This window comes from Miscanthus floridulus, chromosome 9 (genome assembly GCF_019320115.1).
Source record: "Miscanthus floridulus cultivar M001 chromosome 9, ASM1932011v1, whole genome shotgun sequence".
In the NCBI taxonomy this organism is placed as follows: domain Eukaryota; kingdom Viridiplantae; phylum Streptophyta; class Magnoliopsida; order Poales; family Poaceae; genus Miscanthus; species Miscanthus floridulus.
The window spans coordinates 88,521,942-88,594,030 of NC_089588.1; the positions used below are offsets into that span (position 1 = coordinate 88,521,942).

The window sequence follows — 72,089 nt, forward strand, 5'->3', positions numbered from 1 at the left end:
CCACCGTCTAGCAGAAAATTCATTTAAACCGTAGAAAATATGAAAACACGACAAAAAAATCTGAAGTCACAATTATTACATAATAGGTCTAATACATCACTAAATATATCAAGTGGGCATAGTAGTGAACTTCTTCTTAACGTATATCCCTTGGTTATGATCGCGTCGTAACCATGGAGTGTCCTCATCATTTAGCTAGATGCTTGGGTCTTTGTTCACTGTGAAGGGTGGAATTCGGTCATCCTTTTCATAATTTTCTGATATGTCTGACTTGTCTTCAATTCTGACGATGTTTCTTTTCCCTGAAAGAACTATGTGGCGCTTTTCTATCCCCTCGTTTCCTCTTAGGCTTGGTAGTCGTGGTTGTGTCTTGAGGTTGTGGAGCAGAGGCATCGTGATCCGTCTCTGTGGCTGTTGCCTCTGCTCTCCTTTCCTCTACTCTGTCTTATCCAGCGAGATATCGCGGACGTCGACGTCATCTTTTCCAAGTTTCAGGAGAGACCTGTATATACGATAGGTCAAAGTGTTAGCAGAGGTAACATAGCCAAATCTTTAGCAAAATTTACAAGCTAAGGCTTTTTCCCTACCTCCTCATTCGGGTCAAAATCCTTGTCCAAATCTTCCTCCGTTGGCCTCCTTCTGGCTTCACGTGGGAATGGATCCTCAGGACTTACATATCCCTCTTCTGAGTCCTCCTCATCATCATCAACTTCTTCGCCTTCAGCAGCCTCTCCTGCTCTTCCTTCTGCTCCTCCTTCCTCCTCATCACTCTGCTCCTGAGTAAGCATCACTTCTAGATCCTTTTCTACCTCGTTATCGAACTGCTCTCGAGTAAGCTGGTCCTCTAGTGCTTGCTCCTCATAGGTTGGTTGCTCATCATGCTAGGAGCATCGGGTTACACTGTCTGGTGTCCGCGACATTATTTCGCGCTTTGTTCTAATAGATGCAAGAAAGTGTACTTTAGGTACGCGAGAAGGTATAAGAAATCAAAAAGGTCTATAAACCAAAGTAGTCCTATAAAACAACAATATATAAAAAAATAAGAAGTAGCAGTAGTAGAGGCCTCAAAAACATATCAATCGTCATCTGATCTTGAACTTGGAGCAGCAAGGCATCATAACATAGAAGAGAGGAGGAGGTAATGTTGGACGTCCGGCCGCTAGAGGCCTAGAAGTGCCATTCGTGTTCGCGTAGCCGCTCTGCTACGGCAACCGTAACAGCATCTCCCGCGACAGCTCGAGTGGACGCGCCACGGCGACAGGGAGTGGCTGTGGCTGCTACCCTTCAGAAGCCAGACAGGTCTCACGCGATGGAAATCCTCTGCAGTCGAATACAAAGGAATTACCTATTCATTTGATCGTTTCTATGGTTTATAAGTCGGCTGCTGTTTTGTTACGAGAGAAAAACACTGTATCATGATAGACTACTACGATGATCGGGCTTTGCCGTGCTTCTGTGACGCACTGACGTCCAGCGGGCCGCGGCCAAGTGCCCAAGTGCGCGCGAGAATCCACCAGGAAGCTCGGCGAGGATAGGCACGGGCTGTTCCGCACCGCACTCCGGCAGGCACGCACCGTCGCACGGCACGAGGGGCCAGGTTTGTCCATGGGCAACACCGCAACAGTAGCCACCGCCTGGTCTAGTGCCTACTGCCTAGCGCACTGGGACGACTAGGAGCGTCTCAGGTCACAATGCACATCGCCACCTTTCGCCTCACTCACATACTTTGGCTACCGACCGCCGACGTTCAGGATCACTCACCAAGAATGTTTTCAGTCGTTCGAAAAAGAAGAAAAAATTGTTTTCAGCGTGGCTTGCTCACTGCTGCTATAGGCCGAGGCCCATCTATGCCCAGCTTGCGTATCGTCAAGTGGCCCGCCGCCCTGGGCCACTCTTTTAGCCCTGGAAGCCTCTGGGCTTAATGTTCTAGATGTGATCAAGTGTTCATTTGGAAACGCTAATCTACTCAAAATGTCTTAGCTAGGTGATCACATAGAAACTAACTCAAAATATAAACTTGCGTAACGTGGAAAGTTTTGAAACTTGGCATATCTATATGTACTAACTACACGAAAAGGTTGAGACGCAAAAGTCATTTTAAAAATTCATACGAAAATCACAAAATTTATTACATGCATGTGTACTAGAAGACAAATTCAGAAATTTTATCTTGTAGTGCATATAGATAGATGAAATTTGTCATTTCCGTTTGGATGTTTCAAAAATGATTTTGTGTCTCAACCTTTTCGTATGAGTACATATATATGGATGAACTATAGATGCGTCAAGTTTCAAAATTTTGCGCGTTACACAAGTTTTGATTTTAAATTAGTTTTCATGTTCCCTATCAAAGATGTGGTTTGTATGACTAATCCTACCCAACTAGTTGGGTAGGTCCACTAATATACCGGAATCTCGTGATCAGTTCAACTACCTTACTTGCTCTCGATCTGCCGAGACAAATATTACTAAACATGGCGCTTGCTAAGCATATAGATTGGGTGGTTGTATCATCACCTGCACAGCTGCACGCCTTATTTCTTCCCAAGGTGATCAGTCATGGGCTATATAGCTTGTTGAATGCATGGTCATCCACGTACACGGAGAACCGGCGGTCGTTTTGGCTGCTAGCGTGCAGCTGGGAGTAGGGCGCAACCATACAACGGAATAGAGAGCTTAACATTTTGGACCGTCTGTAGCACAGCCATTTAGTTCCATTGGAAAAAAGAAAAAAAAATAGAGGAATCACACGTGTAGGATTTTAATCATATCAGAAAACTTCCTATGAATTTCTTTGGACCAAAGGATTTGTTTCTACAAATTATATGAAATTCCTATGGATTAGAATGGCTTGTTTTATATGAATTTTACTAAGAGGACAAACCTCATGGAAAATTTTCTTTGTGTCGCTCTCTATCAAAAGACTTGTGTTTTCCCTACACTCTATCCAAACATTCTCAATTTTTGTAGTTTTCTGTGTTTCTCAATCCATAGGATTCAAGATGTCAGGGCATTACATTCCTAAGTTTTTTCTATTCCTGCATTTCTATAATCATGCGTTCCAAAGAGGCTCTTATTGTCACAAAAAAAATGTTGCAGAGTTTTCTGTGTCCTCATCATTTAGCTAGATGCTTGGGTCTTTGTTCACTGTGAAGGGTGGAATTCGGTCATCCTTTTCATAATTTTCTGATATGTCTGACTTGTCTTCAATTCTGACGATGTTTCTTTTCCCTGAAAGAACTATGTGGCGCTTTGGCTCATAGATTGGGTCGTTGTTGTTTTTCCCTCTCTTCGGTTTTGTAGACATGTCCTTGACATAAAACACCTGATTCACATCCTTGGCAAGGACGAATGGTTCGTCTTTGTACCCAATATTGTTGAGGTCAACGGTTGTCATTCCATACTGGTTGTTGACTACAAACCCGCCTCCAGTCGCCTTTACCCATTGGCACTTGAACAAAGGCACCTTAAAAGTAGGTGCATAGTTTAGTTCCCATATCTCCTCTATGCGGCCATAATATGTTTGCTTATTTCCATTAGGGTCGGTGGCATCTATACGGACACCACTATTTTGGTTGGTGCTCCTTTTATCTTGGGCTATTGTGTAAAATATATTCTCATTTATCTCGTACCCTTTGTATGTGAGGATATGCCACGATGGCTGCCTAGCCAACAAATACAGTTGCTCATCAATACTCTCATCACCCTGACATTCTTTTCACAACCAGTCGCTGAAAGTTTCAATGTGCTGACGCGTAATCCAAGCTTTAGACTTCCCTGGAAACTCGGATCGGAGCAACTCTCTATGTGTCTTGATATACGGATCCACCAAGGAGGAGTTTTGTAGAACTGTGTAGTGTGCTTTATTAAAATAATTATCCTGCGTACCAATATATATTTTCTTCCCTAGTGTCCCCTTTCCACTTAGTCTCCCCTTGTGTCGTGATTCAGGAACACCAACCGGGTCAAGGTCGGGAATAAAGTCAACACAAAACTCAATGACCTCCTCTGTTCCATAGCCCTTGGCGATGCTTCCTTCTGGCCGAGCACGGTTGTGAACATATTTCTTTAGGACTCCCATGAACCTCTCAAAGGGGAACATGTTGTGTAGGAACACAGGACCGAGAATGCTAATCTCCTTGACCAGATGAACTAGGAGGTGTGTCATGATATTAAAGAAGAAAGGAGGGAACACCAACTCAAAGCTGACAAGACATTGAACCACATCATTCTATAGTTTAGCTAGATCCATTGGATCGATTGCCTTATGAGAAATTGCATTGAGGAATGCACATAGCTTCACGGTGGCTAGACGTACATTTGGAGATAGAATTCCTCTTAATGCAACTAGAAGCAATTGCGTCACGAGCACGTGGCAGTAATGGGACTTTAAGTTTAGGAATTTCTTCTCTAGCATATTTATTATACCCTGTATATTCGAGGAGAATCCAGATGGTACCTTGATGCTTGCTAGGCATTCAAACATGCTTTCCATCTCTTCTTTGCTAAGAGTGTAGCTGGCAGGACTTAAGTAATGGCGTCCATCATCTGCCTTCTCTGGATGTAGGTTGTCTCGTTCTTTCAAACATCGCAGGTCCTGTCATGCTTCAAGTGTGTCCTTAGGCTTCCCATACACACCCATGAAGCCTAGCAGGTTCACACAAAGATTCTTCGTCAGGTGCATCACGTCGATCGCGCTATGGACCTCTAGGACTTGCCAATAGGGTAGCTCCCAAAATATGGACTTCTTCCATATCGGTGCGTGACCATCGGCGTCGTTCAGAACAGGTTTGCTGCCATGTGCCTTTCCAAATACTACTTTCACATCCTTGACCATATTGAGTACATCCTCACCAGTTTGGTTGCCCGGCTTGGACTAGTGGTCTGCCTTACCTTTAAAATGCTTGCCTTTCTTTCTTAGGGGGTGATTCGTAGGAAGAAATCGACGATGGCCAAGGTACATGACCTTTCGACATTTTTTCAAGAATATACCTTTAATGTCATCGAAATAGTGTGTGCATGCATTATATCACTTGTTTGATTGTCCTAAAAGATTACTTAGAGAAGGCCAATCATTGATTGTTACGATCAACAATGCTCGTAGGTCAAAGTGCTCCTGTTTGTGCTCATCCCACACATGTATACCTGGTCTGTTCCACAAAAGTAGAAGTTCTTCAACTAGTGGCCTCAGGTACACATCGATGTCGTTGCCAGGTTGCCTTGGACCTTGGATGAGCACTGACGTCATAATAAACTTACGCTTCATGCATAATCAGGGAGGTAGGTTGTAGATACATAGAGTAACAGGCCAAGTGCTATGACTACTGCTCTACTCCCCGAAAGGATTCATACCATCCGTACTTAAAGCAAACCTTAAGTTTCTTGCGTCATTTGCAAACTCCGGGAATTCTCTATCGATTGCTCTCCACTGGGACCCATCAGCAGGGTGTCTCAACATATTGTCTACCTTATGGTCTTCTTTGTACCAGCGCAATAACTTTGCATGGTCTTTATTTCTGAACAGACGTTTCAAGCGTGATATTATAGGAGCATACCACATAATCTTGGTAGGGATTTTCTTCGTGGGACGTTCGCCCTCAACATCACCAGGGTCATCTCGCCTGATCTTATACCGCGATGCATGACATAACAGGCATGCATCTAACTTCTCGTACTCCTCGCCATGGTAGAGGATGTAGTCATTAGGACATGCATATATCTTCTGGATTTCTAATCCCAAAGGGCAGACTACTTGTTTTGCTTCGTACGTAGTGACGGGCAATTCATTATCCTTTAGAAGCATCTTCTTTTGGATTTTCAGTAACTCTCCAAATCCCTTGTCAGATACACCATTCTTTGCCTTCCATTGCAGCAATTCCAGTGTGGTACCCAACTTTTTCTATCCCGCATCACAAGTTGGGTATAGCAATTTCTTGTGATCCTCTAGCATGCACTCGAACTTGATCTTCTTTTCACTTTCGCATTCTCTTTGTGCGTCATGAATAGCCTGACCAAGATCATCAGCGGGCTCATCTTCTGCCACCACCTCTTCTTCAGCTTCCCCCATTGTAGTATCATTGAAGGCACCATATTCAGCAATAATGTCATCATCGTCCCATTGTTCTTCTTCACCTTCTTCCATTACAACCCCGGTTTCTCTATGCTTCGTCCAACAAATATAGTTTGGCATAAAACCCAACTTCAACAAGTGTGAATGAAGACTCCTTGAGCTAGCATATTCCTTCAAATTCTTACATATGACACATGGGCAGCACATGAAACCATCGCGTTTGTTTGCCTCGGCCACACGTAAGAAAGAATGCACGCCCTCAATGAACTCTTGGGAGCGGCGATCAGCATTGTACATCCAATGCCGGCTCATCTGCATTACATGACATACATACCATATTAAAACCTAGAACATAATTAGTTAATTATACGACATGCATGCCACCACACAAGGTATTAATTTATGAAAGTCTCGCTACAATGTAGACAATCCCAACTACCACTAAAAAAACTAAAGCTAAAATGCACTTCAATAGCATAAGGATTTCGCGACCAATCCCAACTAAAACAGACAGATCATGTGTTTGTTCAACATCTATGGGCTTCTTCCGTAGGATCACTGCCTCATCAGCCGCCGTAGCCGCCTGTGCAAGAGAGTTTTGCACATGTTCAACATACTCTTCCTCCCAGTACCAGCCTGAACATCCAGTGCCATCCCATTGAAATTAAAATAAAAAATTAGAACTTTAATTACAATCATCATAAAAATAAGTATAAATTAACCATAATCATCAAATGCGACAAAATAACTCACATTGCGATCCGGACACTTGTAGAAGATACGGCCCTTGTTGGGACACTCCTTCCTCACCCGGTACTCCATCACAATCTTCTCCTCACACTTGCCGCATGCAATGAGAGGAAGGTCCGGCCTCAGTCGCTTTGTAACCCGATGAGAGGCCGAGGACCCGGAAGCAGTTGCCATCTACTCTCTATACTCATTTTTAATATAATATAAATTTCTCATTTTATAAACAAATAAAATTAAAAAAACTCTAAAATTCTCTATATCTCTAAAGCATGAAGTGTGCTATGCATGCTAGAAATGAAAGCTCAATACTAGTTTTGAATAACTACTTTAACCTTCCTTCATCCAAATTCGCAAACTTTAAAGTGATTTTGAGCTTAAATGGCTTACAAATAAAAAAAATCTACCATAAAAAACCACATATATCTAGTCCATAAAATGAAATAAGCTACAGATGAAACATGAGAGTATAAAGTTGGTAACCTTTAGAACCGATGGAGGAATGGAAGAAATCTTGTGACCGGTGATGAGGAAGAAGAGAGGCCAGCGATAGCAAGAGAACACTGAGCTCGAAGTGGCTCGGGCTCAGGAAGGAACAAGGGCTATATAGGAGGGTACCTTTAGTACCGGTTGGAGACAGAAACCGGGACTAAAGGTCCATTTATAGTCCCGGACGGAGCCTCCAGCCGGGAGTAGACTTTTACTCCCGGTTGGAGGCACCAACCGGGAGTAAAAGTTAACCTTTAGTCCCGGTTGGTAGCTCCAACCGGGACTAAAGGTCCCCTCCAGCAAAAGCTTGGCGTAGTAGCCGTTGGGCAGGGACCTTTAGTCCCGGTTGGATCTACAAACCGGGACTAAAGGCCTCTCTAGTCCCGGACGTGAAAAATACCGGGACTAAAGCCAAATTTTGAGCTGGATCAAATGTCGTTTCTCTACTAGTGGTAGCTTCAAGCTTCACTTTGTGTAGTAGGTAACCACCAATTTGTCTCTTCTAATTTTAGAAAAGAAATTTTATTTGTTCTCCTATAAGAGTTTTGCACAACCAAAATATTACTATAGTTCTAAACTTCGTCTATTTCTAAGAACTCTTAAAGAACAAAACCAAGCCAAGATGCAACTTAAGCACTAAGTCTCTTAGCGAACTGACCGTAGATCAGTTGGTTGGGTTCCTTGTGGTGGAACCTACCCACCCAGGTTCAACTCCTCGACTTGGTACGGGTACTCACATTTTTCTGGATTTATTTCAGGATTTAACGGCGTTATGCTTTCAGTGGTAGGCGACGTCCCCCTCGATAGCGAGGCGCCCATGGTGAATTCGTGAATCTCGAGATCTACCAGCTCAGTTCTTTGAAGGTGTTCATAGGGGTATGGTTTGCGTACGTGTGTTTATAGGGGTAAGTATGCGTACGTGTTGTGGGCGTCTATGTTGTATTGTGTAATTCTTAAAAAAAAGCACTAAGTCTCTTAAAGATGGATAGGGTTTACGTATGTGTTTTCATAGGGGTAAGTGTACGTGCATGTTATGGGCGTCTACGTTGTACTGTATAATTATAAAAAACACTAAGTCTCTTAAAAGATGAGCACATCGGTACTGGACGAAGATCTCCATGGTCAGGGGCGGATCCCCATATCGGAGCAGTGAAATCCCTCTGGAGCCTCCATGAATTTTTAGGCAAAGTTCTATAGCGTAGGTGGGGCTGAGACTTAAAATCGAGCAGCAGTCGGAGGTATGTGTTGTTCAGCCCTCCTAAAATTTTTCCTAGATCCGCCGCTGTCCATGGTTATGGACATACTATAGTTTGTGACAAGCCCACTTTAGAAGAGACATGTTGCTCTATTTCTGCATCATATTTTCAGAAGCATATCCAATATGTTGCCCTGAAATAAAATAACCTACCAATATGGCCATGTTCGCTTGAACTTATCAGCCGTACCGCTTTAATGAAAAACAATGTTTTTCTCTCACAATAAATCAGCATCAGCATCAGTACCAGCCGTTTTTTCAGCCAGCTGAACAGGGCCACGAGTATAACCTTATTTTTTTTTATCAAAGGTCGCAACATTTCTACAAAGCTACATAGAGCAAAAAAAAATTTACACTTGCTCCCGCACAAATTTGAGATTACATATACCGATACTGATCGATGTACTCGTTGAAACCAAGGAGTCCCACGACATGCCTCTAATAACTTGGGTGTCCGAGTGACCATGATACGTTTTTGTTTCTAAACCATGCATAGGAACTATGTTGGTATGTACTACTCGCAATGGCAGTAATGACTTATTAGCCACATTAACTAAGTGGTGACCATACTAAATGATTTTTAATAAAAAAGTTTCAGTTACAAAGTTTTAGATCTTGTAGAGCTCTATAATTTTCATAAAGGGTGTGTCTCCATTCGAGAGATTTTAAAACTTTAAATAAATTGAATATCAAAATATGAGAATTTTAAAACAAATAATTGGTACTCTAAATGTTATCAAATAAAAAACTTGTCAACTACGAAGTTGTAGATTGTGTTGACAACTATAACTTTGTTATAGATCATGTCAACGTCAAATGTCGTTTGAAATTTCTAAATTTTAAATTTAGAAATCTTAGAACATGCAATGAATATTTAAGAATTTAAATTTCTTCAAATCAGAAACTTGTTAACAACAAAGCTGTAGATCATGTAGATCAATATTTAAGGTTGTTTAAAAAATTAAAAATTTTAAATCTAAAAGCTTAAAATGAATTTTTAGTTGAAGCACTAGTGCTTCTTTAATTCATTCAAAATCTTCTTTTTTAGTTTATTAGAAAGTAGACTCTAAATCACAGGCTACATTCTAAATTATTACAATGGCATAAAAGTTGTTTCTACGCTCTAGATGTTTAATTCGTCTACCAGAAAAATATTTGACTACTAGTATTTTTTATAATTATATATCACTTATAGTTAACTATTAATGTATATATGCTATATCATTTTTAATAGAAATATATAGATTTATGTAAAGTAACAGCTTACATAATTTACCGTCGTGAAGTATTGGTATAATTTTAAATGAATTGTCACTGTAATTTATATGTGATTCGTTAAGATAACATTTTCATGATTAATAAATTATAGAAAATGTATTTATTGTTTATGCATCCATGTATAAATATATTGGTCTACATGGTGGGCAAGTATGTACAATTACATTGAGCTAATTTTTATATATAATAGTGCTACAGGAAGGCCTTTTTAGAAACATATATGGTCATTAGATTTTTGGTAATTTAGATTAGATTAAGATATTATATTATTTTATTTTAAATATGATAAAAGGGGATAATTTATTCAAATTCAAAGTCTATTGTAATTAACGAACTAAGCATACTGGTTGGGTTGTCATGGTGGAACCTGTCTATGCGGAATTCTGGATTTAAGTCATTGATTTAATACGGATGCTCATATTTTTCTAAATTTTATTTCAGTATTTAATAGCTTTGTTCTTTCGGCGGTAGGGGACGTACGCATAAACAACGAGACGTCTGTGATAGCTTCATCAACCTTAAGATTTATCGGTCTAACTAAGTTATGTGAAGGTGCTAATAAGGATAAAGTATGCAATATACTCTCTCCGTCTAAAAAAACGCAATTCTAGCTTTGAATCTGGATTGAATTGTGTTTTTTTGAACGGAGGGAGTAGTACTGTATTAGCAATACTCGGGTAAGACAAGTCCCGGGCTAGCAGTACCTCTCCTATATAAATCCACTCCGTGTGCCATCTGCAGTTCGAAGTTCGAACCAAATCAAGTGCTTCCTTCTCTCTACTCTACGCCCTCACTCACGCGCACGCACTCGTCGCTCGCAACATGGTCAACGAAGGCAGCACCGATGGCGCCAGGCATGGGCACGGCCGTGATGAGGTGACCATCACGCCGTCTCGACGGTGGCGCCGGCGCTGCCGGTGCAGGAGCACCGACTGCCGCTGTCGAACCTGGACCTCATCCTCCTGCCCATCGACGTCAGCGTCTTCTTCTGCTACGCGGACCCCGCCGGCGGCCGCAGCCACCACCCGGCCGCGGTCCTCAAAGCGGCGCTGGCCAAGACGCTGGCGGCGTACTACCCGCTGGGCGGGGAGGTGGTGGCCAACGCGGCGGGCGAGCCGGAGCTGCTGTGCAGCGGCCGCGGGGTGGACGTCGCGGAGGCAACCGCCGAGTCATGGTTTTCTTTTTCGGCCGAAATCTTGTGATATTTCCGATATATCTTTTTTATCCGTGGGTGCCGATAAGAAAATATCTATCTGTTTCGTACAAATTTTATTTAAATTTACTTAAATTCAAATTATATTTTATTTGAATTTGGTCCGATATTTCTGATACATCATGTTTATCCTCTTTATTTGTGACCCCGATAAATTTTAATTTCCGAAAATGATAACCTTGCCGCCGACGGCACCCTGCTGCGGGACCTGCGCCTGGGCCTGCCCGACGAGAGCGTCGAGCCGCTCGTGCCCAAGAAGAAGGCCGGCGTCATGTCCGTGCAGGTTCGATCCATTTACAAAAATAAAATAAAACTTTCATCGCTACAAAAATAAAATAAAATCTACAGTTACATGCACGGAACTAGCAGTACAAATTTACTTTGGAAATTGGAAAAAACACAGTAGTACAAATTTACTTTGGAAAAAAAATACAGTTCGACTGCGACGACTGGACTGGCTGGTACGTAACATGGCATCATGTGGCAATATAAATACTCCAGTTACACGTACATGTACGTGTATCGTGTGTGTATATATAAGAATAGTTAGAATTTAGAACAAAAGATTGCTAATAGATCCGAATATTCGATCGTCAGTAAACCGTTTAACCGTGTAATCATGGTGAAACGCTACGGGTGTCTCCCATGTTGACCGTGCACCAGGATTGAGTGGCCGCTTGGTTACGGGCCATAGCTGGCTAGGCGGCGTCGCTGTTGTGGCGCCCAAAATGCACGTTACAATTTGTGGTGAGAATTATTGGACCCGTTTGAACTGCAGATTTCTATGGCCGTCTACGTCTAATCATGAACCAAATATCTGCATAAATTTTGGTGGCGCGTCTCAACTGTGGCGTGGCTTTCCGAGGCCGGGGACAAAAACGTGTGTTTCAAACAACTCCATTTACGAGAAACGGACGTGCACCATGTACGTGAGCCATGCGCGTGGTTACCTACGTGTACGGTTACAGAATTTTATGGTTCACCAACTCACGAAGATTCATTTCGATCCACCCAAAGTTCACCTAAGAAGAAAAGAAAAAAAAGGTGATCTCCGTTTACAGATTTTAGGGAGATTCCATGTGGCAGTCAACCACTTTAATCGTGTATCCAGGGCTCCAACTGTTGGAACCGTAGGATTATAGATCTAGCCATAGCTTATTCTATACGATATAAAAGGGAGACACAGTACATCCTAAGCATGTATAGAACGAACTAGCGAGAGACAGAGAGGGTAGAGAGATGGTGGTGAACCTGACACCGCGGAGGGGGAAGGTTCAGCGGACGCCATCGGGTTCGTTGATGATGTCTGCGTATGGGTAGCGACGGTCGGTGAAGATCGACGGCGGCGCAGTGCAGCGGTGGAGGAACTTCCCGTAACTGGCTGCGCCCCTCACTTAGATCGGGTTTAGGGTTTTGTCGGTGGGGAGTTCGGCTCAGGTCAACCTCGTGATTAGAGCCGCCGGCCCCCACCTCTTTATATAGCGCAGGGTGATAGGGGCCCTCGAGCCATGGTGGGCTGGGCGCCCCCGATCAGGACGCAAATCAAAGGCCTAACTAGGCCGTTGGGTCCAGTTAGGTTAGAGATCAATCTAACAATCTCCCCCTTGATCTCTTTCCATCTTTCACTTTCATATTCTTTACTTTTGTTCATTCCATTACAGATTAGCGCATAGAGCATGTTTCATCGTCACGGTCCATTACCGATAGATTTAACAGCTACAACACACTACTCTGTTCTGAAATAGATACTTATCTTTGGGCCTTCTTTTATCCAGGAATTATAGGCTTTCCCTTAAACCCATGCCGGCTACTTATTCTCTGATCACGTTGGGTGGTAAGCCTTTTATAAGCGGATCCGCGAGCATCTTTACTGTACTTATATGCTCAAGACTTATGACTTGATCCCGGACTTTATCTTTCACAACATAATAGTTTATGTCAATGTGTTGGGCAGCACCACTTGACTTATTGTTGTGAGCATACTGTACTGTCGGATTATTATCGCAGTATAACTTTAGTGGTCTATAGATGTCGTCAACTACCTTCAAACCGGGTATGAACTTCTTTAATCAGTTCACCTGCCCCGTTGCCTCATAACACGCTACAAACTCGGCATACATTGTGGACGATGTAGTGACGGTTTGTTTTGAGCTTTTCCATGAAATAGCTCCCCCTGCGAGAGTGAATACATATCTAGACGTGGATTTTCTATCATCTCCCGCATAATCAGAATCTGAATATCCTACTATATGGAGTGAATCAGATCTTCTATACGTCATCATGAGGCCTTTCGTTCCTTGCAAATAACGCAAGACTTTCTTTACTAATTTCCAGTGTTCTATTCTAGGATTGCTCTGGAATCTGCCAAGTAACCCGGTAACAAATGTCAAGTTAGGGCACGTGCATACTTGAGCATATTGCAAGCTTCCGACAGCTGAAGCATATGGAACCACTTTCATTTGATCGATCTCATATTGGTTCCTGGGCATTGAAAATCCCCATATCTGTCGCCCTTGACTATAGGAGCAGGTGAGGGACTATATTTATGCATACTGAATTTCTTTAAGATCTTTTCTATGTATGCCTTTTGTGACAGTCCTAATACCCCTTTATTTCTATCTCGGTGAATCTCGATCCCTAGAACGAACGAAGATTCACCAAGATCTTTCATATCAAACTTTGAGGACAAAAACTTTTTTTTCTCCAGTAGTAGACTGACATCACTACTAGCAAGTAAGATATCATCCACATACAGGACAAGCAAGATGAACTTCCCATTTTTAAACTTTGTATAGACACAATTGTCCTCTATATTCTCTTTAAACCCAAAATTCTTTATTGTCTGATCAAACTTCAAGTACCACTGTCTTGAAGCTTGTTTCAATCCATAAATGGATTTCTTTAGGCGGCATCTCATTCGTTCTTTTCCTTCCATGATAAAACCTTTCGGTTGTGCCATGTAAACATTTTCCTCCAAGTCTCCGTTGAGAAATATCGTCTTTACATCCATCTGATGTAATTTTAGATCGTAATGTGCCACTAATGCCATTATGATTCTGAAGGAATCCTTACATGAGACTGGAGAATAGGTCTCATTGTAATCAATCCCTTCTCTTTGCGTAAAGCCTTTTGCCATAAGTCGGGCTTTATATCTCTCTATATTCCCTTGAGAGTCAAGCTTTGTCTTGTAGACCCATTTACAGCCTACTATTTTGGCTTCTTTAGGAATTATCTCTAAATCCCAAACTTTATTGGCATTCATTGATTTCATTTCATCTTCCATGGCCTCAAGCCACTTTGATGAATGATCACTTCTCATGGCTTCTTCAAATGAGGTGGGATCATCCTCCATTTGAAATTCCTCAATGTTGTACACTTCATAATCAGTAGGAATAGCTGATTTTCTAACTCTTTGAGACCTTCTAGGGGCCTCCCCATTTGGCACATCTTCTATTTGAGGCTATTGTTGCTCCCCCTCATCTGGGTAGCCAATGAAATGGCAACTTACTGTTTTGGGATCTAGCTTCCAAATGTTTGGGTTAAATACTTTAGCCTCAGCAGGGCTCCCCCACACACGCAAGTGGTTTAGTGAGGGTACTCTTTCTGTCCACAACTTATACGGTGTTTTGGGCACCGATTTACTTGGTACTCTATTGAGAATATGAATGGCGGTTTTTAACGCCTCCATCCATAGGCTCAATGGTAAGGTGGAGTAACTTGTCATACTGCGCACCATATCCATCAGGGTACGATTGCGTCTTTCAGCTACTCCATTCTATTGAGGTTCGCCCAGTGTTGAATACTGGGCAACTATGCCATTCTCCTATAAAAACCTTGCAAAAGGTCCATGAACATGGCCATATGGGGTATGCCGACCGTAGTACTCCCCTCCACGGTCGGACCTGACTATCTTAATCTTTAAATTGTGTTGGTTTTCAACTTCTGCCTTAAATATCTTAAATTTATCCAATGCTTCTGTTCTTTCTTTGATTGGATAAATATAGCCATAACGGGAGTAATCATCTGTGAATGTTATGAATGAATCATAACCATCCACGCTCTTTACGGGGAAAGGACCACAGATGTCTGTGTGAATAATCTATAGAATTCCCGTGCTTCGTTTGGCATATTTCTTAATTTTCTTTACATACTTTCCTTTTATGCAATCTCTGCATTGTTCTAAATCTAAGAGCTCTAATGGAGGAAGAATATCATTCTTAACTAGTCTTTCTATTCTCCCCCTCAAAATATGGCCTAAACGACAGTGCCATAATTTCGACAACGCATCGTGAGATCTCTTTTGTTTTTTGTTTACATCCGCAGATGAGGATACATTCACATTGTCGCATCCAACGTTCCCATTATCGCATACAACATTCACATCATCACGTAGTGACAACAAATAAAGCACATTTTGTAAGATAGCATGACCAACACATGCATCATTATATGTTATCTTACATTTGCCATTTCCAAAATGGCAATCATAACCATCGTTGTCCAAACATGAAACACTAATCAAATTCCTCTGTAGGGAGGGAACTTAAAGAACATCTCTAAGTATGAGTTTGAAACCATCAGCTAGCTCTAGAGAAAGATCGCCAACAGCTTCAACTTCTGCTTGGACTCCATTTGCGACTTTAACATGTATTTCGCTTCTTTGCGTAGTCCTCGTCGAACGGAATCTCTGTAAAGAATTAGCAACATGAACAGTTGCACCTGAGTCAATTCACCAAGTAGATTTCAAATACTGTATATACAGAGATTCATTTATGAACGAAATAATGTTCTCACATTTCTTTGCCATAATCATCCTTAGGTAATCGGGACAATCTTTCTTATAATGTCCCATCTTCTTGCAGTGGAGACATTGATCTTTATCCACTGTGAACTTATTTTGCTGAGGCTGATGCAGCATGGAACCTTTTCCCTTTGACTTTGAAGAGGAGTTAGCATTATTATTCTTTTTCTTATTATCTTTCAGATAATTGATAGTGCCACCATTGGCAGCTTTCATTCTCTCCTCCTCTTGCACACACATGGCCATGAGCCTTTCCATGTCCCATTTCTCGGGCTGTATGTTATAGTTGACAACAAAAGTGTCAAACTCTTTTGGCAAGGAAGCAAAAACCAGATGGATAAGGAACTCATCCTTGAGAGCCAGATCCATTGGTTTTAGCTTGGATGCCAAATGGCTCATCCTTAGTATGTGCTCTCTTATGCCACCATTGCCTGAGTATCTCTCTGTCACCAGCTGCTTTATCAGCTGGGTAGCATATGTCTTTGAAGAGCCAGTGAACTGACTCTTTATTCTTTTGAGATACTCAGTGACGGTGTCATACTCTGGGATTGAGCCCACAATTACAGGCTCAATCATGTTCTTTATCACAGCCAAACACTTCTTGTTGGCAGTGACCCATTTCCTATGCTCAGGGTCATAGGACATTCTTTGGGATGCAAAATCCCTCTCTCTGGTTGCCCAGGCGGCATCAGCCTCGTTTGTCTCCCGCACCGGTGCCACAGGCTCTGTGGGACACGGTGTGGTGACTACCCAGTCCACCTCAGCGAAGATGAAAGCCAGGTCGATCTTTTTCTTTCACTCAATGTAGTTATCACCTTTTAGAGTGGGGATTTCTTTGATACAACTCATCAAGTTGTATCCTCCTGAAAACACAATTCATATATATAGTGAGAACATAAATAATAACAATAACAATTGCATGCCTTAGTTCAACGTTGGTCAAAATTAAAATATACAATTGTTCTTTACATTAATTCTATATCACCATTGGGCAGAAAATAGAATTGATGCAAGACAAAACATCATAATATTGCCATTAATCAACGTTGGTCAGAATAATAACAATATTATAATCAATTAAAATATATCCATTTTTCAAAATTAAATTCTCCGGTTGGTTCGAATTTAATAATGAAAATAATATCTTTACATATGCAGCGGAAAATAATTCAATTTGATGAATTTTACCCACAGGAAAATCCTCTTTTCTATTTTCTTTAAGCCATTTTCTATTTTCCAAGGAATAAAACTTTTACTGGAAAAAGAAAAAACAAAAATGACTCAAAATGCGTACTTTTCTTCAACCCAGCCAGTGAAACCGGCCCGGCCCATCACTCCGCGCGCGCGCAGGCCGCACCCAGGGTGCAACCTGGGCCTAGGCCGGCAAAGTCGCGCCCGCGCACTCTCGCCTAGGCCGCAAGTTGGCCCGCTCTATCTCGGCCGTTCATCCAGCATCGGACGGTCGCACGCGCGTTTCGCTCGGAATAAAACCCGACGCCGCGCGCCTCCGAGCCGAAACCCTAACTCATTTGCCACTCTGCTCTCTCTCTCTCTCTTCGCCGCTCACACTTCTCTCTCTTTCCTTAGTGCAGCAGCACCGAGCGACGAGCAACAACGGCGAGAGCGAGCAAAGAGCCCTGGCGCCGTCGCCGGCCCCCTCGCCGGCGTGCGCGCTCCCCAGCGGGTGAGCGCGCCGCCATCGAGTGACCTGGCCGCGGCGCCCCTGTGGCCGGATCCTGGCGAGCAGTGCCGCCGGCCGGCCGTTTCTTTTCCCGTCGGCGTGACAGCAACGCGGCACAGCGGCGAGGTAAGCCTCCCCCTTCCCCCTCTTCCCATTTTGGTTTCTTTGGTTCTTGTGCTCAGATTTCATCTGATTTGGGGATAGGGTTAGGGTTTGGGGATGGGGTTTCACTGTTTTCTTTTTCCCGAATTTATTTCGGGTTTTAGGGTTCGATTTTGACATGAAAACGAGCCCTGCTTCTTTAACCCAGTTAGGGTTAGGGTTCATCCGAACCCTTTTCTTTTCTCAGATCCGAAAGGATCGAAGTTAGGGTTCAACCGAACCCTTTGTTGGCCGAAGCACCCTTCTTCTTTTTAGATCCACACTGGATTTCCTTTTTGATAAGCTAGATCTATTCCTAAACCTGGCTCTGGTACCATTGTTGGAACCGTAGGATCATAGATCTAGCCATAGCTTATTCTATACGATATAAAAGGGAGACACAATACATCCTAAGCATGTATAGAATGAACTAGCGAGAGACAGAGAGGGTAGGGAGATGGTGGTGAACCTGACACCGCGGAGGGGGAAGGTTCAGCCGACGCCATCGAGTTCGTTGATGATGTCTGCGCACGGGCAGCGACGGTCGGTGAAGATCGACGGCGGCGCAGTGCAGCGTTGAGGAACTTCCCATCACTGGCTGCGCCCCTCACTTAGATCGGGTTTAGGGTTTTATCGGTGGTGAGGTCGGCTCAGGTCAACCTCGTGATTAGAGCCGCCGGCCCCCACCTCTTTATATAGCGCAGGGTGACAGGGGCCCTCCAGCCATGGTGGGCTGGGCGCCCCCGATCAGGGCGCAAATCAAAGGCCCAACTGGGCCGTTGGGTCCAGTTACGTTAGAGATCAATCTAACACCAACTACACATTCTTTAACTTAGCAGTATGTCATGCCGCGCCACCTCACCAAGCGTCCGGCTTTTGCATGGAAACGTTCTTTTCCTTACGACTACGACAATACGGTATTTTCTAGCTTGCATCGGTACGTAGGGCACTTTCATGTTTCATCAACCATCCTACCAGCTTTTAAATATTTGCAAACAAAACTTATTTAGGCCTTGTTTGGATGCATGTGTATTCACTTCAATCCACATGTGTTGGAGTGGATTGGAATGGAACTTAGTTTAATTCCACTCCAATCCACTTGAACACATGTGAATTGAGATGAATACATACGCATCCAAATAAGGTCTTACATGGGTACACACATATTATTATGTCCGACTAACTACACTAACTTGTGGGAACCACCGCCACGGCGCCACCTTGGAGCTTTGTTTGTGTGTTAGAGTGGTTTGATGTGGAGTTTAGTTTAAATTTCACACCGAAACACTCCAAACACACATGGATTAAGGTGAATATATGTGTATTCAAACAAGACCTTACGTGGAAGCACATGTAAGGGTTTCTACATTTCCACCCATTAGCTAGCTAATAGGCTACTAGGGTTCAAATCCTGCTGGTGTTTAGGATTTGCACACATACAAGCTAAGTGATTTTAATAATTTATTTGTAGACATGTTGTATGAGGCAATCTCATGGGTGTGCAATTGGTGGTGGATTGTTGTCTTTGCTATAACAAAAAAAGGGGGCTTCTTGGTTTCGAGCAAGCTAATTTTGCAAAAACCATCAAAAAAAATTTAGTAAGAGTTGCGGTATTCAGCTTCCGATCCTAACACAAAGATGCAGCTGAATAAACTTGTCACGAACTGTTGCAAACTACACAGCACAGCACTATACTTGTACATGCACTTGCGCGCAGGTGACCAGGTTCAAGTGCGGCGGCACCGTCGTCGGGTGCACCTTCGACCACCGCGTCTGCGACGCCTACTCCTTCAACATGTTCCTCGTCGCGTGGGCCGCAGCCGCCCGCGGCAGCTCAGCGCCTCCGGACCCGTCCTTCCACCGCTCGTTCCTCGCTCCGCGTGAACCAGCACCGCTCAGCTGCACCGCCGGCAACCTCGCGGATCGCCTCTTCGTCCCCGTGAGCCTCGCGCCGGCCTTGCCAGACACAGCCGCCACCAACCGCATCTACTGCGTGTCCGCCGACGACGTCGCGGCGCTTCAGGCTTCGGCGGGGTCCGGGCGCACGAAGCTGGAGGCGTTCACGGCGCACCTGTGGCAGCTCTACGCCAAGGCCGCAGCGGCCTCTCGGCGACAGCAGCAGTCGTGCTGCATGGGCGTGGTGGTGGACGGGCGCACTCGCCTTCGCCGCGACGGCGCCATGGAGGCCTACTTCGGCAACGTGCTGACCATCCCCTACGGCGTCATAGGTACCGACGCCCTGCGCGGCATGGCGCTCGCCGACGTAGCGGGCGACGTGCACCGGTGGGTGGCGGAGGCCGCGACCGGCGAGCACTTCCGCGAGCTCGTCAACTGGGTGGAGGCGCAGCGGCCGGAGCCCACGGTGGCGAGGGCGTACCTGGGCCGCGGCCACGGCGGCGAGGACGCGATGGCCTGCGTGGTGTCCTCGTGGATGCGGCTCCCCGTCGGCGAGGTGGACTTCGGGTGGGGCCGGCCGGCGTTCGCATCGTACCACTTCCCCTGGCCCGGCGGCGCCGGGTACGTGATGCCGATGCCGAGCGCGCGCGGGGACGGCGACTGGGTGGTGTACGTGCACGCGGCGCCAGAGGTGGTGGAGGTGATGGAGGCCGAGCCGACGGTGTTCAGAGCGCTGGAGGAGGCTAACTACCTGTTCGACTGGGCGGATTGAATAATTAAGAGCGCGCCTGGGCGGCTGGGATGCATGCTAGCTGCTGGAACGTGATGGCGCCATCGTGATATCGTCGTCCGTGCATGTGTCATGTGTCATGTGTGTACGTGTCTGGTTCGTGGTTTACGTTGTTGGGTTCCATCCATGTGTACTGTGTACTGTGTACGTGTGTGCCGTGTAACACGTACGCAATCCTGTGTGGGGTGTATGTATACGTACGTGTGGAACTTCAGGGGTAAAGTGTAATTAATAAGGCTTTGTTGGATGCGTATGTATTGATCTCAATCCACATATGTTGAAGTAGATTGGAATGAAATGAAGTTAAATTCTATTCCATTTCACTCCAACACAACACATATAGATTAAAATGAATACATATGCATCCAACGAGCCCTAAATGGGGTGTTCCTGCTTCCTATCGCGTACCTATCATGAGAGAAATCGTCCGCTAAAAAAACACCATAACAATTATAATTTACACATGTGTTTTATCACATCTAAAATATAATATTTTGAGTGTGATCGTGATGACCCACCCCAGAGAGTCAGCTAAGTCCGTGATATGGCATTGTGGCTCATATTCTGCCCGCCACATGTTTGGGGTCCTTTCCTCCCTGCAAAGCATAAAAATGTGAAAAGCATCTAGGCCCTCAGTTGGGTTTTGGTGATTAATGACGACACGAGATTACTATGACTAACGTGTATTTTGCAGAGGCAATTTGAGTTATGTCATGATAATGGAAATTGATTGGACAACCATGGTTGTCATGCCCCTATCGATGGAAATCGTTTCGGTTTTCAAATGATAGACGACAAGGTTAAGGACGGAATAGTTCTAAGTGTCGTTTAGTGTTGGAGAGACACTTAGAGTAGTTTATGACTTTGTTTTCCCTTTGGCCGTACTATTAAGGGAGGTATGGACTAGTAGCTTAACCTAGGTGAGTCTAATAGATTAGGTATGGTGGACACTTGTCAAATTTAGCACTATGTAGCACAGGAATAGCCCTAAGATCGATAAAAATCAACTTCATTCACAAAGAATTTCGAATTGAAAGTAAATGGAGAGTCAAATAACTGACCAGACACTGGTTTGGTTGTGACCAGACGCAGCTTGGAGAGTCCGTTCAGTTCATTTGATCAGCAGCAGCAGTCAGAGTGCGACCGGACGCTGGACACTAGTGCTCACCGGACATGACGCTAGCCGTATATGTAGCAGCGTGGACAGGCTGTTGACCACGGACCAGATGCTCAACAAAGAAATGATCGGACTCTGAGTGCCAGCGTCCGGTCAACAAACAGTAAGGTTCTAGAGAGGGTTTTTGATGACCGGACGCGTTCGGTGGGTGCTGACCGGATGTAGGCCAGAGTCCGATCAGAGCAAATGGCTCTTTCTGACACGCTGACGTATTACACTGACCGGTGCGTTCGGTTACCTTGATCGGAGCGTCCGGTCATTCCGATACTTCCTGAGTTGAACCTCAGCTGTTATGTTTTGAATGGGAGGTATAAATACATATCCCACTCGTCTATTTGAGGTCTCTTGTCTATTTGTTCAGCTGAGAAACACCTTTGGAGTGCAAGGAAGAGTAAGAGCCTAGTGGGGTGATTGAGATTTGATAATCAAAGATTAAAGACCTTATTAGTACATAGGGAGTAGCAAGTGTGCATCCACCTTTCTCGTTAGGCTTGTCTTGGTCAAATGAGAGTTTATGCTTGTTACTCTTGGTGATCGCCATCACCTAGATGGCTTGGTAATTGGGAGCTTGGTGATCATCCCGTGGAGCTTGTGGATGACTCAAGTCATGTTGTGAGCGATTGTAGGCGATTCACTGTGATAGTGTCAAAGAATCAGCCCATAGAGAGCACTTGATCTTTGCGTGGATCAAGGGGGAGCTACACCCTTGCGTGGGTGCTCCAACGAGGACTAGTGGGGAGTGGCGACTCTCCGATACCTCGGGAAAACATCGCCGTGTTCTGTTTCCTCTCTTTATTTTGAGTATTTACATTTGAGCAACTCATTTCATGTCTTTACATTCCTAGAATTGCCATGCTAAGTAGGAATGGAACCTAGGGTGCAAAACTTTTGTATGGGAGAACAATAGAAACACTTTCTAGACAAGGAGTGAAATGGGCTAATTGTAGGGCTTAATTATTGCAAAAATTTAAAATTAGCCCAATTCACCCCCCTCTTGGGGATCTTGATCCTTTCAATTGGTATTGGAGCCTCGTGCTCCCTAAATTAGGCTTAACCGTCTAGAGCAAGATGTCCCACAGGGATGGATACCCTCCTATCTTTGAGGGAGATGATTTTTCTTTTTGAAAAATTTGCATGGAAGCATACCTAGAGGCTTTAGATGTTGGAGTTCTTAGAACCGCCTCACAAGGCTTCCCAAAACCTAAGGATCCCGCCAACCTTTAAGGCGATGAGGTTAACTACGAGAAGTGGAATGCAAAGGCCAGACACACTCTCTTTAGAGGCCTTTGCAAGGATGTTTTTAACCGTGTGTGAAACCACAAAGATGCCCATGCACTATGATCGGATATTTGTGCGCTCCATGTGGGAACCAAGAGTGAGCGTGAGGAACGCTACCACCTTGTGATGAAAAAGCTTAATTCATTTGAGATGCTTCCTAGAGAAAGTGCCAATGAGATGTATTCACGCTTGAATGTTCTTATAGAGGAAGTCAATGGGCTTGGACTCACACAAATGCAACCCTCCAATGTTGTGAGAAAGATCTTGAGTGTTCTCCCTATTGACAAATATGAGCATATTGTGATGGTGCTTCATCAAGGTGATCTTTCCACCGCTACACCAACTCAAATATTGGGGAAGATCAATGCACATGAGATGTACATGCACATCACTCTACAAGATGGCTTTTCTTCTAATAAGAAGAAATATTTGGCATTCAAGGCTAGCCAAGAGAAGAGGGGCAAAGCAATAGTTGATCATGATAGCTCAAGTGATGATGAGATTGATGATGCAAGTCTTGCTCTCATGGTGAGAAGAACTGCCAAGATGCTCAAGAAGCTAAACAAGAATGGTGTCAAATTTGATGGCAAGAAGAAGAAATTCTTCACTAATAATAGAAGGAAGCCTATCTCCAAAATGGATTGCTATAATTATGGAGAACTTGGTCATCTAGCACATCAATGCCCCAAACCCAAGAAAGACAAGTACAAGAAGAAGTACAGGGGCAAGAAAGATGACTCAAGTGATAAAAATGATGATGAGAAGAAGAAGAAGAAGAAGCCATACAAGAAGAAGGATGGCAAGAAGAAGGAATTTAACAAGAAGAAGAAGAATGGCAAGGCATACATTGTTGGTGTTTACACCAAAATTTGAGAGTAGAGCGCGGGAACTCGCAGGCTTCCAGGATTGTGCCAATCAAGGAGTCGATTGAGTAGAAATTGATATCTGCCGGGTCAAATGTGACACTGGGATCGGTTCTCTCCGAATGACGTCAGCAGATAACGATGGTGAGATATGATTGGCATCGAGAAGATACATATCAGACTTACAAAAGGGGAAAGATTAGTGTCCAAGTTATCTTAAAATAGAAATATTTTCTTCATACCAAAGATTGTACTGAGTCGTACTCGAGTAGGATTCATTTTTAGGTCCCGGGTATAAATATCAAACCCCGGCTATTGTAAAAGACACACAATCAATCCAATACAAGTTATTTACTTTTTTTTGGCTCCGGCCACCCCTTAGGAGTAGGAGTAGAGTAGATCTCGATGAGTTCTTCAGCAAGAACGATTGCATTGATCCGGTCGACCTCCACTGCTTGTTTGTAAGTACCGTCGTGGCTTATACCTCTGTTCATACGGCTGCATCGATCCGGTCGACCTCCACTGCGACTCTGGTATGAGTTAGTTATCGACTCTTGTCTAGTTCAAGTCCGGCTGCATCGATCCGGTCAACCTCCACTGCTCAAACTAGATTAAGGTCAAGTTATAAGCTCTATCTAAGAGTGGCGCTCCTTCGGATAGATTCATTAAGTTACCGATATTGCTAATTGCTTCCTTTATTTATTTAATTACAGCAATATCACTTTGCTCGATTGTGATTAATCTAGATCGGCCTTATATCTTTTTTAACCCATCGTTTGTTAATCCAAACTGATCTAATATGTACTTTAAACGATGAGTTATGTTTTATTGGCTGTTTTATATCAATCTTGATCATGCATAGCATGCGATTAAGGTATGTTTGATCTTGAGTAGATCTATTAGCTAGCGAAAACTGTTCCATGGACCGTTATCACGGCCTGTGCGATTCTGCCTCACACCCCCCTGTTAGCACTGTGGAGTGGGGATCGTTATTTGGTAGATCTGTTCTTGAGAGGACATGACCTTAACTGTGCGCTATGCCTGAATCAGCTGTTTTAGTCGATATCGAGCGCTTTCACGAACAGTTTGCATCATGAGATTGTTGAAGTAGGGATAGGTTGAAAGATATATTAGCCCCATGATCTTATTATTGTATTATGGCCTCCATGATTCTGCCTCATTCCCCACTGATATTAGTAATAAGTTAGGGTCGTCGAGTTTATTGTTGTTTCTATGGCCTGTATGATTCTACCTCATGCTCCACTGGTCATAGCGATAGATGAGATCTAACATGTTCATTAGATTTATCTCTATTAAAATGTTGAATGATGATGAACTGTTTCTTTCATAAGAAGGGGTTCGGTTACTTACAGTCATTGGCTTAGCGTGAACTAATTATTTTTAATATCTTATTGCCATTGACCAATATTTGTTTAAAGAATGATATCCATCCTGAACGATGACCGATTCTTCTTACACAAATCCATGAGCTTTAACCGATTTATTCTTATGAATATGCTAGAATCGACTATTTAGTCGATCTCCTTTTATATCGGCTCTCAGAGCTGCACATTCAGGACTGTCTGACAACACCGACATGTTCCGCCCTTAATTACTGATAAACTTTCTCTCCTTGTTAATTGCAGGGTCAAATTTACTGGCACATCTCGGGAGGAATGCGCAGGATCGACCACCCTTGCGCTGAAGCTAGGCGGATCTCCAGCTCCATCGAGCCTACCCTTCCGGCTTGCTCGTGTGTCCTCGGCACGGGACAAAATTACCGTGGAGCGTGACAGAAACATGTGTCGACACAGAACTTCATCCCGTACAATTACATTGAGCTAATTTTTATATATAATAGTGCTACAGGTAGGCCTTTTTAGAAACATATATGGTTATTAGATTTTTGGTAATTTAGATTAGATTAAGATATTATATTATTTTATTTTAAATATGATAAAAGGGGATAATTTATTCAAATTTAAAGTCCATTGTAATTAACGAACTAAGCATACTGGTTGGGTTGTCATGGTGGAACCTGTCTACGCAGAATTCCGGATTTAAGTCATTGATTTGATACGGATGCTTGTATTTTTCTAAATTTTATTTCAGGATTTAATAGCTTTGTTCTTTTGGCGGTAGTGGACGTACACATAAACAACGAGACGTCTGTGATAGCTTCATCAACCTTAAGATTTGTCGGTCTAACTAAGTTCTGTGAAGGTGCTAATAAGGATAAAGTATGCAATATACTTCCTCCGTCTAAAAAACGTAATTCTAGCTCTGAATCTGAACTAGAATTACCTTTTTTTTCGATCGGAGGGAGTAGTACTGTATTAGCAATACTCCGGTAAGATAAGTCCCGGGCTAGCAGCTACCTCTCCTATATAAATCCACTCCGTGTGCCATCTGCAGTTCGAAGTTCGAACCAAAGCAAGTGCTTCCTTCTCTCTACTCTACGCCCTCACTCACGCGCACGCACTCGTCGCTCGCAACATGGTCAAGGAAGGCACCACCGACGGCGCCAGGCATGGGCACGGCCGTGATGAGGTGACCATCACGGCCGTCTCGACGGTGGCGCCGGCGCTGCCCGTGCAGGAGCACCGACTGCCGCTGTCGAACCTGGACCTCATCCTCCCGCCCATCGACGTCAGCGTCTTCTTCTGCTACGCGGACCCCGCCGGCGGCCGCAGCCACCACCCGGCCGCGGTCCTCAGAGCGGCGCTGGCCAAGACGCTGCTGGCGTACTACCCGCTGGGCGGGGAGGTGGTGGCCAACGCGGCGGGCGAGCCGGAGCTGCTGTGCAGCGGCCGCGGGGTGGACGTCGCGGAGGCGACCGCCGACGGCACCCTGCTGCGAGACCTGCGCCTGGGCCTGCCCGACGAGAGCGTCGAGCCGCTCGTGCCCAAGAAGAAGGCCGGCGTCATGTCCGTGCAGGTTCGATCCATTTACAAAAATAAAATAAAACTTTCATCGCTACAAAAATAAAATAAAATCTACAGTTACATGCACGGAACTAGCAGTACAAATTTACTTTGGAAATTGGAAAAAACACAGTAGTACAAATTTACTTTGGAAAAAAAATACAGTTCGACTGCGACGACTGGACTGGCTAGCTGGTAACATGGCATCATGTGGCAATATAAATACTCCAGTTACACGTACATGTACGTGCATCGTGTGTGTATATATAAGAATAGTTAGAATTTAGAACAAAAGCTTGCTTGTAGATCCGAATATTCGATCGTCAGTAAACCGTTTAACCGTGTAATCGTGGTGAAACGCTACGGGTGTCTCCCATGTTGACCCTGCACCAGGATTGAGTGGCCGCTTGGTTACGGGCCATAGCTGGCTAGGCGGCGTCGCTGTTGTGGCGCCCAAAATGCACGTTACAATTTGTGGTGAGAATTGGACCCGTTTGAACTGCAGATTTCTATGGCCGTCTACGTCTAATCATGAACCAAATATCTGCATAAATTTTGGTGGCGCGTCTCAACTGTGGCGTGGCTTTCCGAGGCCGGGGACAAAACGTGTGTTTCAAACAACTCCATTTACGAGAAACGGACGTGCACCATGTACGTGCGCCATGCGCGTGGTTACCCACGTGTACGGTTACAAAATTTTATGGTTCACCAACTCACGAAGATTCATTTCGATCCACCCAAAGTTCACCTAAGGGCAGTCCCAATGCTAGAAACTACATATAGTTTTTATACCTATTAATTTCCATAGACACTATATATAGAAACCATGGTTCCAATGGATAGTTTCTACAGAACAATTTTTTATCCAATCACATACACTCTCTCTCCATTCTCTACCAATCACATCCATTCATGTCTTGGTTCTCGTGTAGACATGGTTTCTATCTTAGACCCGGTTTCTATGATTTTTGTTCTCTCTCTTCAATAACTACCTTGCCACATCAGCAAAATGCTTAGGTGGCAGTACAATTAATGTTCATAGAAACTATAGTGGTTTCTGCATTGGGAGTGCCCTAAGAAGAAAAGAAAAAAAAGGTGATCTCCGTTTACAGATTTTAGGGAGATTCCATGTGGCAGTCAGCTACTTCAATCATGTATCCAGGGCTCCAACTGTTGGAACCGTAGGATCATATAGATTAGTCATAGCTTATTCTATACGATATAAAAGAAAGACACTGTACATCTTAAGCATGTATAGAACGAACTAGCGAGAGACAGAGAGGGTAGGGAGATGGTGGTGAACCTGACACTGCGAAGGGGGAAGGTTCAGCGGATGCCATCGGGTTCGTTGATGATGTCTGCGCATGGGCAGCGACGGTCGGTGAAGATCGATGGCGGCGCAGTGCAGCGGTGGAGGAACTTCCCGTCACTGGCTGCGCCCCTCACTTAGATCGGGTTTAGGGTTTTGTCGGTGGGGAGGTCGGCTCAGGTCAACCTCGTGATTAGAGCCGTCGGCCCCCACCTCTTTATATAGTGCATGGTGACAGGGGCCCTCCAGCCATGGTGGGCTGGACGGCCCCGATCAGGGCTCAAATCAAAGGCCCAACTGGGCCGTTGGGTCCAGTTAGGTTAGAGATCAATCTAACTATCTCCCCCTTGATCTCTTTCCATCTTTCACTTTCATATTCTTTACTTTTGTTCATTCCATTATAGATTAGCGCATAGAGCATGTCTCATCGTCACGGTCCATTGCCGATAGATTTAACAGCTACAACACGCTACTCTGTTCTAAAATAGATACTTATCGTTGGGCCTTCTTTTGTCCCGGAATTATAGGCTTTCCCTTAAACCCATGCCAGCTACATGTTCTCTGAACACGTTGGGTGGTAAGCCTTTTGTAAGCGGATCCGCGAGCATCTTTACTGTACTTATATGCTCAAGACTTATGACTTGATCCCAGACTTTATCTTTCACAACGTAATACTTTATGTCAATGTGTTTGGCAGCACCACTTGACTTATTGTTGTGAGCATACTGTACTACCGGATTATTATCGCAGTATAACTTTAGTGGTCTATAGATGTCGTCAACCATCTTCAAACCGGGTATGAACTTCTTTAATCAGTTCACCTGCCCCGTTGCCTCATAACACGCTGCAAACTCGGCATACATTGTGGACGATGTAGTGACGGTTTGTTTTGAGCTTTTCCATGAAATAGCTCCCCCTGCGAGAGTGAATACATATCCAGACGTGGATTTTCTATCATCTCCCGCATAATCAGAATCTGAATATCCCATTATATGGAGTGAATCAGATCTTCTATACGTCATCATGAGGCCTTTCGTTCCTTGCAAATAACGCAAGACTTTCTTTACTAATTTCCAGTGTTCTATTCCAGGATTGCTCTGGAATCTGCCAAGTAACCCGGTAACAAATGCCAAGTCAGGGCGCGTGCATACTTGAGCATATTGCAAGCTTCCAACAGCTGAAGCATATGGAACCACTTTCATTTGATCGATCTCATATTGGTTCCTGAGGCATTGAAAATCCCCATATCTGTCGCCCTTGACTATAGGAGCAGGTGAGGGACTACATTTGTGCATACAGAATTTTTTTAAGATTTTTTCTATGTATGCCTTTTGTGACAGTTCTAATACCCTTTTACTTCTATCTCAGTGAATCTCGATCCCTAGAACGAACGAAGCTTCACCAAGATCTTTCATATCATAGTAGACTGACATCACTACTAGCAAGTAAGATATCATCCACATACAGGACAAGGAAGATGAACTTCCTATTTTTAAACTTTGTATAGACACAATTGTCCTCTACATTCTCTTTAAACCCAAAATTCTTTATTGTCTGATCAAACTTCAAGTACCATTGTCTTGAAGCTTGTTTCAATCCATAAATGGATTTCTTTAGGCGGCATCCCATTCATTCTTTTCCTTCCATGACAAAACCTTTCGGTTGTGCCATGCAAACATTTTCCTCCAAGTCTCCGTTGAGAAATGCCGTCTTTACATCCATCTGATGTAATTCTAGATCGTAATGTGCCACTAATGCCATTATGATTCTGAAGGAATCCTTACATGAGACTGGAGAAAAGGTCTCATTGTAATCAATCCCTTCTCTTTGCGTAAAGCCTTTTGCCACAAGTCGGGCTTTATATCTCTCTATATTCCCTTGAGAGTCAAGCTTTGTCTTGTAGACCCATTTACAGCCTACTGTTTTGGCTTCTTTAGGAATTATCTCTAAATCCCAAACTTTATTGGCATTCATTGATTTCATTTCATCTTCCATGGCCTCAAGCCACTTTGATGAATGATCACTTCTCATGGCTTCTTCAAATGAGGTGGGATCATCCTCCATTTGAAATTTCTCAGTGTTGTACACTTCATAATCAGCAGGAATAGCTGATTTTCTAACTCTTTGAGACCTTCTATGGGCCTCCACATTTGGCACATCTTCTGTTTGAGGCTATTGTTGCTCCCCCTCATTTGTGGCAATAGGTTATACAGGATCCTGAAGAACAGGTTCCTCATCATCATTCATTGTTGCCACAGGCGGGATAACAACTGGTGCTGGCACCGTAGTGTCTTGCACTGTCGGTGCAGCAACAGTAGGTAGTGAGAAAAATGGCTCATGAATCATCGGAGTGGGTGCATACACCCGGTTCTCTTCAAGGTCAATTTCTCGAGCTACCATGCTCCCCCTCATCATTTCATCCTCTAAGAAGACAGCGTGTCTCGTTTCCACAAACTTTGTATGTCTACCTGGATAGTAGAAACGAAAACCTTTTGACTTTTCTGGGTAGCCAATGAAATGACAACTTACTGTTTTGGGATCTAGCTTTCAAATGTTTGGGTTAAATACTTTAGCCTCAGCAGGGCTCCCCCACACACGCAAGTGGTTTAGTGAGGGTACTCTTCCTGTCCACAACTCATACGGTGTTTTGGGCACTGATTTACTTGGTACTCTACTGAGAATATGAATGGCGGTTTTTAACGCCTCCATCCATAGGCTCAATGGTAAGGTGGAGTAACTTGTCATACTGCGCACCATATTCATCAGGGTACGATTGCGTCTTTCAGCTACTCCATTCTGTTGAGGTTCGCCCGGTGTGGAATACTGGGCAACTATGTCATTCTCCTATAAAAACCTTGCAAAAGGTCCAGGAACTTGGCCATATGGGGTATGCCGACCATAGTACTCCCCTCCACGGTCGGACCTGACTATCTTAATCTTTAAATTATGTTGGTTTTCAACTTCTGCCTTAAATATCTTAAATTTATCCAATGCTGCTGTTCTTTCTTTGATTGGATAAATATAGCCATAACGGGAGTAATCATCTGTGAATGTTATGAATGAATCATAACCATCCACGCTCTTTACGGGGAAAGGACCACAGATGTCTGTGTGAATAATCTGTACAATTCCCGTGCTTCGTTTGGCATCTTGCTTAATTTTTTTTACATACTTTCCTTTTATGCAATCTCTGCATTGTTCTAAATCTGAGAGCTCTAATGGAGGAAGAATATCATTCTTAACTAGTCTTTCTATTCTCCCCCTCGAAATATGGCCTAAACGACAGTGTCATAATTTCGACAACGCATCGTGAGCTCTCTTTTGTTTTCTGTTTACATCCATAGACGAGGATACATTCACATTATCACACGCAACGTTCCCATTATCGCATACAATATTCACATCATCATGTAGTGAAAACAAATAAAGCTCATTTTGTAAGATAGCATGACCAACACATGCATCATTATATGTTATCTTACATTTGCCATTTCCAAAATGGCAATCATAACCATCGTTGTCCAAACACGAAACACTAATCAAATTCCTCTGTAGGGAGGGAACATAAAGAACATCTCTAAGTATGAGTTTGAAACCATCAGCTAGCTCTAGAGAAAGATCGCCAACGGCTTCAACTTCTGCTTGGACTCCATTTGCGACTTTAACGTGTCTTTCGCTTCTTTGCATAGTCCTCATCGAGTGGAATCCCTGTAAAGAATTAGCAACATGAACAGTTGCATCTGAGTCAATCCACCAAGTAGATTTCGAATACTGTATATAACTGTATATACAGGGATTCAGTTATGAACGTAATAATGTTCTCACCTTTCTTTGCCATAATCATCTTTAGGTAATCGGGACAATCTTTCTTATAATGTCCTGTCTTCTTGCAGTGGAGACATTGTTCTTTATCCACTGTGAACTTATTTTGCTGAGGCTGATGCAGCATGGGAGCTTTTCCCTTTGACTTTGAAGAGGAGTTAGCATTATTATTCTTTTTCTTATTATCTTTCAGATAATTGATAGTGCCACCATTAGCAGCTTTCATTCTCTCCTACTCTTGCACACACATGGCCATGAGCCTTTCCATCTCCCATTTCTTGGGCTGTATGTTATAGTTGACAACAAAAGTGTCAAACTCTTTTGGCAAGGAAGCAAAAACCAGATGGATAAGGAACTCATCCTTGAGAGCCAGATCCATTGGTTTTAGCTTGGATGCCAAATGGCTCATCCTTAGTATGTGCTCTCTTATGCCACCATTGCCTGAGTATCTCTCTGTCACCAGCTGCTTTATCAGCTGGGTAGCATATGTCTTTGAAGAGCCAGTAAACTAACTCTTTATTCTTTTGAGATACTAAGTGATGGTGTCACACTCTGGGATTGAGCCCATAATTGCAGGCTCAACCGTGTTCTTTATCACAGCCAAACACTTCTTGTTGACAGTGACCCATTTCCTATGCTCAAGGTCATAGGACATTCTTTGGGATGCAAAATCCCTCTCTCTGGTTGCCCAGGCGGCATCAGCCTCGTTTGTCTCCCGCACCGGTGCCATAGGCTCTATGGGACACGGTGTGGTGACTACCCAGTTCACCTCAACGAGGATAAAAGCCAGGTCGATCTTTTTCTTCCACTCAATGTAGTTATCACCTTTTAGAGTGGGGATTTCTTTAATACAACTCATCAAGTTGTATCCTCCTAAAAACACAACTCATATATATATATAGTGAGAACATAAATAATAACAATAACAATTGCATGCCTTAGTTCAACGTTGGTCAAAATTAAAATATACAATTGTTCTTTACATTAATTCTATATCACCGTTGGGCAGAAAATAGAATTGATGCAAGACAAAACATCATAATATTGCCATTAATCAACGTTGGTCAGAATAATAACAATATTATAATCAATTAAAACATATCTATTTTTTAAAATTAAATTCTCCAGTTGGTTCGAATTTAATAATGAAAATAATATCTTTACATACGCAGCGGAAAATAATTCAATTTGATGAATTTTACCCACAAGAAAATCCTCTTTTCCATTTTCTTTAAGCCATTTTCTATTTTCCAGGGAATAAAACTTTTACTGGAAAAAGAAAAAACAAAAATGACTCAAAATGCGTACTTTTCTTCAACCCAGCCAGTGAAACCGGCCCGGCCCATCACTCCGCACGCGCGCAGGCCGCACCCAGGCCGCAACCTAGGCCTAGGCCGACAAGGCGTGCTCCCGCCTGGGCCAAAAGTTGGCCTCTATCTCGGCCGTTCATCCAGCATCGGACGGTCGCGCGCGCATTTCACTCAGAATAAAACCCGACGCCGCGCGCCTCCAAGCCGAAACCCTAACTCATTTGCCACTCTGCTCTCTCTCTCTCTTCGCCGCTCACACTTCTCTCTCTTTCTTCAGCGCAGCAGCATCGAGCGACGAGCAACAATGGCGAGAGCGAGTAGAGAGCCCCGGCGTCGTCGCCGGCCCCCTCGCCGGCGTGCGCGCTCCCCAGTGGGTGAGCGCGCCGCCGTCGAGCGACCTGGACATGGCGCCCCTGTGGCCGGATCCCGGCGAGCAGTGCCGCTGGCCGGCCCTTTCTATTCTCGTCGGCGTGATAGCAACGCTGCACAGCGGCAAGGTAAGTCACCCCCTTCCCCCTCTTCCCATTTCGGTTTCTTTGGTTCTTGTGCTCGAATTTCATCCGATTTGGGGATTAGGGTTAGGGTTTGGGGATGGGGTTTCACTGTTTTCTTTTTCCCGAATTTATTTCGGGTTTTAGGGTTCGATTTTGACATGAAAACGAGCCCTGCTTCTTTAACCTAGTTAGTATTAGGGTTCATCCGAACCCTTTTCTTTTCTCAGATCCGAAAGGATCGAAGTTAGGGTTCAACCGAACCCTTTGTCGGTCGAAGCCCCCTTCTTCTTTTTAGATCCGCACTGGATTTCCTTTTTGATAAGCTAGATCTATTCCTAAACCTGGCTCTAGTACCATTGTTGGAACCGTAGGATCATAGATCTAGCCATAGCTTATTCTATACGATATAAAAGGGCGACACAGTACATCCTAAGCATGTATAGAACGAACTAGCAAGAGACAGAGAGGGTAGGGAGATGGTGGTGAACCTGATACCGCGGAGGGGGAAGGTTTAGCCGACGCCATCAGGTTCGTTGATGATGTCTGCTCACGGGCAACGATGGTCGGTGAAGATCGACGGCGGCGCAGTGCAGTGGTGGAGGAACTTCCCGTCACTGGTTGCGCCCCTCACTTAGATCGGGTTTAGGGTTTTGTCGGTGGGGAGGTCGGCTTAGGTCAACCTCGTGATTAGAACCGCCGGCCCCCACCTCTTTATATAGCGCAGGGTGACAGGGGCCCTCCAGCCATGGTGGGCTGGGCGCCCCCGATCAGGGCGCAAATCAAAGGCCCAACTGGGCCGTTGGGTCCAGTTAGGTTAGAGATCAATCTAACACCAACTACACATTCTTTAACTTAGCAGTATGTCATGCCGCGCCACCTCACCAAGCATCCGGCTTTTGCATGGAAACGTTCTTTTCCTTACGACTACGACAATACGGCATTTTCTAGCTTGCATCGGTACGTAGGGCACTTTCATGTTTCATCAACCATCCTACCAGCTTTTAAATATTTGCACACAAACCTTATTTAGGCCTTATTTGGATGCGTATGTATTCATCTCAATCCACATGTGTTGGAGTAGATTGGAATGGAACTTAGTTTAATTCCACTCCAATCCACTTGAACACATGTGAATTGAGATGAATACATACGCATCCAAATAAAGTCTTACATGGGTACACACATATTATTATGTCCGACTAACTACACTAACTTGTGGGAACCACCGCCACGGCGCCACCTTAGAGCTTTGTTTGTGTGTTAGAGTGGTTTGATGTGGAGTTTAGTTTAAATTTCACACTGAAACACTCCAAACACACATGGATTAAGGTGAATATATGTGTATTCAAACAAGACCTTACCTGGAAGCACAGGTAAGGGTTTCTACATTTCCACCCATTAGCTAGCTAATAGGCTACTAGGGTTCAAATCCTGCTGGTGTTTAGGATTTGCACACATACAAGCTAAGTGATTTTAATAATTTATTTGTAGACATGTTGTATGAGGCATTCTCCTGGGTGTGCAATTGGTGGTGGATTGTTGTTTTTGTTATAACAAAAAATGGGTGCTTCTTGGTTTCGAGCGAGCTAATTTTGCAAAAACCATAAAAAAAAATTTAGTAAGAGTTGCGGTATTCAGCTTCCGATCCGAACACAAAGATGAAGCTGAATAAACTTGTCACGAACTGTTGCAAACTACACAGCACAGCACTATATTTGTACATGCATTTTTGCTATAATCATGGCATCATCATTCATCACTGTAGTTCTAGCACATGCGCGCAGGTGACCAGGTTCAAGTGCGGCGGCACCGTCGTCGGGTGCACCTTCGACCACCGCGTCTGCGACGCCTACTCCTTCAACATGTTCCTCGTCGCGTGGGCCGCAGCTGCCCGCGGCAGCTCAGCGCCTCCGGCCCCGTCCTTCCACCGCTCGTTCCTCGCGCCGCGTGAACCAGCACCGCTCAGCTGCACCGCCGGCAACCTCGCGGATCGCCTCTTCGTCCCCGTGAGCCTCGCGCCGGCCTTGCCAGACACAGCCGCCACCAACCGCATCTACTGCGTGTCCGCCGACGACGTCGCGGCGCTTCAGGCTTCGGCGGGGTCCAGGCGCACGAAGCTGGAGGCGTTCACCACGCACCTGTGGCAGCTCTACGCCAAGGCCGCAGCGGCCTCTCGGCGCCAGCAGCAGTCGTGCTGCATGGGCGTGGTGGTGGACGGGCGCACTCGCCTTCGCCGCGACGGCGCCATGGAGGCCTACTTCGGCAACGTGCTGACCATTCCCTACGGCGTCATGGGTACCGACGCCCTGCGCGGCATGGCGCTCGCCGACGTAGTGGGCGACGTGCACCGGTGGGTGGCGGAGGCCGCGACCGGCGAGCACTTCCGCGAGCTCGTCAACTGGGTGGAGGCGCAGCGGCCGGAGCCCACGGTGGCGAGGGCGTACCTGGGCCGCGGCCACGGCTGCGAGGACGCGATGGCCTGCGTGGTGTCCTCGGGGATGCGGCTCCCCGTCGGCGAGGTGGACTTCGGGTGGGGCCGGCCGGCGTTTGCATCGTACCACTTCCCCTGGCCCGGCGGCGCCGGGTACGTGATGCCGATGCCGAGCGCGCGCGGGGACGGCGACTGGGTGGTGTACGTGCACGCGGCGCCAGAGGTGGTGGAGGTGATGGAGGCCGAGCCGACGGTGTTCAGAGCGCTGGAGGAGGCTAACTACCTGTTCGACTGGGCGGATTGAATAATTAAGAGCGCGCCTGGGCGGCTGGGATGCATGCTAGCTGCTGGAACGTGATGGCGCATGTGTCATGTGTCATGTGTGTACGTGTCTGGTTCGTGGTTTACGTTGTTGGGTTCCATCCATGTTACTGTGTACGTGTGTGCCGTGTAGGGGTGTATGTATACGTACGTGTGGAACTTCGGGGTAAAGTGTAATTAATAAGGCCTTGTTGGATGCGTATGTATTGATCTCAATCCACACATGTTGAAGTAGATTGAAGTAAAATGAAGTTAAATTCTATTCCATTTCACTTCAACACATATAGATTAAAATAAATACGCATGCATCCAAAAGCCCTAAATGAGGTGTTCCTGCTTCCTATCGCGTACCTATCATGAGGGAATTGTCGGGTAAAAAAAGACCATAACAATTATAATTTACACATGTGTTTTATCACATCTAAAATATAATATTTTGAGTGTGATCGTGATGACCCACCCCAGAGAGTCAGCTAAGTCCGTGATATGGCATTGTTGCTCATATTCAGCCCGCCACATGTTGGGGGTCCTTTCCTCCCTGCAAAGCATAAAAATCTGAAAAGCATCTACAGTTGGGTTTTGGTGATTAATGACGATACGAGGTTACTATGACTAACGTGTATTTTACAGAGACAATTTGGGTTATGTCATGATAATGGAAATTGATTGGACAATCATGGTTGTCATGCCCCTGTCGATGAAAATCGTTTCGGTTTTCAAATGATAGACGACAAGGTTAAGGACAGAATAGTTCTAAGTGTCATTTAGTGTTGGAGAGACACTTAGAGTAGTTTAGGACTTTATTTTTCCTTTGGCCGTACTATTAAGGGAGGTATGGACTAGTAGCTTAACCTAGGCGAGTCTAATAGATTAGGTGTGGTGTACACTTGTCAAACTTAGCACTAGGTAGCACACGAATAGCCCTAAGATCGATAAAAATCAACTTCATTCACAAAGAATTTCGAATTGAAAGTAAATAGAGAGTCAAATAACTGACCGGACACTCGTTTGGTTGTGACCAGACGCAGCTTGGAGAGTCCGATCAGTTCATTTGATCGGTAGCAGCAGTCAGAGTGCGACCGGACGCTGGACACCAGTGCTCACCAGACACGACGCTAGCCGTATATGTAGCAGCGTGGACAGGCTGTTGACCACGGACCAGACGCTGAACAAAGAAATGACCGGACTCTGAGTGCCAGCGTCCGCTCAATAACAATAAGGTTCCAGAGAGGGTTTTTGATGACCGGACGCGTTCGGTGGGTGCTGACCGGATGCAGGCCAGAGTCCGATCAGAGTAAATGGCTCTTTCTGACACGCTGACGTATTACACTGACCGGTGCGTTCGGTCACCTTGATCGGAGCGTCCGGTCATTCCGATACTTCCTGAGTTGAACCTCAACTGTTATGTTTTGAATGGGAGGTATAAATACATATCCCACTCATCTATTTGAGGTCTCTTGTCTATTTGTTCAGCTGAGAAACACCTTTGGAGTGCAAGGAAGAGCAAGAGCCTAGTGGGGTGATTGAGATTTGATAATCAAAGATTAAGGACCTCATCAGTACATAGGGAGTAGCAAGTGTGCATCCACCTTTCTCGTTAGGCTTGTCTTGGTCAAATGAGAGTTTATGCTTGTTACTCTTGGTGATCGTCATCACCTAGATGGCTTGGTAATTAGGAGCTTGGTGATCATCCTGTGGAGCTTGTGGATGACTCAAGTCATGTTGTGAGCGATTGTGGGTGATTTACTTTGATAGAGTGTCAAAGAATCAGCCCATAGAGAGCACTTGATCTTTGCGTGGATCAAGGGGGAGCTACACCCTTGCGTGGGTGCTCCAACGAGGACTAGTGGGGAGTGGCGACTCTCCGATACCTCGGGAAAACATCGCCGTGTTCTGTTTCCTCTCTTTATTTTAAGTATTTACATTTGAGCAACTCATTTTATGTCTTTACATTCCTAGAATTACCATGCTAGAGTAGGAATGGAACCTAGGGTGTAAAACTTTTGTATGGGAGAACAATAGAAACACTTTCTAGACAAGAAGTGAAATGGGCTAGTTGTAGGGCTTAATTATTGCAAAAATTTAGAATTAGCCCAATTCACACCCCCTCTTGGGCATCTTGATCTTTTCAATTGGTATTGGAGCCTCGTGCTCCCTAAATTAGGCTTAACCTCCTAGAGCAAGATGTCCCACGGGGATGGACCCCCTCCTATCTTTGAGGGAGATGATTTTTCTTATTGGAAAATTTGCATGGAGGCATACCTAGAGGCTTTAGATGTTGGAGTTCTTAGAACCGCCTCACAAGGCTTCCCAAAACCTAAGGATCCCGCCAACCTTCAAGGCGATGAGGTTAACTACGAGAAGTGAAATGCAAAGGCCGGACACACTCTCTTTAGAGGCCTTTGCAATGATGTTTTTAACCGTGTGAGGAACCACAAAGACGCCCATGCACTATGATCGGATATTTGTGCGCTCCATGTGGGAACCAAGAGTGAGCGTGAGGAACGCTACCCCCTTGTGATGAAAAAGCTTAATTCATTTGAGATGCTTCCTATAGAAAGTGCCAATGAGATGTATTCACGCTTGAATGTTCTTATAGAGGAAGTCAATGGGCTTGGACTCACACAAATGCAACCCTCCGATGTTGTGAGAAAGATCTTGAGTGTTCTCCCTATTGACAAATATGAGCATATTGTGATGGTGCTTCATCAAGGTGATCTTTCCACCGCTACACCAACTCAAATATTGGGGAAGATCAATGCACATGAGATGTACATGCACATCACTCTACAAGATGGCTTTTCTTCCAATAAGAAGAAAGATTTGGCATTCAAGGCTAGCCAAGAGAAGAGGGGCAAAGCAATAGTTGATCACGATAGCTCAAGTGATGATGAGATTGATGATGCAAGTCTTGCTCTCATGGTGAGAAGAACTACCAAGATGCTCAAGAAGCTAAACAAGAATGGTGTCAAATTTGATGGCAAGAAGAAGAAATTCTTCACTAATAATAGAAGGAAGCCTATCTCAAAAATGGATTGCTATAATTATGGAGAATTTAGTCATCTAGCACATCAATGCCCCAAACCCAAGAAAGACAAGTACAAGAAGAAGTACAAGGGCAAAAAAGATGACTCAAGTGATAAAAATGATGATGAGAAGAAGAAGAAGCCATACAAGAAGAATGATGGCAAAAAGAAGGAATTTAACAACAAGAAGAAGAATGGCAAGGCATACATTGTTGGTGTTTACACCAAAATTTGGGAGTAGAGCGCGGGAACTCGCAGGCTTCCAGGATTGTGCCAATCAAGGAGTCGATTGAGTAAAAATTGATATCTGCCGGGTCAAATGTGACACTGGGATCGGTTCTCTCCGAATGACGTCAGCAGATAACGATGGCGAGATATGATTGGCATCGAGAAGATACATATCAAACTCTACAAAAGGGGAAAGATTAGAGTCCAAGTTATCTTAAAATAGAAATGTTTTCTTCATACCAAAGATTGTACTGAGTCGTACTTGAGTAGGATTCATTTTTAGGTCCCAGGTATAAATATCAAACCCCGGCTATTGTAAAAGACACACAATCAATCCAATACAAGTTATTTACTTTTTTTTGCTCCGGCCACCCCTTAGGAGTAGGAGTAGAGTAGATCTCGACGAGTTCTTCAGCAAGTACGACTGCATTGATCCGGTCGACCTCCACTGCTTGTTTGTAAGTACCGTCATGGCTTATACCTCTGTTCATACGGCTGCATCGATCCGGTCGACCTCCACTGCGACTCTGGTATGAGTTAGTTATCGACTCTTGTCTAGTTCAAGTCCGGCTGCATCGATCCGGTCGACCTCCAATGCTCGAACTAGATTAAGGTCAAGTTATCAGCTCTATCTAAGGGTGGCGCTCCTTCGGATAGATTCATTAAGTTACCGATATTACTCATTGCTTCCATTATTTATTTAATTACAGCAATATCACTTCGCTCTATTGGGATTAATCTAGATCGGCCTTATATCTTTTTTAACCCATCGTTTGTTAATCCAAACTGATCTAATCTGTACTTTAAACGATGAGTTATGTTTTATCGGCTGTTTTATATCAATCTTGATCATGCATAGCATGCGATTAAGGCATGTTTGATCTTGAGTAGATCTATTAGCTAGCGAAAACTGTTCCATGGACCGTTATCATGGCTTGTGCGATTCTGCCTCACACCCCCTTGTTAGCACCGTGGAGTGGGGATCGTTATTTGGTAGATCTGTTCTTGAGAGGACATGACCTTAACTGTGCGCTATGCCTGAATCGGCTGTTTTAGTCGATATCGAGCGCTGTCACGAACAGTTTGCATGACGAGATTGTTGAAGTAGGGATAGGTTGAAAGATATATTAGCCCCATGATCTTATTATTGTATTACGGCCTCCATGATTCTGCCTCATGCCCCACTGATATTAGTAATAAGTTAGGGTCGTCGAGTCTATTGTTGTTTCTATGGCATGTATGATTCTGCCTCATGCTCCACTGGTCATAGCGATAGATGAGATTTAACATGTTCATTAGATTTATCTCTATTAAATTGTTGAATGATGATGAACTGTTTCTTTCATAAGAAGGGGTTCGGTTACTTGCAGTTATTGGCTTAGCGTGAAGTAATTATTGTTAATATCTTATTGCCATTGACCAATATTTGTTTAAAGAATGATATCCATCCTGAACGATAACCGATTCTTCTTACACAAATCCATGAGCTTAAACCGATATATTCTTATGAATATGCTAGAATCGACTATTTAGTCGATCTCCTTTTATATCGGCTCTCAGAGCCGCAGATTCGGGACTGTCTGACAACACCGACACGTTCCGCCCTTAATTACTGATAAACTTTCTCTCCTTGTCAATTGCAGGGTCAAATTGACTGGCACGTCTCAGGAGGAATGCGCATGATCGACCACCCTTGCGCTGAAGCTAGGCGGATCTCCAGCTCCATCGAGCCTACCCTTCCGGCTTGCTTGTGTATCCTCGGCACGGGACAAAATTACCGTGGAGCGTGCCAGAAACATGTGTCGACACAGAACTTCATCCCGTACAATTACATTGAGCTAATTTTTATATATAATAGTGCTACAGGAAGGCCTTTTTAGAAACATATATGGTCATTATGTTTTTGGTAATTTAGATTAGATTAAGATATTATATTATATTATTTTAAATATGATAAAAGTGGATAATTTATTAAAATTCAAAGTCTATTGTAATTAACGAACTAAGCATACTGGTTGGGTTGTCATGGTGGAACCTGTCTATGCGGAATTCCGGATTTAAGTCATTGATTTGATACGGATGCTTGTATTTTTCTTAATTTTATTTCAGGATTTAATAGCTTTGTTCTTTCGGCGGTAGGGGATGTACACATAAACAACGAGACGTCTGTGATAGCTTCATCAACCTTAAGATTTATCGGTCTAACTAAGTTCTATGAAGGTGCTAATAAGGATAAAGTATGCAATATACTCCCTCCGTTTAAAAAACACAATTCTAGCTCTGAATCTGGACTAGAATTGCGTTTTTTTGAACGGAGGGAGTAGTACTGTATTAGCAATACTCCAGTGAGATAAGTCCGGGGCTAGCAGCTACCTCTCCTATATAAATCCACTCCGTGTGCCATCTGCAGTTTGATGTTCGAACCAAATCAAGTGCTTCCTTCTCTCTACTCTACGCCCTCACTCACGCGCACGCACTCGTCGCTCGCAACATGGTCAACGAAGGCACCACCGACGGCGCCAGGCATGGGCACGGCCGTGATGAGGTGACCATCACGGCCGTCTCGACGATGGCGCCGGCGCTGCCGGTGCAGGAGCACCGACTGCCGCTGTCGAACCTGGACCTCATCCTCCCGCCCATCGACGTCAGCGTCTTCTTCTGCTACGCGGACCCCGCCGGCGGCTGCAGCCACCACCCGGCCGCGGTCCTCAAAGCGGCCCTGGCTCCTCCAGTGCCAGAAAGCAAGCTTTCCTCAGGTGTACCTTGGCTAACCACTCTCAAATGTCAAGCTTAACCTCGCCGCCTTCGCGCCCTTGATCTCCAAGGTCGACTGGCGGCTCTCTAGGTGGCAGGCTGCGCTGCTCAACCACCAAAGCATGTTAGAGATTAATCTTGTCATTAGAGCATTGCATGTTTACGTTGTCAGTTGCATTTAAAAAATAATTGTCTGTGTGTAGTTCTCTGCATGTTTACATAGGAGTATACACGTTTGGTGAGAAGCCATGCCATGTGAAGTGGCAGTGCATGCTCGTGATAATTGTTGTAACATGTTTAGGCTGCACGAGAGATTAATTAGGAACTAGCCATGCATAGGATTCTATTCTGGGTCAAAGCCACGAAGTGTTTTCATGGCGGAAGAATAGGACGGCGTCCAGGGACTGGGCACTTGCATGCTGCTAGCATGTTTCCACGGTTGCACGTTGCGAGATGCAGCGTGAGTCTCGGCTGAGTGATTTTGGCTGGCCGTTTATTTCATGCATGTACTTGAGTTTATATATGAATGAAAAGCGACGGGAGTTGTGTGGCTTGCGTCAACAAAAGAAAACTGCTAGCTTGTGCCATTCTGTACGTGTGCGTGTATCTACCAAAGAGAGCAGGCGAGTGTTTGCGATAAACAATTGCTGGTGAGGGAGAGATTCCCAACATCAGTGAGGCAAGAATTCCAACAAAGCAGACTTGTTCTCATCAACTCAGTTCTAGACGGTCTGGCCACCTATATGATGCAGGCTCTCGCGCTGCCCCCGGGAATCATCTCGGCCATTGATAGCAGATGGCGAGCTTTCCTTTGGTCCGGCAAAGATAAGACTTCCGGTGCAAAATGCCTGGTCAAGTGGGACGATGTTCAGCGGCCTTCCTTGGAAGGAGGCCTTGGGGTAAAGGACCTTGCCACTCAAAATGCTTGCCTCCTTTTGAAGCTTCTCCACCGTCTTCACCATCCTGAACAGTTAGCTTGGGCTGCTTGGGTCAGAGAGCACAAAGACATCCTCAACATGTCCGACCATGGTGATGGCAGTCACTGGTCGGCCCTCAGATCCTTGCTACCAGCTTACCGGTGTATCACCAAGGTGCAGCTGGGCGACGGGCGGACTACGTCCTTCTGGCATGACTCTTGGTTTGATGGTTCGCCTCTCGCTACTGTCTTCCCCTGCCTTTTCTCCCACTGCACGAAGCCGGATGCCTCTGCCTCCGAGGTCCTCACCATCGGTTTGCAACCGATGTTGGTCTCCAGGCTGTCACCCCAAGCAAGTGAAGAGCTGCATGCCCTCAATGAAATGATCAGCAACATCACTTTAACACAAGCTTCGGACAGCAGATATTCCAAATTTGCCGGCCAGCTGGGAACTCTCCATGCTTCAGCCGTGTATCAGGCATCCAAGACCATGGGCTCCCCGTGCAATTTCTCTAGCTTCGTTTGGAGAAACCGAGTGCCCCCAGGGTACGTTTTTTCGGCTGGTTATTGGTAAACAACCACATACGGTGCCGTTACAACCTCCACCTCAAGCATGTCCTCGACAACGACATTTGCCAACTCTGTCGTAATGCGGCAGAGACTGCCGATCACCTCATCTTTCGCTGCCTGGTTCCTTCGGCTTTCTGGAATCATATTGGCTGGACTGGGGTCAACCTTCCGGAGCCAACTCACCTATGGGAGATGCCACGGCCACCACATATCCCGGCTAAGCACTTCCTGATGATGATACTACTGTGTTGCTGGCAGATTTGGAACCATCGCCACGACGTCGTCTTTCGCCATCAGCAACCCTGTCTGAGCCGCCTCCTGTACAGCTGCAGGGAAACATGTCGCCTATGGAGCAGCCGCCTTCGTTCCCAAGACCGTTCCATTGCTGATCACTGGTGTAATTTATTTGTCATGAATTAATGCCCTGTACGATTAAGACCATGTAAACTCTAGGTGCCTGGCACCCTCCATTTACCAGCTTGCCAAAATCTATGGAAAATCATTCAGGTGGGGCTCTCCCCCCTCCGATGAAGTCTTCAAAAAAAAAAAAAAAGCGGCCCTGGCCAAGACGCTGGTGGCGTACTACCCGCTGGGCGGGGAGGTGGTGGCCAACGCCGCGGGTGAGCCGGAGCTGCTGTGCAGCGGCCGCGGGGTGGACGTCGCGGAGGCGACCGCCGACGGCACCCTGCTGCCGGACCTGCACCTGGGCCTGCCCGACGAGAGCGTCGAGCCGCTCGTGCCCAAGAAGAAGGCCGGCGTCATGTCCGTGCAGGTTCGATCCATTTACAAAAATAAAATAAAACTTTCATCGCTACAAAAATAAAATAAAATCTACAGTTACATGCACGGAACTAGCAGTACAAATTTACTTTGGAAATTGGAAAAAACACAGTAGTACAAATTTACTTTGGAAAAAAAATACAGTTCGACTGCGACGACTGGACTGGCTGGTAACATGGCATCATGTGGCAATATAAATACTCCAGTTACACGTACATGTACGTGCATCGTGTGTGCATATATAAGAATAGTTAGAATTTAGAACAAAAGCTTGCTAGTAGATCCGAATATTCGATCGTCAGTAAACCGTTTAACCGTGTAATCATGGTGAAACGCTACGGGTGTCTCCCATGTTGACCGTGCACCAGGATTGAGTGGCCGCTTGGTTACGGGCCATAGCTGGCTAGGCGGCGTCGCTGTTGTGCCGCCCAAAATGCACGTTACAATTTGTGGTGAGAATTGGACCCGTTTGAACTGCAGATTTCTATGGCCGTCCACGTCTAATCATGAACCAAATATCTGCATAAATTTTGGTGGCGCGTCTCAGCTGTGGCGTGGCTTTCCGAGGCCGGGGACAAAAACGTGTGTTTCAAACAACTCCATTTACGAGAAACGGACGTGCACCATGTACGTGCGCCATGCGCGTGGTTACCTACGTATACGGTTACAGAATTTTATGGTTCACCAACTCACGAAGATTCATTTCGATCCACCCAAAGTTCACCTAAGAAGAAAAGAAAAAAAAAAGGTGATCTCCGTTTACAGATTTTAGGGAGATTCCATGTGGCAGTCAACTACTTCAATCATGTATCCAGGGCTCCAACTGTTGGAACCGTAGGATCATAGATCTAGCCATAGCTTATTCTATACGATATAAAAGGGAGACACAGTACATCCTAAGCATGTATAGAACGAACTAGCGAGAGACAGAGAGGGTAGGAAGATGGTGGTGAACCTGACACCGCGGAGGGGGAAGGTCCAGCGGACGCCATCGGGTTCGTTGATGATGTCTGCGCACGGACAGCGACGGTCGGTGAAGATCGACGGCGGCGCAGTGCAGCGGTGGAGGAACTTCCCGTCACTGGCTGCGCCCCTCACTTAGATCGGGTTTAGGGTTTTGTCGGTGGGGAGGTCGGCTCAGGTCAACCTCGTGATTAGAGCCGCCGGCCCCCACCTCTTTATATAGCGCAGGGTGACAGGGGCCCTCCAGCCATGGTGGGCTGGGCGCCCCGATCAGGGCACAAATCAAAGGCCCAACTGGGCCGTTGGGTCCAGTTAGGTTAGAGATCAATCTAACAATCTCCCCCTTGATCTCTTTCCATCTTTCACTTTCATATTCTTTACTTTTGTTCATTCCATTACAGATTAGGGCATAGAGCATGTCTCATCATCACGGCCTATTGCCGATAGATTTAACAGCTACAACACACTACTCTGTTCTGAAATAGATACTTATCTTTGGGCCTTCTTTTGTCCTGGAATTATAGGCTTTCCCTTAAACCCATGACGGCTACATGTTCTCTGAACACGTTGGGTGGTAAGCCTTTTGTAAGCGGATCCGCGAGCATCTTTACTGTACTTATATGCTCAAGACATATGACTTGATCCCAGACTTTATCTTTCACAACATAATACTTTATGTCAATGTGTTTGGCAGCACCACTTGACTTATTGTTGTGAGCATACTGTACTGCCGGATTATTATCGCAGTATAACTTTAGTGGTCTATAGATGTCGTCAACCACCTTCAAACCGGGTATGAACTTCTTTAATCAGTTCCCCTGCCCCGTTGCCTCATAACACGCTACAAACTCGGCATACATTGTGGACGATGTAGTGACGGTTTGTTTTGAGCTTTTCCCTGAAATAGCTCCCCCCTGCGAGAGTGAATACATATCCAGACGTGGATTTTCTATCATCTCCCGCATAATCAAAATCTGAATATCCCACTATATGGAGTGAATCAGATCTTCTATACGTCATCATGAGGCCTTTTGTTCCTTGCAAATAACGCAAGACATTCTTTACTAATTTCCAGTGTTCTATTCCAGGATTGCTTTGGAATCTGCCAAGTAACCCGGTAACAAATGCCAAGTTAGGGTGTGTGCATACTTGAGCATATTGCAAGCTTCCGACAGCTGAAGCATATGGAACCACTTTCATTTGATCGATCTCATATTGATTCCTGGGGCATTGAAAATCCCCATATCTATCGCCCTTGACTATAGGAGCAGGTGAGGGACTATATTTATGCATACTGAATTTCTTTAAGATCTTTTCTATGTATGCCTTTTGTGACAGTCCTAATACCCCTTTACTTCTATCTCGGTGAATCTCGATCTCTAGAACGAACGAAGCTTCACCAAGATCTTTCATATCAAACTTTGAGGACAAAAACTTCTTTTTCCCCAGTAGTAGACTGACATCACTACTAGCAAGTAAGATATCATCCACATACAGGACAAGGAAGATGAACTTCCCATTTTTAAACTTTGTATAAGACACAATTGTCCTCTACATTCTCTTTAAACAGAAAATTCTTTATTGTCTGATCAAACTTCAAGTACTACTGTCTTGAAGCTTGTTTCAATCCATAAATGGATTTCTTTAGGCGGCATCCCATTCGTTCTTTTCCTTCCATGACAAAACCTTTCGGTTGTGTCATGTAAACATTTTCCTCCAAGTCTCCGTTGAGAAATGGCGTCTTTACATCCATCTGATGTAATTCTAGATCGTAATGTGCCACTAATGCCATTATGATTATGAAGGAATCCTTATATGAGACAGGAGAAAAGGTCTCATTGTAATCAATCCCTTCTCTTTGCGTAAAGCCTTTTGCCACAAGTCAGGCTTTATATATCTCTATATTCCCTTGAGAGTCAAGCTTTGTCTTGTAGACCTATTTACAATCTACTGTTTTGGCTTCTTTAGGAATTATCTCTAAATCCCAAACTTTATTGGCATTCATTGATTTCATTTCATCTTCCATGGCCTCAAGCCACTTTGATGAATGATCACTTCTCATGGCTTCTTCAAATGAGGTGGGATCATCCTCCATTTGAAATTCCTTAGTGTTGTACACTTCATAATCAACAGGAATAGCTGATTTTCTAACTCTTTGAGACCTTCTATGGGCCTCCACATTTGGCACATCTTCTATTTGAGGCTATTGTTGCTCCCCCTCATTTATGGCAATAGGTTCTACAGGATCCTGAAGAACAGGTTCCTCATCATCATTCATTGTTGCCACAAGCGGGATAACAACAGGTGCTGGCACCACAGTGTCTTGCACTGTCGGTGCAGCAACAGCAGGTAGTGAGAAAAATGGCTCATGAATCATCGGAGTGGGTGCATACACCCGGTTCTCTTCAAGGTCAATTTCTCGAGCTACCATGCTCCCCGTCTTCATTTCATCCTCTAGGAAGACAACGTGTCTCGTTTCCACAAACTTTGTATGTCTATCTGGACAGTAGAAATGAAAACCTTTTGACTTTTCTGGGTAGCTAATGAAATGACAATTTACTGCTTTGGGATCTAGCTTCCAAATGTTTGGGTTAGATACTTTAGCCTCAGCAGGGCTCCCCCCCACACACAAGTGGTTTAGTGAGGGTACTCTTCCTGTCCACAACTCATACGGTGTTTTGGGCACCGATTTACTTGGTACTCTATTGAGAATATGAATGGCGGTTTTTAACGCCTCCATCCATAGGCTCAATGGTAAGGTGGAGTAACTTGTCATACTGCGCACCATATCCATCAGGGTACGATTACATCTTTCAGCTACTCCATTCTGTTGAGGTTCGCCTGGTGTTGAATACGGGGCAACTATGCCATTCTCCTATAAAAACCTTGCAAAAGGTCCAGGAACTTGGCCATATGGGGTATGCCGACCGTAGTACTCCCCTCCATGGTCGGACCTGACTATCTTAATCTTTAAATTGTGTTGGTTTTCAACTTCTGCCTTAAATATCTTAAATTTATCCAATGCTGCTGTTCTTTCTTTGATTGGATAAATATAGCCATAACGAGAGTAATCATCTGTGAATGTTATGAATGAATCATAACCATCCATGCTCTTTACGGGGAAAGGACCACAGATGTCTGTGTGAATAATCTGTAGAATTCCCGTGCTTCGTTTGGCATCTTTCTTAATTTTCTTTACATACTTTCCTTTTATACAATCTCTGCATTGTTCTAAATCTGAGAGCTCTAATGGAGGATGAATATCATTCTTAACTAGTCTTTCTATTCTCCCCCTCGAAATATGGCCTAAACGACAGTGCCATAATTTCGACAACGCATCGTGAGCTCTCTTTCGTTTTCTGTTTACATCCGCAGATGAGGATACATTCACATTGTCGCACGCAACATTCCCATTATCGCATACAACATTCACATCATCACGTAGTGATAACAGATAAAACTCATTTTGCAAGATAGCATGACCAACACATGCATCATTATATGTTATCTTACATTTGCCATTTCCAAAATGACAATCATAACCATCATTGTCCAAACATGAAACACTAATCAAATTCCTCTGTAGGGAGGGAACATAAAGAACATCTCTAAGTATGAGTTTGAAACCATCAGCTAGCTCTAGAGAAAGATCACCAATGGCTTCAACTTCTGCTTGGACTCCATTTGCGACTTTAACGTGTCTTTCGCTTCTTTGCGTAGTCCTCGTCGAACGGAATCCCTGTAAAGAATTAGCAACATGAACAGTTGCACCTAAGTCAATTCACCAAGTAGATTTTGAATACTATATATACAGGGATTCATTTATGAACGTAATAATGTTATCACCTTTCTTTGCCATAATCATCTTTAGGTAATCGGGACAATCTTTCTTATAATGTCCCGTCTTCTTGCAGTGGAGACATTGATCTTTATCCACTATGAACTTATTTTGCTGAGGCTGATGCAGCATGGGAGCTTTTCCCTTTGACTTTGAAGAGGAGTTAGCATTATTATTCTTTTTCTCATTATCTTTCAGATAATTGATAGTGCCACCATTGCCAACTTTCATTCTCTCCTCCTCTTGCACACACATGGCCATGAGCCTTTCCATGTCCCATTTCTCGGGCTGTATGTTATAGTTGACAATAAAAGTGTCAAACTCTTTTGGCAAGCAAAAACCAGATGATAAGGAACTCATCCTTGAGAGCCAGATCCATTGGTTTTAGCTTGGATGCCAAATGGCTCATCCTTAGTATGTGCTCTCTTATGCCACCATTGCCTGAGTATCTCTCTGTCACCAGCTGCTTTATCAGCTGGGTAGCATATGTCTTTGAAGAGCCAGTGAACTGACTCTTTATTCTTTTGAGATACTCAGTGACGGTGTCACACTCTGGGATTGAGCCCACAATTGTAAGCTCAATCGTGTTCTTTATCACAGCCAAACACTTCTTGTTGGCAGTGACCCATTTCCTATGCTCAAGGTCATAGAATATTCTTTGGGATGCAAAATCCCACTCTCTGGTTGCCCAGGCGGCATCAGACTCGTTTGTCTCCCGCACCTGTGCCATAGGCTCTGTGGGACACGGTGTGGTGACTACCCAGTCCACCTCAGCGAGGATGAAAGCCAGGTCGATTTTTTTCTTCCACTCAATGTAGTTATCACCTTTTAGAGTGGGGATTTCTTTGATACAACTCATCAAGTTGTATCCTCCTGAAAACACAATTCATATATATATATATATATATATATATATATATATATATATATATATATATATATATATATATATATATATATATATATATATATATATATATATAGTGAGAACATAAATAATAACAATAACAATTGTATGTCTTAGTTCAACGTTGGTCAAAATTAAAATATACAATTGTTCTTTACATTAATTCTATATCACCGTTGGGCAGAAAATAGAATTGATGCAAGACAAAACATCATAATATTGCCATTAATCAACGTTGGTCAGAATAATAACAATATTATAATCAATTAAAACATACATGGATTAAGGTGAATATATGTATATTCAAACAAGACCTTACGTGGAAGCATAGGTAAGGGTTTCTACATTTCCACCCATTAGCTAGCTAATAGGCTACTAGGGTTCAAATCCTGCTGGTGTTTAGGATTTGCACACATACAAGCTAAGTGATTTTAATAATTTATTTGTAGACATGTTGTATGAGGCAATCTCATGGGTGTGCAATTGGTGGTGGATTGTTGTTTTTGTTATAACAAAAAAAGGGGGCTTCTTGGTTTCGAGCGAGCTAATTTTGCAAAAACCATAAAAAAAAATTTAGTAAGAGTTGCGGTATTCAGCTTCCGATCCTAACACAAAGATGCAGCTGAATAAACTTGTCACGAACTGTTGCAAACTACACAGCACAGCACTATACTTGTACATGCACTTTTGCTATAATCATGGCATCATCATTCATCACTGTAGTTCTAGCACATGCGCGCAGGTGACCAGGTTCAAGTGCGGCGGCACCGTCGTCGGGTGCACCTTCGACCACCGCGTCTGCGACGCCTACTCCTTCAACATGTTCCTCGTCGCGTGGGCCGCAGCCGCCCGCGGCAGCTCAGCGCCTCCGGCCCCGTCCTTCCACCGCTCGTTCCTCGCGCCGCGTGAACCAGAACCGCTCAGCTGCACCGCCGGCAACCTCGCGGATCGCCTCTTCGTCCCCGTGAGCCTCGCGCCGGCCTTGCCAGACACAGCCGCCACCAACCGCATCTACTGCGTGTCCGCCGACGACGTCGCGGCGCTTCAGGCTTCGGCGGGGTCCGGGCGCACGAAGCTGGAGGCGTTCACGGCGCACCTGTGGCAGCTCTACGCCAAGGCCGCAGCGGCCTCTCGGCGCCAGCAGCAGTCGTGCTGCATGGGCGTGGTGGTGGACGGGCGCACTCGCCTTCGCCGCGACGGCGCCATGGAGGCCTACTTCGGCAACGTGCTGACCATCCCCTACGGCGTCATGGGTACCGACGCCCTGCGCGGCATGGCGCTCGCCGACGTAGCGGGCGACGTGCACCGGTGGGTGGCGGAGGCCGCGACCAGCGAGCACTTCCGCGAGCTCGTCAACTGGGTGGAGGCGCAGCGGCCGGAGCCCACGGTGGCGAGGGCGTACCTGGGCCGCGGCCACGGCGGCGAGGACGCGATGGCCTGCGTGGTGTCCTCGTGGATGCGGCTCCCCGTCGGCGAGGTGGACTTCGGGTGGGGCCGGCCGGCGTTCGCATCGTACCACTTCCCCTGGCCCGGCGGCGCCGGGTACGTGATGCCGATGCCGAGCGCGCGCGGGGACGGCGACTGGGTGGTGTACGTGCACGCGGCGCCAGAGGTGGTGGAGGTGATGGAGGCCGAGCCGACGGTGTTCAGAGCGCTGGAGGAGGCTAACTACCTGTTCGACTGGGCGGATTGAATAATTAAGAGCGCGCCTGGGCGGCTGGGATGCATGCTAGCTGCTGGAACGTGATGGCGCCATCGTGATATCGTCGTCCGTGCATGTGTCATGTGTCATGTGTGTACGTGTCTGGTTCGTGGTTTACGTTGTTGGGTTCCATCCATGTTACCGTGTACGTGTGTGCCGTGTAACACGTACGCAATACTGTGTGGGGTGTATGTATACGTACGTGTGGAACTTCGGGGTAAAGTGTAATTAATAATGCCTTGTTGGATGCGTATGTATTGATTTCAATCCACACATGTTGAAGTAGATTGAAGTAAAATGAAGTTAAATTCTATTCCATTTCACTTCAACACATATAGATTAAAATAAATACGCATGCATCCAACAAGCCCTAAATGAGGTGTTCCTGCTTCCTATCGCGTACCTATCATGAGGGAAATGTCGGGTAAAAAAAGACCATAACAATTATAATTTACACATGTGTTTTATGACATCTAAAATATAATATTTTGAGTGTGATCGTGATGACCCACGCCAGAGAGTCAGCTAAGTCCGTGATATGGCATTGTGGCTCATATTCAGCCCGCCACATGTTGGGGGTCCTTTCCTCCCTGCAAAGCATAAAAATGTGAAGCATCTAGACCCTCAGTTGGGTTTCGGTGATTAATGACAACACGAGATTACTATGACTAACGTGTGTTTTACAGAGGCAAATTGAGTTATGTCATGATAATGAAAATTGATTGGACAATCATGGTTGTTATGCCCCTGTCGATGGAAATCGTTTCGGTTTTCAAATGATGGACGACAAGGTTAAGGACGGAATAGTTCTAAGTGTCATTTAGTGTTGGAGAGACACTTAGAGTAGTTTATGACTTTATTTTTCCTTTGGCCGTACTATTAAGGGAGATATGGACTAGTAGCTTAACCTAGGTGAGTCTAATAGATTAGGTGTGGTGCACACTTTTCAAGCTTAGCACTATGTAGCACAGGAATAGCTCTAAGATCGATAAAAATCAACTTCATTCACAAAGAATTTCGAATTGAAAGTAAATGGAGAGTCAAATAACTGACCGGACACTAGTTTGGTTGTGACCAGACGCAACTTGAAGAGTCCGGTCAGTTCATTTGATCGGCAGCAGCAGTCAGAGTGCGGCCGGACGCTGGACACCAGTGCTCACCGGACACGACGCTAGCCGTATATGTAGCAGCGTGGACAGGCTGTTGACCACGGACCAGGCGCTCAACAAAGAAATGACCGGACTCTGAGTGCCAGCGTCCGGTCAACAACAGTAAGGTTCCAGAGAGGGTTTTTGATGATCGGACGCGTTCGGTGGGTGCTGACCGGATGTAGGCCAGAGTCCGGTCAGAGCAAATGGCTCTTTCTGACACGCTGATGTATTACACTGACCGGTGCGTCCGATCACCTTAACCGGAGCGTCCGGTCATTCCGATACTTCCTGAATTAGACCTCAACCGTTATGTTTTGAATGGAAGGTATAAATACATATCCCACTCGTCTATTTGAGGTCTCTTGTCCATTTGTTCAGCTGAGAAACACCTTTGGAGTGCAAGGGAGAGCAAGAGCATAGTGGGGTGATTGATATTTGATAATCCAAGATTAAGGACCTCATTAGTACATAGGGAGTAGCAAGTGTGCATCCACCTTTCTCGTTAGGCTTGTCTTGGTCAAATGAGAGTTTGTGCTTGTTACTCTTGGTGATCGCCATCACCTAGATGGCTTGGTAATTGGGAGCTTGGTGATCATCCTGTGGAGCTTGTGAATGATTCAAGTCATGTTGTGAGCAGTTGTGGGTGATTCACTGTGATAGAGTGTCAAAGAATCAGCCCGTAGAGAGCACTTGATTTTTGCATGGATCAAGGGGGAGCAACATCCTTGCGCGGGTGCTCCAACGAGGACTAGTGGGGAGTGGCGACTCTCCGATACCTCGGGAAAACATTGCCATGTTCTGTTTCCTCTCTTTGTTTTGAGCATTTACATTTGAGCAACTCATTTCATGTCTTTACATTCCTAGAATTGCCATGCTAGAGTAGGATTGGAACCTAGGGTGCAAAACTTTTGTACGGAAGAACAATAGAAACACTTTCTAGACACAAGGAGTGAAATGGGCTAATTGTAGGGCTTAATTATTGCAAAAATTTAGAATTAGCCCAATTCACCCCTCTTTTGGGCATCTTGATCCTTTCAATTGGTATCGGAGCCTCGTGCTCTCTAAATTAGGCTTAACCGCCTAGAGCAAGATGTCCCACGGGGATGGACCCCCTCCTATCTTTGAGGGAGATAATTTTCCTTATTGGAAAATTTGCATGGAGGCATACCTAGAGGCTTTAGATGTTGGAGTTCTTAGAACCACCTCACAAGGCTTTCCAAAACCTAAGGATCCCACAAACCTTCAAGGCGATGAGGTTAACTACGAGAAGTGGAATGCAAAGGCCAGACACACCCTCTTTAGAGGCCTTTGCAAGGATGTTTTTAACCGTGTGTGGAACCACAAAGGCGCCCATGCACTATGGTCGGATATTTGTGTGCTCCATGAGGGAACCAAGAGTGAGCGTGAGGAACGCTACCACCTTGTGATGAAAAAGCTTAATTCATTTGAGATGCTTCCTAGAGAAAGTGCCAATGAGATGTATTCACGCTTGAATGTTCTTATAGAGGAAGTCAATGGGCTTGGACTCACACAAATACAACCCTCCGATGTTGTGAGAAAGATCTTGACTGTTCTCCCCATTGATAAATATGAGCATATTGTGATGATGCTTCATCAAGGTGATCTTTCCACCATTACACCAACTCAAATATTGGGGAAGATCAATGCACACGAGATGTACATGCACATCACTCTACAAGATGGCTTTTCTTCCAATAAGAAGAAATATTTGGCATTCAAGGCTAGCCAAGAGAAAAGGGGAAAAGCAATAGTTGATCATGATAGCTCAAGTGATAATGAGATTGATGATGCAAGTCTTGCTCTCATGGTGAGAAGAACTACCAAGATGCTCAAGAAGCTAAACAAGAATGGTGTCAAGTTTGATGGCAAGAAGAAGAAATTCTTCACTAATAATAGAAGGAAGCCTATCTCCGAAATGGATTGTTATAATTGTGGAGAACTTGGTCATCTAGCACATCAATGCCCCAAACCCAAGAAAGACAAGTACAAGAAGAAGTACAAGGGCAAGAAAGATGACTCAAGTGATAAAAATGATGATGAGAAGAAGAAGAAGCCATACAAGAAGAAGGATGGCAAAAAGAATGAATTTCCAAAGAAGAAGAAGAATGGCAAGGCATACATTGTTGGTGTTTACACCAAAATTTGGGAGTAGAGCGCGGGAACCTGCAGGCTTACAAGATTGTGCCAATCAAGGAGTCGATTGAGTAAAAATTGATATATGCCGGGTCGAATGTAACACTGGGATCGGTTCATGGACATGTGTGAGCAAGTGCATACTTGCTTTGAGATGAAGAGAAAGGAGTGCAAGGAATTGAACAAGAAAGTCAATTTTCTTGAGCAATCCCTTGATGAGCTCAATGCCACTCATGAGAGGCTAATGGAAGCCCATGAGAAGCTTGGCAAAGCTCACTCTAAGCTTGAGAAAACTCACTCCTCTCTCATCGAGCAAGTCAAACAGGAAGCCAAGAAGGAGCAAGTGATTGTATCATGTGATGTGGGACTAACATGTGATCTTATTGATGAATCTTTTTATAAGCCCATTATAGTTGCTCCCACTAACACTTCATGTAGCACTACTACTTCTACTTTACCTTTGAGTGATGGTCTCACTTGTGATGCCTCATTAATGGTGGAAAATGAGACCCTCAAGAAGGAGGTGAATGAGCTCACTCGTGCCTTAGGCAATGCCTATGGTGGAGATGCCCGCTTGCTAAAGTGCTTGGGTAGCCAAAGATTTTCTCTCAACAAAGAGGGATTAGGCTATACCCCCAAGAAAGGCAAGGCGGCCTTTGTCACTCCCAAAGTTAACTTTGTAAAGGGCAATGGTCGGTTTTGCAATAGATGCAAGCAAGTTGGGCATGTAGAGCAATATTGCAAGATTAACAAGAACAAGCTACTTATTGTATCCTCAATTAAATTTGATTCTTGTTACATGCTTGTTAAGGGTGCCAATGGTGTGAAGGCTAAGTTTATTGGTACACCAATTGTGGGCCCAAAGAAGAAGGCCATTTGGGTACCAAAGACCTTGGTAACTAACCTTCAAGGACCCAAGCAAGTTTGGGTACCTAAAAAGAATTGATCTTCTTTTGTAGGTCAATTATAAAGCCGGAGGAAGGCATTGGGTGCTTGATAGTGGGTGCACACAACACATGACCGATGATCCAAGAATGTTCAATTCAATCAATGAAAACAAGAGCAATGGGATTGATAGTATCACATTTGGTGACAATGGCAAAGGCAAGGTCAAAGGGATTGGTAAGATTGTAATATCCAATGACTTCAGCATTTCCAATGTGCTACTAGTAGAAAGCTTGAACTTCAACCTTTTGTCGGTAGCTCAATTATGTGATCTTGGTTTCAAGTGCATATTTGATGTGGATGATGTAGAGATTATAAGTGTAGATGGCTCTAACTTGATATTTAAAGCATTTAGATATGAAAATCTATACTTGATTGATTTCAATGCTTGAGAAGCTCAACTGACAACATGTTTGATCACTAAGTCTAGCATGGGTTGGTTATGGCATAGAAGGCTTGGTCATGTTGGAATGAAACAATTGAATAAGTTGATTAAGCATGACTTAGTTAGAGGCTTGAAAGATGTCACATTTGAAAAGGATAAGCTATGTAGTGCACGTCAAGCCGAAAAGCAAGTTGGTAACACACATCCTAAGAAGAGCATGATGAGCACATCTAAGGCTTTTGAGTTGATGCACATGGACTTGTTTGGACCAACCACATACACAAGCATTGGTGGAAACAAATATGGATTTGTGATTGTGGATGATTTCACTAGATACACATGGGTATTCTTTCTTGTTGACAAGAGTGATGTGTTTGCAACATTCAAATTATTTGTCAAGAGCATTCACAATGAGTTTGAAACAACCATCAAGAAAGTTAGAAGTGACAATGGTAGTGAATTCAAGAACACTAGAATTGATGAGTTGTGTGATGAATTTGGAATTAGATATCAATTCTCGGCTAAGTACACTCCTCAATCAAATGGCTTAGTTGAAAGGAAGAATAGAACTTTGATTGACATGGCAAGATCAATGTTGAGTGAGTACAATGTGAGTCATTCATTTTGGGCCGAAGCAATCAACATGGCTTGCTATTATAGCAACCGACTCTATTGTCACCCCATGATGGAGAAAACACCTTATGAGCTTTTGAATGGAAGAAAGCCCAGCATAGCATACTTTTGGGTTTTTGGTTGTAAATGCTACATATTGAAGAAAGGCACTAGATTGAGCAAGATTGAAAAGAAATGTGATGAAGGTTTCTTGCTTGGTTACTCCACTACTAGCAAGGCTTGTAGAGTTTGGAATTTGGCTAGTGGTACTCTTGAGGTGGTTCATGATGTGGAGTTTGATGAAACAAATGGTTTCCAAGAGGAAGATGAGAATCTAGATGATGTAAGAGGCACTCAATTGGTCAATGCAATGAAGAACATGGACATTGGTGATATAAGGCCTAGAGAGGTGATTGATGTTGAAGATGACAAGAATCAAGTGCTCTCTAACTCAAATGTGTAAGCTAGTGGCTCTCATGATCAAGTTTAAGCAAGAACTAGTGATGACAAAGTGCAAGATCAACAACAAGTGGCTAGTTCATCATCTCAACCAAGTGATCTATCAAATGCAAGCAATCAAGTGCAAGTGCTTCAACCAACCAATGTTGCAAGAGATCATCCCTTGGACACTATCATTGGTGATATTTCAAGAGGTGTGCAAACTAGATCAAGATTGGCTTCATTTTATGAGCATTTCTCATTTGTGTCATCCATTGAACCTAAGAAGATAGATGAAGCTTTGAAGAATGTTGATTGGGTCAATGCTATGCATGAAGAGCTAAACAACTTCACAAGAAACCAAGTATGGGAGTTAGTTGAGAGGCCTAAGGATCATAAAGTGATAGTTACCAAGTGGGTCTTTCAGAACAAGCAAGATCAAGATGGGATAGTAATAAGGAACAAAGCAAGATTAGTGGCTCAGGGTTACACTCAAGTTGAAGGCTCCGGTTGCAAGATTGGAAGCAATTAGGATATTATTAGTCTATGCTTGTGCCCACAACATCAAGTTGTACCAAATGGATGTGAAGAGTGCATTTCTCAATGGGTACATCAATGAGCTTGTGTATGTTGAGCAACCTCCCGGTTTTGAAGATGAAAAGAAACCCAACCATGTTTATAAGTTGAGAAAGGCTTTGTATGGATTGAAACAAGCACCAAGAGCATGATGAGAGATTGAGGGATTTCCTACTCTCTAAGGGATTCAAAATGGGAAAGGTTGACACCACTCTCTTCACCAAGAAGCTTGGAAATGACTTGTTTGTAATGCAAATCTATGTTGATGATATCATATTTGGGTCAACAAATTAAGATTTTTGTGAAGAGTTTGACAAGATGATGGCAAGTAAGTTTGAGATGTCCATGATTGGAGAGCTTAGTTACTTCCTTGGTCTTCAAATCAAGCAAATGAAAAATAGCACATTTGTGAGTTGAGGCAAGTACATCAAAGATTTGCTCAACAAGTTTGGAATGGATGATGCTAAAGCTATTAGTACACCAATGGAAAAAAGTGGAAGCTTGGATAGTGATGCTAGTGGCAACATGGTGGATCAAAAGATGTATCGGTCTATGATTGGAAGCCTACTCTATGTGACCGCATCAAGGCCGGATGTAATGTTTAGTGTATGTATGTGTGCTAGATTTCAAGCCTCACCAAGAGAAAGTCATTTGAAGGCAACAAAGAGAATATTATGGTACTTGAAGCATACACAAAATGTTGGATTGTGGTATCCCAAAGGAGCAAGATTCGAGTTGATTGGATATTCGAACTCCGATTATGCGGGATGCAAAGTTGAGAGAAAGAGCACATTAGGTACATGTCAACTATTGGGAAGATCACTTGTGTCTTCGTCATCAAAGAAGCAAAATAGTGTGGCACTTTCAACTGCTGAAGCGGAGTACATTTTGGCCGATAGTTGTGCTCAATTACTTTGGATGAAGGCTACTTTGAGTGACTTTGGGATCAAATTCAAGCAAGTGCCATTGCTATGTGACAATGAGAGTGCCATAAAGCTCACCAACAACCTGGTTCAACATTCAAGAATAAAGCACATTGATGTCCACCATCATTTCATAAGAGATCATCAACAAAAAAGGGACATTTGCATTGAGAGTGTGGGCACCGAAGATCAACCTGCCGATATCTTCACCAAGCCACTTGATGAGAAGAGGTTTTGCAAGCTAAGGAATGAATTGAACATACTTGACTTCTCCAATATGTGTTGATGCACCCCCAATTTATATGACATGCCTCTCCTTCAAGCAATTCAAGGTAAAAGTTGATTGTCATGGCATACATCCTTGCTAAGGACATGTTTAGTGCATCTAGACATATTTTCACATTTGAATAGGCTCATTCATGAAAACAAATGAATTTGATGCTTGTATGGTACCACTATTGCTTGTATGCTTGAAATGATCTAGTGGTAGCATATGACAAGTTTGTGGGCTTGTAAACCTAGTGTTTGATCTAGAAAATAAGCTATAAGTGTTTAACTCAACATGGTACAAGATAACCCTTATTTGGAGGTTTGAAGAAGCTTGTCCTTGGATCAAACCAAGTTAAATATCTTTTGCAAGTGATCTAGATTTAACCAAATTCAAAAAATGATCCTCATTTCATATGGTTTCACCCCAACCTATCTATAATTTGAGCTCACCTTTTGTGCTAATTATTGACAAAGGGGGAGGGAAATTCACAAAGATAGTAAGATAGGAGGAGAAAACAAATGAAATGACATTGTAAGGGATCATAAAAAATGCACACAAGTAGGGGGAGCAACCTCATAAACTTGTATGTTGCATTTGAATGTGCATTTCATATATTTGTTTGCATGGCACAAGTTGAAAATTTCAATATTCATGCTTGTGTGGTGATGCTAGTTATAGGCTTGAATGATGAAATGAAAAACTAGCATGTATAGACTAAAGTAACTAGACTTATGTTCATTCTATGGAAACTAGACCCTTGCTTGTAATGTTGATCTCATGGGGTATTCTAGTTTTTATGTATGTCTAGTTACTAATGGTGCTAAGGAAGGTATATTGGTGCACTCCGATTGGTATCACGCTTCAAAGGTTCATCTCTTATACCTTAGCATCATTTGGTAGACATTGTCTCCTATATTTCCTATCTAAGCATATGTGCAAGCTACAATCCAAACTCTTAGCACATATGTAGGGGGAGCAATTGCTACCATTTGAGATTCATGAAACTTGTCCATATCCTTTACACATGGTAAATATGCTTGGGCAAGCAACATGGATTCAATTAAATTTCAACTCATATCTTTGTGAAAGGGTTGTCATCAATAACCAAAAAGGGGGAGATTGAAAGCTCTAGTTTGGTTTTGGTTAATTGATGAAACCCTAAGTGCTAACCTAGTTTATCAAAGTGATTATGAGATAGGTAGCACTACTCCAAGTGATGAAGCAATGGTGAAGATCATGACGATGGTGATGGCATGGTGATGATCAAATGCTTAAACTTGGAAAAGAAGAAAGACAAAAACAAAAGGCTCAAGGCAAAGGTATAAATAGTAGGAGCCATTTTGTTTCGGTGATCAAGACACTTAGCAAGTGTGATCACATTTAGGTTAGATCGCCGTACTATTAAGAGGGGTGAAACTCGTATTGAAATGAGGTTATCAAAGTGCCACTAGATGCTCTAACTCATTGCTTATGCATTTAGGATCTAGTGGAGTGCTAACACCCTTGAAAGTATTTGTGAAAATATGCTAACACTTGTGCACAAGGTGATACACTTGGTGGTTGGCACATTTGAGCAAGGGTTAGAAACTTCACCGGCGAAGTGTCCGCCCATAGAGTGTGGACAGTGGGGTGTGAGGTAGAATCGCACAAGCCATGATAACGGGCCATGGAATAGTTTTTGCTAGCCAATAGATCTACGCAAGATCAAACATGTCTTAACCGCACGCTATGCACGATCAAGATTGATATGAAACAGCCGATAAAACATAACTCATCATTTAAAGTACAAATTAGATCAGTTTGGATTAACAAACGATGGGTTAAAAAAGATATAAGGCCAATCTAGATCTATCGCAATCGGATGAAGTGATATTGCTATAATTAAATAAATAATGGAAGCAATAAGCAATATTGGTAACTTAATGAATCTATCCGAAGGAGCGCCACCCTTAGATAGAGCCGATAACTTGACCTTAATCTAGTTCGAGCAGTGGAGGTCGACCGGATCGATATAGCCGTACTTGAACTAGACAAGAGTCGATAACTAACTCATACCAGAGTCGTAGTGGAGGTCGACCGGATCGATGTAGCCGTACGAACAGAGGTATAAGCCATGACGGTACTTATAGACAAGCAGTGGAGGTAGACCGGATCGATGTAGCCATACTTGCTGAAGAACTCATCGAGATCTACTCTACTCGTACTCCTAAGGGATGGCTAGAGCCAAAAAAAGTAAATAACTTGTATTAGATTGATTGTGTGTCTTTTACAATAGCCGGGGTTTGATATTTATACCCAGGACCTAAAAACAAATCCTACTCGAGTACAACTCAGTACAATCTTTGGTACGAAGAAAACATTCCTATTTTAAGATAACTTGGACTCTAATCTTTCCCCTTTTGTAGAGTCTGATATGTATCTTCTTGATGCCAATCATATCTCGCCATCGTTATCTGCTGACGTCATTCAGAGAGAACCGATCCCAGTGTCACATTCGACCTGACAGATATCAATTTTTACTCAATTGACTCCTTGATTGGCACAATCTTGGAAGCTTGCGAGTTCCCGCGCTCTTCTCCCAAATTTTGGTCTAAACACATGCCCCTGTCGATGTTTCACCACCGATAGCCTGCCACGGGGGTACCCAGGGCAGTTTGTTCGGGCTTTAGCGTATGCAGAACTCGATGGTAAATGCAAGAGACAGTCGATTTATCCTAGTTCAGGCCCTCGACCGTAATCGAGTAATAGCCCTACGTCCAGTCGGCGTTAGCCTTTGTGTTGGATTGATTGTCAAGTGTCGTCTCTCTAGGAACCCTGCCTTCCTTTATATAGTCAGGAGGTCAGAGTCCTAGTCGGTTTACAAAGAGAGTTCCTAGTAGGATTATAGAATAATACTACTACTAAGATTACATGGAAAGAATCCTAGTTAGACTAGATCTTCTCTCTTCCTTGAGGGGTATCCCATGGGTCCCACATCGACAAGCCCCCGAGCACTTCATGGTTGAGCTTTGGAAGCCCTGTCTTGTTTCTTTAGGTCTTGCCGAGTAGGAACAAGCGTCGTCCGAGTGCTTTCTTGAGCGAAACCGTGTAGCGCTTCATGAGATCTTTGGGTGGTGTGTACCTCCTTTTTTTTAAGAAAAAGTATTTCCATCTGGGTGTAGCCCTCGAGCCTCTTGCTATTTGGAACAAGGAGCTGGAGGGTCTTGTCTTGAAATTGCTCTGATTTTTCGTCGAAGGGCTCCCGAGCATATACCCGGGTTCTTTATCAAAAAGAACTCGGATATAGATCGGTCCGGGTTCTTTTTGTCTTGAGGCCTTGAAGTGGTCTATCTTGAAGAAGTCTCCTTGGTGACGTGCGCTTTTTCGAAGAAAAAAGTGCACTCACTGAGTGTAGCCCCCGAGCCTCTTGCTATTTGGAACAAAAAGTTGGAGGGTCTTGAATCTTATGTTTTTTGAAAACTCCTGTCTTGAAGAATTTGTTATGAGTGATGTGCGCTTTTTTGAAGAAAAACTGCACTCACTGAGTGTAGCCCCCAAGCCTCTTGCTATTTGGAACAAAGGGTTGGAGGGTCATGAATCTGAGTTGTTCAAAGAACTGACAACCTCTCCTATTGCAGCCCCCAAGCATATATCTGGGTTCTTTTATTAAAAAAGAACTGGACCTTGGCATATTCTCTGGTAGTCTACTGTTGTCAAATGTAGTTGTGTGGTGGTGGTTGAGTGTAAATGCTGTTTGTTCACGAGTTGTACAGTGTTGGTATATTCTTCTGAATATGCTTGTTCTTGAGTACTGTTCCTTCACGCCTAAGTCCTCTTTTATTGAATTCTGTCTTTTCACTATGTCCTTTGTTAGGTTTGTTCCGTTGGTGCTCCCGGTCCATGTGCACCGCTTCTTTGGTCTATAAATACCCTCCTGGTGTGCTGTTTTGATTCATTGAGCATTTTGTTGCGTGGTCTGAAATCTCCATAGTCATGAATATGATAGTTTCTGAAATAGAACAGCCCCCGAGCATATTTTGTAGTTCTTGTATATCTTGTCATAGCTGGAGGGAGTCTTGTGATAGGGATTAGAGGTAGACTAATCTCGCAGTGGTATTGTACCAGGAAGTACGTGGCGATAGTTGGAGGAAGTCTTGTGATGTGGGATACGTTCTTTCATCCAGCAGTTCTGGGTGGATCCCCCTTGCCTGCCCTACGACTGTCCGGTGCAGATCAACGCCTGATCCGGCGTCACATCGGACTTGGGTAGATAGATGCCTGCAGGCCTTCCCTGGTCCATGTTGTCCCACCGTGCTGCTGATTTCCACCTTGGATGTACTGCGTTCGTCCTTTGAAGAAAACAGTGTAGCCGAGTGCGGTTTGTTCTACCGAGTAGCAATTTGGAACACATAGTCGTTCCAGAGCCTAGTTGTGTCCAGGTTCCTTTTTGCTACCTTGCTCGTTGTAGTGCCGAGTTCGTTGGGTCTTGTAAAATATGTAATCTTGTATTTTTTGAAGCCATTTATAATGGAAAGAATATTGTCTTCTGAGTTGTCATTCTTTTTTCTGCTGATTTCCTGGTTGTTTATGAGATTCCCGAGTTCTTTCTATAAGAACCGAGTTCTTGTGTTCCTTGTGAGATAACCCTTCGTTGCTTCATGGTTGATGAGTTCTTTTTGTAGCAATATGATAACTCTGACGTGTTGCTGGATGGATAAGTCTAAAATCTACCCATTGAACTGTACCATTGTTTAGAAGTGTGCCGTCCATCATTTTAGCTGTGTCAGTTGTGGTGAGAAATGGATCATTGCGTTCTCATGGGCCTGGTGGGCTAGGTTTTTATTGCTGTAAAGTCTATTTAAAGGCCTTTCTTCTTCTTTTTCTTTGCTGCCCTGCTTTTGCCTTGAAACCCTAGTCTTCAAAACTCCGCCGTCGCCATTGTCGCCTTCATCTGAGCGCCACCGTCTGAGCATCATTGTTTCTTAGTGCTTTATTGCTTTTGCTAGTATATGGGTAGGAAGAAATCAGTGAGCAAGTCCTAGGCAACCTTTGTAGACGCGGAGGCATCGCTTTCTATGATTGAAAATCAAGAATTCAGGGCCATGAGGGCTACTCAGAAGATCTGGTCGGCTCCGACTATGACTAAGGATCAGTTGCGCGAGCTTGTTAGTGATGGTCTAATCCAGGGCAAGGAGTTTGCTGATTGGAAAGCTCCAGGCCAGCATTGGGTCCCAACTCCAGGCCCTGGTGAGATTATTCTTTTTGTCTCCTTTATCCGTGCTGGACTCTGCCTTCCTACTTCAGATATTCTTCATCGATTTCTCAGTTATTTTGGGATTGGCTTGAACCATCTTGCTCCCAATGCTGTCCTTCATCTTTCTATTTTTGTTCATCTTTGTGAAACTTTTCTTGGAATTCCTCCTTCTCTTTCTCTCTTTCATTACTTCTTCCGTCTAAAGCCCCAACCCCACAGTGATGACACCCATGTTCTTGGTGGCTACGGGATTCAATTTCATCAGGGTCGTAAGAGTAAATTCTTTGATTATGACTTGGTTGATTCTGTGAGGGATTGGCGTGCCGACTGGTTTTATGCACCAATATGATTCCTCCTCTTGCTGTTCATTCTGGTTCTGGTCCCGTGGTTAATGACCGATGGGATAAAAATCTCCTGACGATGGATGAGCTCCAGGCGATCAAGCCGTTTCTTGAGAGGATATGTACTATGAAACAGCAAGGCTTGACCGGCTTTGGGATTGTTTCTAGTTTTCTTCGCCGCCGTGTTCAACCTCTAAAGGAGCGAGAGAATTATGGTTTTGAGAACTCTGGGGCAGAGGACCCTTCTCGTATGGTCCTTGCCCTTGAGTTGACTGATGAGGAGGTGCTCAAGCGCCTTCAGAAGATGTTGAAAGGAGTAAGCGTCGTCCCATATGCTGTCCCTGAGTATTGTGCTAACAACCTGCCTCCTGTTGTGAGTTGTTTTTTCTTATGCGGGTACTTTTTGTATTTCCTTTGCTGTCTCCACTTTTTGCCTAATCTTTCTCGTCTGGTTGTTTTACTCTTTTATAGGAATTGGGGCGTAACTTCGTTGATCCGATCCCCCTTGAAGACTGCCCTGCCATGGTGGAGATTGGGGAGAATCTTGCTGGGGCATCTTTAACCAGTAAGTTTCAAACCACCATGATGTTTCCTGGTGTTTCTTCCGTAGTTCTTGACGCATATGTAGAGTATGTTCCTCATCCAGTTCCTCGAGCTCCTCGTAGTGTCAGAAAAAGGGGGCGAGTGGATTGTTCTTCTTCTAGTTTGTCTGCTACCAAGAAGTCTCGCCAGTCGAGTACTCGTCTAGGTACTCAAGTTATAGGTAGCGTGCTCCTAGGTGAGCATATTAATATGTTTTGTCTTTCTATTGTTTGTTTGTGCCTTTAACCGAGTACTTTTCTCCTTTTTCAGATGGCGCTGTGGTTGGCTTGTTTGAGAGTGAGGTAGATGAGGATGATGATGCGGCCCTTGTCATGCGTTGGTGAGTTCTTTTCTTGTTTTTCTGTTGTTGAACGCCTCTTTTTGTACTAACTTTGGCCTTGTTCTCTTGTAGTAAGCGGTCGTCGAGCTCAAGTTCTTCTGGGACTCCAGTACCGACCATGCCACTCCTATCACAGAGTGGTGGTGATATTTTTGCTGCTATAGTTCCCCCTCTAAGGTCTTCTATTGGTCTTGGGGGTTTTATGAAGAAGAAGATAGCTATGTGAGTGAATCTTGGTTATGTTTCTTTGCTTTCTGTTTTCCTTTTTTTTTGATTCATATTCTTATCATCGAGTTTCCTTATCATCTTGCAGACCCTCGCCTTCCCTTAACCCTCAGTCGACTTGCCCGTCTTCTAGTGCGCCTCTATGTACTGAGTCTTAGGACTCGGAATGTACGGTCGGCGAGGTGGCTGTGAGGGAGACAGGGTTCCCTGGTGATCATGCTGCTGTTGATTTGGTGGCTCCGGGGGTGGCCGTGGTGGCGGATCCATCTAAGGAGGTAGACGGGGCTTCCTATGATACGGCCCTGGTCTTGCCTTCTTTGCATCGGCTAGCTTCTCCCTCTGCTCCTCTTGCTACTGGTGGTCAGCGTTTGGATGATGATGTGTTGCAACAATTCGATGCCACTTATCGGTTGTCAGAGCTGACCGCTGCCTGGGGAACCTTTGCGACTTCTTTCGGGGGAAAAACTCCAGGTTAGTTTTTCTGAAGTTCTTTCTTTGGATGTTCGTCTTTCTTCTGTTCTTATTCTCCCTCTCTTTTTGTTCAGTCTTTTTCTCGGGATCATACCGGCTTCTTTTTCTCGTTTGAAACCGAGAAAAGTTGTCTTCTGAGGTTAGTGCCCTAAAAACAGAGCTTGACCTCTATCGGGCCGAGATGGAGGTCGAGTGTCAAACGCACCAAAGGGAGGAACAGGCTCTCCGTGCCCGGGTGGTTGAGGCAGAAAAGCGGAGGGATGCTGCTGTCTAGGAGGCCTTGAAGAATGTGGAGGCCATGAAGAATGAGTGCAATGGTATTGTGGGTTCTTTTTGTTTCCTTTTGTATTCAAATTTCCCTTTTTGCTGACTTGTTTTTTGGTGCCTGGTCTAGCTCTCCGTGTTGAAAAGCAGAAGCTCTCGGAGGGTATTGAGGAAATGAAGATACTTGTTCGCAATAGTCACAATAGGGCTGAGGAGGTAATTACTCATGCTAAAGAAGAACTCGCGCTTGCCAAGTTGATTAGGCGTGGAGCTGACAGGGATCTTGTGCAGGTCCAAAAACTATTGAAGTCTTGACTGGCAAGTTGGCGACGGCTACTGAGAACTGGAATGCTTTGTGGAAATCATTTTGGTCAGTAGCCGATCTTCTCCAGACTCCAACAGATGATGGTCAATCTTGGGCTCAGTTTATTCCTCAAGTTCCGACCCATTTCCAGGAGTTTGTGAAGAGGTGCGCCCAACTATGTACCAGAAATGTTCTTGCCCAGGTCCGGGTTCTTGCTCCGGAGGTGCCTTTGTCCAAGATTGCAGAGGAAACCAAGAGTCAAGAATATCTGGATGCCGTTGAAAAGGTGGAGCTTGAGGTCAAAGATTTAGCTAGGAGGATTGTGGATAATCTTAATATTGATGTTTCTTCTCCTGATGACGATGCTTGATGTAATTGACCTTTGTACTCCAGCCTCTGTAATAGGATATTATACTTCTTTTTGAATAAAGATTCTTTATTTTTTGTTGTTGTCTTCTTTGCCTGGATGTCTTCGCCTTGTTTATTCTTTAAATGAGTTGACCAAGTGATCAGAATTTTTTCTGAGTAGTCATTTGTTGGTCGTGGTGCGCATCCACAGTTTATGGTGGTCATGTTGTTTCATCCGTTGTAGGATCGCTCCTTGATAGGTCGAGTGTTTGTATGGCTTTTATCTGAGCCGTGTAATCAACTCGGTATATGCAGATCGTTGTCTTGTCAAATCTTCTTGATTTTGTCAAGTGCTTGTCAGGCTTTCATCTGTGCCATGCAAACAACTCGGTATACGTAGATCGTTGTCTTGACAAACTTTCTTGATTTGTCGAGTGCTTGTCTGGCTGCCATGTAAACAACTCGGGTTAAGTAGATCTTTGTCCTGACAACCTTTTTGTTCTTGTTAGTACTGAAGAGACTTAGGACCAGCGATCTCAAGTATCTTCAGCTTCTTCTTTTTAGCTTTTTTGCTTAACTCGAGATGTGGCCAGCATCTGGCCCTTTCCCTAGTTGTAAAAACATCTTAGGATCGGTTCAGGTGTTGGCTTATCAGCTACCCTCATCGGTAGGCTCAAGCATCTTTTCAGCTTTTTTGTTCATGGCCGGTATGCTTAGGCATAATTTTAGCCATTTTGCTTTTTGGTTCGGGTGTTAGCTTATTAGCTACCCTCATCGGCGGGCTCAAGCATCTTTTCAACTTTTTTGCTCTCGGCCGGTATGCTCAGGCATAATTTCAGCCATTTTGCTTTTTGGTTCGGGTATTAGCTTATTAGCTACCCTCATCGGCGGGCTCAAGCATCTTTTCAGCTCTTTTGCTCTCGGCCGGTATGCTCAGGCATATTTTTAGCCATTTTGCTTTTTGGTTCGGGTGTTAGCTTATTAGCTACCCTCATCAGCGGGCTCAAGCATCTTTTCAGCTCTTTTGCTCTCAGCCGGTATGCTCAGGCATATTTTCAGCCATTTTGCTTTTTGGTTTGGGTGTTAGCTACCCTCATCGACGGGCTCAAGCATCTTTTTAGCTCTTTTGCTCTCGGCCGGTATGCTCAGGCATAATTTCAGCCATTTTGCTTTTTGGTTTGGGTGTTAGCTTATTAGCTACCCTCATCGGTGGGCTCAAGCATCTTTTCAGCTCTTTTGCTCTCGGCCGGAATGCTCAGGCATAATTTTAGCCATTTTGCTTTTTGGTTCGGGTGTTAGCTTATTAGCTATCCTCATCGGCGGGCTCAAGCATCTTTTCAACTCTTTTGCTCTCGGCCGGTATGCTCAGGCATAATTTTAGCCATTTTGCTTTTTGGTTCGGGTGTTAGCTTATTAGCTACCCTCATCGGCGAGCTCAAGCATCTTTTCAGCTCTTTTGCTCTTGGCCGGTATGCTTAGTGAAAACAACTAGGGGAAAGCTATAATAAGACATATGTTGTCGAGGAACACCATCTTTATTGATCATGAACATTGATATGCTTAGTGAAAACAACTAGGGAAAAGCCATAATAAGACATATGTTGTCGAGGAACACCATCTTTATTGATCATGAACGTTGATATGCTTAGTGAAAACTACTGGAGGAAAGCCATAATAAGACATATGTTGTCGAGGAACACCATCTTTATTGATCTTGAACGTTGATCTCTTGTGGCTTGTATATATATTCTTCCTTGAGTTGTTTTCATGCGTAGAATCTTCTTAGTTGGCTGATGTGCCATGTATTGTTGACTTCTTTTCCATCTTTAGTTATCAACTTGTACGTGCCTGGTCCGGTGACTTTTGTGACGACAAAAGGATCTTCCCATGGACTGAGTAGTTTATGGTGTCCGTCAGTTTTTTGTATTCTTCTTAGTACTAGGTCTCTGATTTGGAGTGATCGAGGCTGGGTATTCTTGTTGTAGTGGCGTCTTAAACCTTAGAGGTATCTGGCTGATTGAAGAGTAGCGTTTACTCTGACTTCTTTTGTACTATCGAGTTCTAATCTTCAGGTGTGTTCTGCTTCTCCTTCGTCATATTGTTCTATCCTTGGTGATGTCTAGATCAAGTCAGCAGGTAGTACGGCTTCTGATCTGTAAACTAGGAAGAAAGGTGTGTATCCGGTGACTCTGCTTATTTGAGTTTGTAGCCCCCATACTACTTTGGGTAATTCTTCAATCCATTTGGATCCATAGTCCACTAGTTCTTCATACAATCTTGGTTTTAATTCAGCTAGTATGAGTCCATTAGCCCTTCTACCTGTCTGTTGGCTTCTGGATGTGCGACTAATGCATAGTCTATGCCGAAGCCGCAATCCTGTGCCCAACTTTGGAATTCTATAGCTGTAAAGGGAGAACCCAAATCTGTGATGATTTGATTGGGCATGCCGAAGCGGTGCATAATGTCTTGGATGAACTCAACTACTTTGGCTGCGCTGTATTTTGCGAGTGATTTGTATTCAATCCACTTGGTGAACTTGTCAATTGCTACAAAGATGTACTCGAAACCGCCCTTTGCTTTCTTGAGAGGTCCTACTTGATCCAGCCCCCAGCAGGAGAAAGGCCAAGCGGGTGGGATGCAGATGAGATTATGAGCTAGTACATGAGCTTGTCTTGTAAACATTTGACAACCTTTACATTTTCTGACGAGTTCTTCTGCGTCTTTCAAAGCGGTTGACCAGTAGAATCTAGTACGGAATGCTTTGCCGACTAGTGTTCTTGAAGCGGCATGATTTCCACAGCAACCTGATTGTATTTTGTCTAAGATCTCTTTGCCTTTTTCAAATAAGACACATTTTAGGAGTACTCCTGATGATGCGGCTCTTCTGTACAGCTTGTCCCCTACTAGGACGTAGTTCTTGCTTCTGCGAACAACCCGGGTAGCCTCCTCTTTTTCTACTGGCAACTTATTCTCTTTGATATAATCAATAAAAACCTGGGTCCATGAGGTGGTGATTACCAAAATCTGGGTGCCTTTAGCTGGGAGTTTAGGGGTTATCTCATCGGGTTGTTTGATAGAGGGAGCTAATAACTCCTCTATGAAAACGCTAGGTGGGACCTTCGCCCTGTCTAATCCGAGCTTGGCAAGGACGTCTGCCACAATATTAGAATCGCGCAAGACATGTAGGATTTCCAATCCTTGAAAATGTTTTTCGAGTTTTCGTATTTCAGCATAGTAAGCGCCGATGTTTTCTTTGGTGCAGTCCCAATCTTTGTTGACTTGGTTGATAACTACTGTCGAATCGCCATATACGAGTAATCACTTGATTCCAAGGGAAATTGCCACTCGGAGCCCGTGGATGAGGGCTTTGTATTCTGCTTCATTGTTTGTAGCTTGCCATAATATTTGAAGGACATACTTGAATTGTTTTCCATCTAGAGAGATGAAGAGAACGCCTGCACCGGCTCCGCCTAGCTTGAGTGATCCATCAAAGTACATCTTCCAATGGTCAAGGATGGTATTTGACATAGGTTGTTGAATTTCCGTCCACTCGGCAACAAAATCGGCAAGGGCTTGAGATTTAATTGCCTTCTGTGGGGTGAAATCGATATTGAGAGCACCAAGTTCAACTGCCCACTTAGATATGCGCCCTGTTGCGTCTCTATTGTGTAGGATGTCTCCAAGTGGGAAATCTGTTGCCACGGTAATCTTGTGGCTTTCAAAATAGTGGCGAAGCTTGTGTGAAGTGATCAGGAGGGCGTAGAGTAGTTTTTGCACATGCGGGTACTGGATTTTTTACTCTGACAGTACTTCGCTGATGTAGTATACTGGGCGTTGTACTTTATATACGCGCCCTTCTTCTTCTCTTTCTATGACTATCGCTGTGCTAATCACAGTAGAAGTTGCCACAATGTACAGCATCATGTCTTCGTATTTCTTTGGAGGTGTGAGAACGGGCGAGGAGGTGAGGTATGCCTTAAGTCTTTTGAAAGTTTCATTGGCTTCTTCTGTCTACTCGAACTTGTCTGTCTTCTTTAATAGTTTAAAGAAAGGTAACCCTTTTTCGCTGAGTCTTGATATGAAACGATTGAGGGCCGCCATGTAGCCTGTTAGTTTCTGCACATCTTTGATACTTCGAGGAGGGCCCATCTCTGTTATGGCTTGAATTTGCTTGGCGCTGGCTTCGATTCCACGATGACTAACCAAGAATCCGAGTAGTTGTCCTAAAGGAACTCCGAATACACACTTGTTTGGGTTCAATTTCCACCTCCACCTTTTTAGGTTTTCGAAGGTTTGCTTTAAGTCTTCAATTAGTGTGTCCGGGTTCATTGTTTTTACTACTATGTCATCCACGTCTGCCTCTACGTTTTCACCGATCTGTTCATCAAGGCACATTTGGATAGCGCTAAGGTAAGTGGCTCCAACATTCTTGAGTCCAAATGACATGGTATTGTAGCAGTAGGCACCGAACGGAGTGATGAAAGATGTCTTGCTCTGGTCTTGTTCCTTTAATGCAATCTGGTGATATCCTGAATAGCAATCAAGAAAGGAT

The 72,089-nt window shown here is 44.2% G+C and overlaps 3 protein-coding genes across 3 annotated transcripts; all 3 read left to right on the forward strand.

Moving 5' to 3' along the window:
* Nucleotides 1–11,243: 11,243 nt before the first annotated feature.
* On the forward strand, nucleotides 11,244–20,459 carry LOC136482342 (coniferyl alcohol acyltransferase-like). Its single transcript, XM_066479548.1, has 2 exons — nucleotides 11,244–11,335; nucleotides 19,393–20,459. The coding sequence occupies exons 1-2, from the start codon at nucleotides 11,324–11,326 to the stop codon at nucleotides 20,341–20,343; spliced, it is 963 nt and encodes a 320-aa protein (XP_066335645.1). The 5' UTR covers nucleotides 11,244–11,323; the 3' UTR covers nucleotides 20,344–20,459.
* A 5,656-nt stretch (nucleotides 20,460–26,115) lies between these two features.
* LOC136482343 (coniferyl alcohol acyltransferase-like) lies at nucleotides 26,116–36,502 on the forward strand. Its single transcript, XM_066479550.1, has 2 exons — nucleotides 26,116–26,616; nucleotides 35,323–36,502. Exons 1-2 carry the CDS (start codon nucleotides 26,176–26,178, stop codon nucleotides 36,271–36,273), a joined length of 1,392 nt encoding a protein of 463 aa, XP_066335647.1. The 5' UTR covers nucleotides 26,116–26,175; the 3' UTR covers nucleotides 36,274–36,502.
* A 5,477-nt stretch (nucleotides 36,503–41,979) lies between these two features.
* Nucleotides 41,980–52,196, forward strand: LOC136482344 (coniferyl alcohol acyltransferase-like). Its single transcript, XM_066479551.1, has 3 exons — nucleotides 41,980–42,254; nucleotides 44,335–44,556; nucleotides 51,015–52,196. Exons 1-3 carry the CDS (start codon nucleotides 42,036–42,038, stop codon nucleotides 51,963–51,965), a joined length of 1,392 nt encoding a protein of 463 aa, XP_066335648.1. The 5' UTR covers nucleotides 41,980–42,035; the 3' UTR covers nucleotides 51,966–52,196.
* The last annotated feature ends 19,893 nt before the right edge of the window (nucleotides 52,197–72,089 follow it).

What these genes read in the sequence shown, in the direction of transcription:
- LOC136482343 (XM_066479550.1), top strand. Translation starts at nt 26,176, where the DNA reads ATGGTCAAGGAAGGCACCACCGACGGCGCCAGGCATGGGCACGGCCGT. An exon ending in CCGGCGTCATGTCCGTGCAG is followed by an intron (nt 26,617 to 35,322) that starts GTTCGATCCATT and finishes ACATGCGCGCAG; the next exon opens with GTGACCAGGTTCAAGTGCGG.
- LOC136482344 (XM_066479551.1), top strand. Translation starts at nt 42,036, where the DNA reads ATGGTCAACGAAGGCACCACCGACGGCGCCAGGCATGGGCACGGCCGT. An exon ending in ACCACCCGGCCGCGGTCCTC is followed by an intron (nt 42,255 to 44,334) that starts AAAGCGGCCCTG and finishes AAAAAAAAAAAA; the next exon opens with AAAGCGGCCCTGGCCAAGAC. An exon ending in CCGGCGTCATGTCCGTGCAG is followed by an intron (nt 44,557 to 51,014) that starts GTTCGATCCATT and finishes ACATGCGCGCAG; the next exon opens with GTGACCAGGTTCAAGTGCGG.